The sequence below is a fragment of the Hemitrygon akajei genome, unplaced genomic scaffold, assembly GCF_048418815.1.
Source record: "Hemitrygon akajei unplaced genomic scaffold, sHemAka1.3 Scf000084, whole genome shotgun sequence".
In the NCBI taxonomy this organism is placed as follows: domain Eukaryota; kingdom Metazoa; phylum Chordata; class Chondrichthyes; order Myliobatiformes; family Dasyatidae; genus Hemitrygon; species Hemitrygon akajei.
Window position 1 is genome coordinate 2,099,147 of NW_027331970.1, and position 72,089 is coordinate 2,171,235.

A 72,089-nucleotide genomic window follows, 5' to 3' on the forward strand; every position below is an offset into this window, starting at 1 on the left:
TCCTTGCAGCGCAGGGCCCGGATCCTTTCTAGGACGCAGGGCCGGGATGACTGCCGAGGATACATGCCGAGGTAAACTTCCGAAGTAACTGTCGTGGATTCGGATGGAGACGAACCAGTACTGGACGAGAAACTCAAGCACAGAACGAGAACACGAAGCCTTGACTTGGACAGAACTGGAACACGGCGCTGGAACGAGGGATCAAGATCAGAGAACACAGAGCCGAGACCCCTCCTTGCGAACAGGATACGGGGCCGGGACTCTTCCAGACACGGAACACTGAACATGAGGACACAAAGAGACAGCTCCAATGTCAACGATAGATTATTCCTTATCTTGATGCTACAAGGCTCCAGTCTCTCTCCGGCGGGTTAACTTGACGGGGAATTCTGACGAAGAGGCACAGGACGGTAGCAAGCGAGGATTCAGAAGGAAGTGGAAGGCAACAGTCCAGCAGGGAATCCTTAGCTTGCAGAGTTACTTACGTGCCAGCCCAAAACGAGAATCAGGGGCCTCAATTAAGGCACCCAATGGAACAAGGGTAAACGGGAAAACCCGGAATAATGATCGACGAACCTGACCGTGAACCGTAAAGCAGACTTCACGGACCAGACCGTGACAGTTCCGCCCCCTTGTAACGGAAGAGCCCAGTCATACATGGACCCAGCGACGCAGACACTGTCATTTAACCCTCTGCACCTTGGGTCCCCTCCCGTTGAATACCCCCCCCCCCCATCCGCCCGGGAAAGCCTGTTAGGTCGCCATGAAGCTCCCATAAATTTGGTGGGGGCGGCGGGAGGGGATGGTACCGTCGTGATCCAATCCGTGAAAATCGCATTCCGGTTCACAGTCCGGTCCGTGGATTATTATTCCGTGTTTTCCTGTTTTCAATTTTTCTATTGGGTGCCTTATTTGAGGCACCTGATTCTCGTTTTCGGATGGCACATTTTTCCCTGCTGGACTGCTCCCTTCCCCGCCCTTCTGAATCATCTGCTGCAACCTTCCTGTGCCTCTTCGTCAGAATTCCCCGTCATGTTAACCCGCCGGAGACAGAATGGAGCCTTGTCGCGTCAAGACATGGAACAATCTATCGTTGACTTTGGAGCCGTCTTCTTGTGTCCTCGTGTTTAGTGTTCTGTGTCTGGAAGAGTCCTGGCCCTATGTCTCCTTCCCAAGGAGGGGTCTTGACTCTGTATAGAGCACCGGCCCGAAGTCCTGTACCCAAAGAGGGGTCCTGACTCGGTGTTCTGTGTTCCTGTGTTCTAAATCCCAAATACCGTGTTCCAGTCCTGTCCAACTCAAGGCTTTGTCTTCTCTTCCTGATCATGTGCCTCGTCCTTTGCAGCAGGTCCACGTCCATTCCTGTAGTCAAGTCCAGTTCTGAGCCACGCCTGGTCCCCGACTAGATTCGGGGTCCGGGACCGAGTCAAGACCCAGGTTCCGGGTCCCTGTCCAGTCTCTGGCTCGGAGTCCTAGCACAGTCTCCTCGTTCCAGGTTCATTGTCCTGGTACCGCTTTCTGAGTCTTATTTCTAACCAAGGGACTTAGAAACATGGAGACAGAGCACGAAACATGTACTTACTTCAGAAGTTACCTCGGATTACCCATAGCCATCTAGTTTTCTAAGCTCCATGTACCTATCCAGGAGTTTCTTAAAAGACCCTATCGCGTGCAGCTCATCCCACGTACTCACCACTCACTGTGTACCAGACTTACTAGGGTTATCTCCTCTGAACCTACTTCCAAGCACCTTAAAAAGTGCCCCCTCATGTTATCTATTTCAGCCCTGGGAAAAGCCCTCTGACTATACATGAGCAAGGTCCCTCATCATCTTATACACCTCTATCAGGTCCCCAGTCAACTTAAGACTCTCCAAGGAGATAAGGCCAAATTCAGCCGACCTACTCTCACATGGCATCACAGACATAAAATGCTGGCGGAACGCAGCAGGTCAAGCAGTATCTCTAGGAGGAGGTACAGTCGACATTTCGGGCCATAACCCTTCCTCAAGATTAACTGTAAGAAGAAATGGTGACAAATTTGAAAGTGGGAGGGGGAAGTAGATCCGAAATGATAGTGAGAAGACAGGAGGGGGAGGGATGAAGCTAAGAACTGGAATGTTGATTGGCAAAAGGGATATAAGGCTGGAGAAGGGAGGGGATCATGGGACGGAGAGCCTAGGAAGAAAGAAAGTGGGAGGGAAGCCCAAAGGATCGGCAAGGAATTATAGGGAGAAAAAAGAGAGGGAGGAAAACAGGGAAAAAAACATAATAACAATAAACAAATAAACAAACAAACAAACAAATAAATAAATAAATACATGAATGAATGAATAAATAAATAAACAAACAAACAGATAAATAAATAGATAGATAGATAGATGGATAGATGGATGGATGAATGAATGAATGAATAAATAAATAAATACATAAATAGGGACTAGGGTACAAATCGATGGAGAGGGATTCACGGAAGTTAGACAAGTCAATGATCAAGCCATCCGATTGGAGGCTAGCCAGACGGAGTATAAGATGTTGTTCCTCCAACCTGAGCGTGGCTTCATCTTGACAGCAGTGGAGGCCATGGACAGACATATCAGATTGGGAATGGAACATGGAATTAAAATGTGTGGACACTGGGAGATCCTGCTTTCTCTGGCGGACAGAACGTAGGTGTTCAGCGAAACAGTCTGCTAGCCTGCGTCGGGTCTCGCCAATATATATGGAAGGCCGCATCGGGAGCACCGGACGCAGATTATATCATCCCGGCAGACACACACGTTGACATGAAATGAGGGCTTAGGTTTGGAAATTTAAATCGGTCATTCTGTTCTTCACTCAAAAACACTTCTGCCACTTTGCCCTCTGGACCAGAATAGATAATAGAGAATAGACAATAGACAATAGGTGCAGGAGTAGGCCATTCGGCCCTTCTAGCCAGCACCACCATTCACTGTGATCATGGTTGATCATAGACAATCAGTACCCCGTTCTTTCCCTCACCCCATATCCCTTGACCCCACTATGTATAAGAGCTCTATCTAACGCTCTCTTGAATGCATCCAGAGACTTGGCCTCCACTGCCTTCTGAGGCAGAGCATTCTACATATCCACCACTCTCTGAGTGAAAAAGTTTTTCCGCATCTCAGTTGCGTCCGATTAAATAAATTCTGCTCTGTTACGCACAGAAAGGACCTCCGCTCGGCTGAGATGTTGCAGTGTATCGGACGGTGCAATAGAAATGTATCATGTCAGAATAATCTGTATTAGATAACAAACGTCGTTAGGCAGCTTCTGTCTGTACTGCTAGCGCAAAGTTGTCCTGCAAGTCTATTCCAGCGGATGATTCCCATGTGTGAAGGAAACGGGAAATAAAGTTTTATTTCCCCTGTTTTTGCCTGCACCTAGTAACCTCTCCGCAAGCACTATGCGAACGGGATGCCCAACAATGACAACCTTACACGATTTATTTTAACCACTTTCTGTGATAACGTTGTCTCTGCCATTATCGTTTCTCCTTGTATTCCTCTGGGAAATCCAAAACCACCTTGTACTGCAGATCAAGTGGGCTCATTGTGTGTGTGTTGTGGTGGGGGCGGGGGGGGGGGGGTGGGGAGGCTGTGTTCAGAGGTTGGTGTCTCTTTGCTTGCTCCGGCACTAATTCAAGTCAAGCCATGTTTATTGCCATTTAACTGCACGCGTGCACAACGAGAAACGAGACAACGTGTCTCCGACCCAGTGTGCAAAACACAGCAGCGCACACAACACACAAACACTTGTGAAAGCAAGGACACCATTCTCCAATGAGCCACGCACAAATAAACAAAAGTAAAGTAAATAAAGCAAAACACGTGTTTTTTAATGACAATCCAAAGTAACTTGTTTAAAACATTTAATTTTCTTTAAATCAACAGACCCCATAGGGTCACCATCCTCGTGTGCAAACAGACAAGCCACCAGTAAATGGAATCACAGATCTAGAATACCCACTTTCCAACCAGACCTTATCAAGAGCGAGACACCTGCGGATCTCCCAGAGATTTCTTTACTTGTTCAACCTTCTGGTGCTTCTTTCTCGTTTTCTTCGTTACCTTTACAGAGAAAACTCTCCCGCATTTCTCTCAACACCGTACCTATCATTACTTACCGTCTTCCTTCAATCTGCTTGCCTGGTTTTTATTTTTATCTTTACAGGGATCTCTCTCTCCGTATTCATAGAAACATAACATAAAAAAAAAACTACAGCACAAGACAGGCCTTTTGGCCCAAAAGGTTGCGCCGAACATGACCCTACCCTAGAAATTACTAGGCTTACATATAGCCCTCTATATCTCTAAGCTCCATGTACCTATCCAAAAGTCTTTTCAAAGACCCGATCGTATCCGCCTCCACCACAGTTGCCAGCAGCCCACTCCACACACACATCACTCTATGAGTGAAAAACTTACCTCTGACATCTCCTGTGTACCTACTGCACAGCACCTGAAGCCTGTGTCCTCTTGTGGCAACTATTTCAGCCCTGGAAAAAGCCTTTGACTATCTACACGATCAAAGCCGCTCAACATCTTATGCACCTCTATCAGGTCACCTCTCATTCTCCGTTGCTCCAAGGAGAAAATGCCAAGTTCACTCAACCTATCCTCATAAGGCATGCTCCCCAATCCAGGAAACAGATTTGTAAATCTCATTTGCACCTTTCTATGGTTTCCACATCTTTCCTGTGATGAGGCGACCAAAACTCAGCACAGTACTCCACGTGGGGTCTGACCAGGAACCTATATAGCTGCAACATTACTTCTCGGCTCCTAAATTCTATTCCACGATTGATGAAGGCCAATACACCATACACTTCTTAACCACAGAGTCAACCTGCGCAGCTGCCTTGAGCGTCTTATGGAACCGGACCACATGATCCCTCTGATCCTCCACACTGCCAAGAGTCTTACCATTAATAATATACTCTGCCATCATATTTGACCTACCAAAATGAATCAGTTCACACTTCTGGGTTGAACTCCATCTGCCACATCTCAGCCCAGTTTTGTATTCTATCAATGTCATGCTGTATCCTCTGACAGCTCTCCACACTATTGGCAAAACCTCCAACCTTAGTGTCATCAGCAGACTTACAAACCAATCCCTCCACTTCTTCAACCAGGTCAGGGAGAATCAGTGTCCCAGAGCAGATCCACTTGCGACCGACCTCAATGCAGTATATGACCGGTCTGCAACCACTCTTTACCTTCTGTGGGCAAGACAGTTCTGGCTCCGCAAAGCTAGGTGCCCTTGGATCCCATGCCTCATTACTATCTCAATAAGCCTTGCATGGGGTACTTTATCCAATGTTTTGCTGAACTCCATATACACTACATATACTGCTCTTCATTCATCAATATGTTTAGTAACATCCTCAAAAAATTCAATCAGGCTCGTAAGGCACGAACTGCCCTTGACAAAGCCGTGCTGTCTATTCCTAAGCATATTTTACCTCTCCAAATGATCATAAATCCTGCCTCTCAGGACCTTCTACACCAGCTTATCAACCACTGAGGTAAGACTCACTGTTCTATAATTTCCTGGGCTATCTCTACTCACTTTCTTGAATAAAGGGACAACATCCGCAACCCTCCAATCCTCCGAAACCTCTCTCGTTCCCATTGATGATGCAAAGATCATTGCCAGAGGCTCAGCAATCTCCTCCCTCGCCTCCCACAGCAGACGGTGGTACATCTCAACCGATTCCGGCGACTTATCCAACTTGATGCTTTCCAAAAGCTCCGGTACATCTTCTTTCTTAATATTTACATTCTCAAGATTTTCAGTCTGCTGAAAGTCTTCACTACAATCACCAATGTCCTTTTCCATAGGAAATATTGAAGTAAAGTATTCATTATGTATCTCTATTTCCTCCGGCTCCATACTCACTTTCCCACTGTCACACTTGATAGGTCATACACTTTCATGTTTTATCCTCCTTCTCTTCACATGCTTGTAGAATGTCTTGGGGTTTTCCTTAATCCTGCTCGTTAAGGCCTACTCCTGGCTCCTTCTGGCTCTCCTAATTTCCCTCTTAAGCTCCGTCCTTATAATCTCCTGGATCTGTAACAGTACCTAGATCTCTGAACCTTTTGTAAGCTTTTCTTTTCTTCTCGACCAGATTTATTACAGGCTTTGTACACCACGTTTCCTGGACCCTACCATAACTTCCCTGTCTCGTTGGGATGTACCTATGCAGAACTTGACACAGATATTCCATGAACATTTGCCACATTTCTTCCGTACTTTTTCTTGTGAGTATCTGTTTGCAATTCAGGCTTCCAATTTCCTATCTGACAGCCTCATAATTCTCATTACTCCAATTCAACGCTTTTCTAACTTGTCTGTTCCTCTCTCTCTCTCCAATGATATGGTAAAGGAGATAGAAATAGTATCACTATCTTCAAAATTCTCACTGAGTGATCTGACACATGACCAGTTTCAGTTTGCAATACCAAATCAAATACAGCCTCTCCTCTTGTGGGTTTATCTACATATTGTGTCAAGGAACCCTCCTGAACATACCTAACAAACTTCACACTATCTACACCCCTTGCTCTAGGGAGATGCCAATCGATATTTGTGAAATCAAAATCTCCCATTACGATAGCTCTGTTATTATTATTATATCTTTCCAGAGTCTGCTTCCCTATCTGCTGCTCGATATATTTGTTACTATTCTGCGGCTTATATAAACACCCTGCAAAGTTATTGACCCCATCTTGTTCCTAATCTCCACCCACAGAGACTCCATAGAAAATTCCTCCATGACGTCCACCGTTACTGCAGCTGTGACACTATCTCTGATCAACAATGCCACGCCCCCTCCTCTTTTGCTTTCCTCCCTGTCCTTTCTGAAACATTTAAAACCCGGTACCTGAAGTCACTATTCCTGTCCCTGAGCCAGCCAAGTCTCTGTAATAGCCAACACAACATAACTCCAAGTACTGATTCACGCTCTATGCTCCTCCGCATTGTTCACAACACTCCTTGTGTTAAAATAAATAGTTCACAAACCTTTGGCATGAACGCGTCTCCTCTCTATCACCTGTCTATTGCTTCTCACACGCTGTCTCCAATCTTTCTCTTTTTAAGAGCCAGACGCCTCTTCACCAGTCTCTTCAGTTCGGCACCTGAGAACATTTTTATCACATAGAAACCCTTGATTTCTGCCCACACAAACAGTACTCGCATGACCTTTATCCTCCTCCACCTCACCATCTGCTCGAACACTCTGCTTCCCCTCCCCCTGCAAATCTAGTTTAATCACCCCCCCCCCACCCCCGGAGCAGCACTAGCTAATTTACCCGCAAAGATGTTAGTTCCTTTCCAGTTCGGATGCAAACCCTCCCGTCGGAATTGGTCCCAATTTCCCTGTAATAAAGCCCAATTGTTCAGAAACATGAAGCCCTCCCTCCTGCACCATCTCCTTAGTCTTGTATTTAACAGCATTATCTCCCTATTTCTAGCCTCACTGGCACGTGGCACGGGGAGCAATCCTGAGATCGCAACTCTGAAGGTGGGGTCCTTCAACTTCGCACCTAACTCCCTAAACTCTCAATGTAGGGCATCCTCCTTCTTCCTATCCACGTCATGGGTCCCTACATGAATTACGACATCTGGCTACTCATTCTCCCTCCTGAAAATACCGACAACTCAATCCGTAATATCGCGGACCCTTGCACCAGAGAGGCAACAGACCATCCGAAATTCTCCATCTCTCCCACAGAACATCTTATCTGTCCCCATCACTACTGCTGTCCTCTTTTCACTCCTTCCTTTCTGAACTGAGGGTCCAGTCTCGGTGCCAGAGACGCAACCACTGCAACTTGTCCCTGGTAGGTCGTCTCCACCATCAGGATCCAAAACGGTATATTGATTGTTGATGGTAAAGGCCGCAGTTGTGCTCTGCTCATTCTGTCTAATCCCCTTCCCTCTCCTGACAGTCACCCACCTACCTTCCTGCTGACTTTTAGGGGTGACTATCTCCCTGAAACTTCAGTCTGTATCTGCCTCACGAATGATCCGAAGTTCATCCATCTCCAGCTCCGGTTCCCTAACTCTGTTTGTCAGGAGCTGCAGCTGGATGCACCATTTACTGGTGCAGTCATCAGGGACAACTGTGCTGTCCCTGACTTCCCACATACTGCACAAGGAGCACTCGACTGCCCTAACTGCTGCCTCCATTACCTACTCCTAAGTAAATTAAATTAATCAAAGTAATTTTCCCGGCCTTACCTCACTTGGGAAAGCTCGTCCTCAGCCTCTGCCTAAGCCTCTCGAGCTAAAGCCTCAAAGCTCACTCGTACCCTGAGCCACTCACATCACTGGCCGCTCCTCCCAGTTACCCGTCCTTTTATTTGTCTCTGCCAATTATTTTACGAGCCCTTCGCCCTTCCTCTTCCTGCTGCAACGTGTTTATCGATCGAACTGTCCCGAGTACCCGCTGCGCGCGCCCTTTTAAAGCACGCTCACATCAGCTGCTTCCCAGCACTCAGCGCTCTCACAGGCCCTTCGCTCCTCCCTGTTACAAAACAAAACATTTCTACAACATTTCTTCCACAACTTTTTTTTCTTCCAGTTCGTACGATGAAGTTTAAAAATAATACAATCAGAATGAGGTACACAGTGATAAAATATCCAAATAACCATCTGCAGTAATTACTGATAATTTATGAGGATCAGGTTCTAATTTTAGGAGTTTTGATCATTCTGTTGAGGGACGATTCATTAGCACCAGGCGCATACGTAAAGTGCAAATGCACTTACATCGTACCATTACTGTAACCCACAATATTTTAAACTATCCTTCCACACCAGATTGTTAGTCACAGGTTCGAGGACACTTTCTTTTACCTCTCAAGTATATGACTGGAAGAAATCCTTAGATAGCCATCTCAAAGTTCCTACTTCTTAAGCCATAACCCTCCTCAACCATCAAATTGACTTGTTTTTAAGCGTTGGGGGAACTATGGATTGCATATCACGATTCTCCGTTCCTCAGCTCTGTAATGTAATTTGCTATTTGTACTCTGTAATCCAGTTTAACTTTTCATTGTGTATCAGCTCACCCTTTTCCGGAAGGAACTCCACCTGCCACGTCTCAGCCGTGCTCTGCACCGTTTCAATGCCCCATTGTAACTGCTGAACACATTCTGCACTATCCACAGCAACATCATCCTTCCTTTCATTTATTTAATTTGAAGTGCAGCGAGGAACAATGACCTGCGCCCACAACAACCTCAGTTGGACCCGAGCCCAATAGCAAGACAATTTATTTAGGTGTATCACGGAAAGGACGTACAAACTCCTGACAAATGAAGACAGTATTGAATTCCGATTTCTAACAACCCGAGCTAGAATGGTGTCACTCTAATCGTTACACCACCTGGTGCTCCAACCTGCAAATTATCAACCCACTTATCCACTTCCTGCTTCAGGTCATTTGCAAAAAATCAGAAAGATCAGTGTTACAGAATGTTTCTTGCAAACGCTCCACCCACAGCCAGTCTCTTACACTCTGTGCAATATAATTCCAAGTTAATTTAGCCAAGTTTCCATCAATCCCATGCCTTCTGCTTTCTTAATGATCTATTATGTTGATCCTGGTCAAACGCATCACTCAATTCTATTAAGACATTATCTACAGTCGACCTTCATGGATTCGTTTAGTCGCCTCCTCAGAAAGTAATTCAGGTGCGTAACACTTGATCTGCCCTTCAGAATGCCATTTCATTTTCAATAATTACACGTCTCTAAGTACTTGTCAATTCTATCTCTGAGAATCCTCACTATTAGTTCAGCCTCCGTTAATGTAAGGGCCACGATTGCAATTGTCAGGAATAATTCATGGCATTTCCTCTTCGTGCTTATTGTTACGTAACCGTGACACGTGACAGTGGTACCCTTGTCACGTGACTGGTGTTAAAGCTATACTGGACTTGAGGTAATGGTCTGGTGATGGTGGAGTGACGTCATTTTCCAGCCAGTAGAGGTCACGTGACAGTTTTTTATTACAGTGTATAAAAGGAGGACACCCCCCCCCCCCACCCCCGGTGAGGAGGGGCAGTTCGTGGCTGGATATGCCATGTAGACTTCATGCCACTGCGTGATTTAATATTATGACGCAGTGTGGTTGAAAGATAGAGTTTTATTTAATGCCTAAAGTTTAAAAGGTCATTGCCAGCAGTTTCTTTATAATACTGCTAGTTGAGAATCAGTGGAGAGTGAAGATCGGAGTTCGGCAGATCGAGGAAAGTCGATTTCGACGGTGAAACAGTTTCGACCTTGTTTGATCCTCATTCGGAAGGAATTCGTTGACTGTCCCTGTGTTAATCCCTGTGAATAGCAGAAAGGATTGGGAACAGTTGTGTAAAGGAAAGGTCAGTGCCTTTAAGCCGTTTCATTCTTCATCTTACTAAATTCTTCGTGGGAAGTAGTTCGACTGGGAATCGAAGCAAGACGACGTGAAAGAGAATCAAAATCATCTTAAAAAGTCTCTCTCTTCTTTGGACTGTCAGCATGTTGAACTTTTGCAACATCGCTTTAAGAACTGTTTAAGCTGCCGCACAGCAGCTGATTTCCGGTTTCGTTAGTTGTTTGTTTACTTTTGGGGGTTTGTTTTTCAGTGTTTAATAAACGTTTTGTTTGTTATAAAAACCACTGCCTCACTCATATATTTATTGTTGCTGAATCCGTAACACACCATTTAAAGTTAATATTTAGCTGCACTGGATGAACTTCAATTGATTCCGCAAGCAACTCTCTCTGAAGTATTTAGAGAACGATTCCTCAATTTATCTTTATCTCGTGTAGGTCATTCTGAATGCAAAATGCAACTTATTACATTATGTTTCTAATTATATGAGTAATAATCTTCCCATCCATGTTCCTCCAACTTCCCGCTCACGTGATTTGTTGAATTAACGGAGCCTTTTCACCATTAAGTATCATGTTTCTGTTGTAACACACAAATTGCCGGAGGAACTCAGCAGACGTCTCGAGGGATTGCACTATTTTCCTAGATGCTGCCTGGGCTGTTAAGCTCCTCCAGCATCCTGTGTATGTTGCTCGAATTTATAGCATCTGCAGCTTGTTTGTGATCATGTTGCTCTTTCTGTTTTTTTTTCTTTGCTATCTATCAGACTGTCTTTTTCACATATTACTCACGAGTTCTTTGTGCAGGGTTCGCCCCGTGTTATTACCACCGTATATCACGTTGACATTGATCAGGGAAAGATCATCTGACATCCCTCCCTTCACTGTCTATTGATGAAGGCCTAAAAACAACAATCTCTCTTTTGCTCTCTCTCTCACGCTCTCCCTCCCTCGCTTTTCCTCCCACTCTCTCTCTCTCTCTCTCTCTCTCTCTCTCTCTCTCTCTCTCTCTCTCTCTCTCTCTCTCTCTCTCTCTCTCTCTCTCTCTCTCTCTCTCTCTCACCAGTATTCTCTCCCCTTGCAATCTTATTCGTTCTCTCTCCTCTCGCTCTCTCGCTATCCCTGGTGCTGCTCTTGCTCTCTCTCTCTCTCTCTCTCTCTCTCTCTGCCTCACGATGTAATATTCGTTCCTCCTTTTTCTCTTTCTCTCTTGATCTCCCTTCCTCGTGCTATCTCTATCTCCCTCCCAATCACACCCTCCCTCTCTGGAACACTTTCCCTGCTCTTTCTCCTTTGTGAGGTTTCTCTTTCTTGCTCTCTGTCTCACACACACACGCACACACACACACACACACACATTCTCTCTTTCTGTCTATCACTATTGCTCTTGTTGCTCGTACTGTCTCTCCCCCTCGCGATGACCACTTCTCTATCTGTTTCTCTGTCGCGCGCTCTCAGTCTGGACATCTGATTGGCTCCCCATTTCTCTGTCTCCCGCATCCCTCACTATTTCCTATTCTTTTACTATCTCTCATGCGCTCTCCCTTATGATGTTTCTCTTTCTCGCTGTTTCCGTGGCCCGACGTCTCCCTCCCTATGGCACAGTCAGTCTGTCTGCCTGTCTGTCTGTCTGTCTGTCTGTCTGTCTGTCTGTCTGTCTGTCTGTCTGTCTCTCTCTCTCCCTTTGTCACAGATACAAATAAAGACAATGGTACTTTTTCGTCACTTGTAAAGAAGAGGTGAAAAACTGTGTGAAGGAATGAAGCGACTATGCGGGAGCAGGAATGGGTGGTACAGACGGAAATATATTCTAAGTTCAGGCAGTTCCATTAGAACCGAAAAACAGCGGTCACCGCTTCACCGGCTTCAATTTAATCGGAGGGGAAAGTGAAGAACAAAGGGGATATCTTTGGGATGCTAAGGCCAGTGATGCCGTCAGAATCAGCTGTAAACAGTTGTTTCGTAACTCGAAGGCAGCATAGACCAAATGCTGGAGAAACTCAGCAGACCAAACAGCAACTATGGAAAAAAGAAGCCAGTCGGCGTTTCGGGTCGAGACGCTTCATGAGGACTCTGTTTGTATGTGTGTTGTTTGGTATTTCGAGCATCTGCAGATATTCGCGTGTTTGTGTTGTAACTCTGTTCGTCACATTGTTTACATTTACCTACCATTGGGGGTACAGAATAGGGAGCAGGATGGCAGCTGAATTTTAATTCTTCACAACATTTATGTCTGACGTTTCATGAGTTTCAAAATCGAACTCAGTGGGTATTTCACCGCATTCTTTAGTTCCCCTCGGAATTTACTCTGAGTCAGGGCGTAAATACACGTGTTGGTGCAGGAACTTAGTACCTGCAAAATTCCCGATGTCAATCGTGTAATGTAACGAGGATCCGTGACAGAATAAGCAAATCTCATTGAAATCCGTTGATAGATATAAAATACCACCTGTGTTATCCATAACAATATGAAACTACCGCTTATGCTGAAGAGCAAAACGATGGATTTGCGCCGGTTCTCCATCTCCCGGTCCTTGTCAGTCTCTCCACTCTTTTGTCCCCGGAGCCCCCTGCGAACTTGACTGGCCGCTAGAATCCGCTTGACAGTCTGAATATTGAACAGCAACATCATAAAGAATAGGACACAGGGGGTTAATATACGGTGAAATATCGCAAATGCCGCCCATGAGGGAGAGTTTTTGTAGTTCGCAGTACGAACACAGTACCAGGGAACACCATCAATTATTACCAAAGGCTGGTATATAAAGCCCCAGGGGACACACTCCAAACAGGCCAGCACACTCACTGTCCCGATAACCACAGCCGCCGTTCTCTCGGTGCAATATTTTGTTTTCAGCTTCTCGCAGCAAATAGCCACAAATCGATCGACCGTGAAAGCGACAGTCAGCCAGACAGAGGTCGCAGTGCTCGCAAAAACAAGCCACATTACGAGTCTGCACACAGGAGTGATGTCCAGGATTGATCGGGGAAAATAAATCCCAGATGTCCTCGTCAGCAGCGGATCCGAGATAACGACCAGGAGATCGGCCGCTGCCATTCCTACCAGGTAGCGAGTGACACATTTGGAGAGACCGCACCTTCCCCGGGACAGAATCACAATCGCCACCAAGTTCGCTGGAAGATAGACAGGGAACAGCATGTAGGGAATGTACTGAACAAAGAGCAATGCAGAAGTATGAGCGGATCCTTTCATGTTTTCAGTTTATTGTTGCCTTAACCGGTGGGAGGGTGGAGAGAAGTCGCAGAGCTGACGGAGACAGAGATGGAGTTTATGCAGTAAAATCAGATCAATATGATCTGAATACAGATTCATAACTGATGACCTAAATGTGAAGTGGCAGTGGAAATCTAAAATTGTAAACACTTCTGTAGGAAAAAAATGAGTATGTGGAAAAATAGTTGACGATTCTTTCCTCAGAATTGTTCTCAGTGAGGCCCCTGACACGAGTGTTAACTAGCTTCTCTTTCCACACAAGCTGCTTCGGGCATTCGTGCTTCCAGAATTCCCCGGGTGAGTTTACTATTCCCCTATTTGCATCTTCATTGACTTCCTAATAGAACATTGACATACCATCAGACACAGCGCAGTCTGACACAACCTCACAGACAGACATGGCGCCCCCCACAGAATCCATCACAGGGAAGCCGGGGAGAGGAACTCTACGTCCAGCCTGAGCTCGGTGCCGTAGTCCGATGTTTGTAGCAGTGTCAGATGTAGACAAAAAGGAAGACATCTCACAGTACTGATAGCTATGAAACAACACGTCGATGGCGTTAATTGCTCAGCAATAACTTCATTATGTTGTCCATCAATTCTTTCACATTTAGTCATATCGTGCACATTTATTAAAGATCCGCGATGTTTATGGTACAACATGCAACTGCTCACATTTACTGAAGTGTTACCACCACCACTCGATGGTTTCGTTCTTACACCTAACTCAGACAAGCGCTCTCATATAAACGTAGAGAATCAATTGTTATAACTTATGTGGAACAATATTTCCAAACTGGGAGATCACTGCCTGACCCGTTGCGTTCCGCAGGTTGCGGCGGAATCGCGACATTTCTACAGCGGTCGTCAGATCCAGATCCCAGAATCCTCAATCTTTGTGTTTGCATTCAATTCCAGAATATTGGAATATTAGGACTGGACATGTGACAGTGGAAACCAGAGACAGAAATAATCACAATACTGGAATTAAGCCTCATTTCCCAGCAACGGCAGCTGACAGTGCGGCTTACCGGGAATTCCAAAGGCTGAAATAAAAGGATAGTAGACGTCCTCTATCCGCCAGATGACTGGATACACCATTTCAGTGAGAATGTGTGACCGCTGTTGCTCCTGACTCTACAGCTCCGGCAGACACTCTGAGCTGATGCTTTCCAAACGGCCCCGATTTATACAGAGGATCGGTCTCCAGAGATACGATTATACCCCTGACTAGCTTCCTTCGGTACAGTCACTTGAATGAACACTTGAATTCCGCACCATTGACTCTGATGGAAATACCGGTCTGATTGAAGATAAGCGCATCAAAATTCGCAGACGTTACCTTGGGCATTTTCCACTCATCTGGTGGAGCTCTAAAGCCGCCAAAGGCTGAGTGTTGTCTCCGAGCAGCCACGTTCACAGAGTTCACGCTTGTTTGATATTCATCTGTAAGGTGTTCACCAATACTGTCCGATCCCTAACGTCTTTCTTTGCGATTTCCCAGTTTAAACTCTCCTTCAGTGCTTCACATCCCTCCTGGCCACACATGTTGTCCAACACACATACACGTGCACGAAGACAGACAGACAGACAGACAGACACACACACACACACACACACACACACACACACACACACACACACACACACACACACACACACACACACACACACACACACACACACACACACAGAAGCACAGATAAGAGCAGAGATAAAATAGACAGAAGAAGGTCGGCATAGCAACGGTCAGATGACCAGGTTGCTCATGTACAAACATAAGAAAGTGTGGAGATGCTGGAACCGAGGAGAGCACAAACACACAGAATGCTGCATAAACTCGGCTGAGTTCCTTTTGCAGCTTTGCTGTTGCTGCTGTAATAGACTTTCATGAGCATCTCAAATCTGCCAGAGGTCAAATGAACATTGAAAATATTTATTTCAACCGGCAGAGAAATGGCAGTCCGATTAAATAACAAAAATGGTACTCTATATTGGGAGATGAACAGATTCACGGACAAAGACAGCGTCAAACAGATAGACAGACAGGTTGACTCTGGCACTGTCTGCACCGGCCACTTCACAGAACCGTCTGACCCTCACTGGCCCGGTTTCCTTCTCCTAACCACCTCCGGCTTTCCTCCTGTCGAGACACAAGGTAAAGGACAGCCACCCCTCTCTCACTGGCAAGGTGTGTTACAGATCAGAGAAGTACTGACCGCTCATGTTTTGCACATTCACAGAGAGAAGTTATATTCAGTCCCACACTGAGCACAAACACGAGATACACGTTTCCAATAGAGCTGTTACACTCAAACAGAGGTGATCAATGTTTACACTGTATACCATACCAGTGTGCTACAGGTAGAGACACTGACCCAAACACCATTTACCCACGCGAGGTTTTGGGAGAACAGTAACAAGAGCGTTCGCATAGTCAGTGCGGTGCAGGAAAGGACAATCAGATGGAAAATTGGGAAACCATGTGGGTGTGGGTGGAATTTAGAAAAGATACTGCCAAGCACATGGTGTTCAGAATAATGAGTTTGTTGGACTGACAATCAGAAGCAGGTCAAAGACAGAAAGGGGAATAAATAGGGCACATTCAGTTTGGGAATTTGTGGCCAGAACAAAAACTGGTGGGTTGGATCTAGGCCACAACTGTTCGCTGTCGATATAATAATTTGGATGAGGGGCCAAGTGTATTATATTTGTGTCCGCTGCAGTTACAGAACTTGGTGTCAGAATCAGTATTGCGATAGGTAGAGAGAGTATTTGTGGATGCAGACAGAAGTGATTGAGTGAACATCTGCAATTGAACAATGTGGGGAAAAGTGATCAAGAAGCAGTTTTCTATCCAATGATGCCGGGGAATTGGAGAAGAGTAAAACGATGGATTTGCGACGGGTCTCAATCTCCCGGTCCCTGATAATCTCTCCACTCGTTTGTCCCCGGAGACCCCTGCGAGCTCGACTGGCCGCCAGAATCAAACTGAAGGTCTGAACATTGAACAGCAAAATCAGAAAGCATGGGACACAAGGGGTTAAAATGAGGTAAAACCGTGTAAATGCCACCCATGAGGGAGAGTTTCTGTAGCTCGTTGTAGCAGCACAATACCAGGGAGCACGATCAATTATTTCTATATACTCGTATATAAAGCCCCAGGGGACACTCTGCAAACAAACCAGCACAACTCATTGTTCCTGCAGCCACAGCCGCCGTTCTCTCGGTGCGATATTTTGTTTTCAGCTTCTCACAGCAAATAGCCACAAATCGATCGACGGTGAAAGCGACAATCAACCAGACAGAAGTCGCAGTGCTCGCAAAAATCATCCATTCACGGCCTCTGCACACAGGAGTGATGCGCAGGAATGAATAGAAAAAAATAAATCCCAGATGTCCTCGTCAGCAGCGGATCGGAAATGACTACCAGGAGATCGGCCTCTGCCATTCCCATTAGTCAGCGACTGACACATTTGGCTAAACCGCACTTACCCCGGGACAGGAGCAGAATCGCCACCAAGTTCGTTGGAAGACAGACGGGGAACAGCAAGTTTGGAAAATACTGAGCAGAAGCCAATGCAGCGATTGGAGTGGATCGTGTAATATTTCCTCTTTATTGTTGCATTTAGCGGTGGGTGGATCGAGAGAGAATGCCGAGCGGGCAGAGACACGGAAGTTTATCAGTAAAATAAAATTAGTACAATCTGATTACAGATTTCTTACTGATGACCGAAATGTGAACTGGTAAACTACCTCCTCAGAGTCAACACTAAATGAACATTTAATGTCGGCACGTTCTGCATCTCGTGTGTAGGATATCAATAAATTCGACGCTGAAGGCAATGTTTTTTTCTAATTGACAATTCTCAGTTTCCTTGATGCTCCCTGTCAGCGACAGAATAGTCGAAGGAAGGAATAACAATCAGAAAATGCTGGGAACACTCATTCAGTCAAAACAGAATATGTGGAAAAACAATTAAAGAGTCTTTTCTCAGAACAGTTCTCAGACAGAACCCTGGCACGAGTGTTAACTGCTGCTCTTTCCATACAAGCTATCTGGGGCGTTGTGCTTCTAGAATTATCTGTGTGTGTTGCCTATTCTCCCATTTCCCACCTCATACTCTTTGAAACCGAACATTGACTGATTCGAACAGAAATAGCGCATTCGGACCCAGCCGCACAGACGGACATGACGCATCTCACAGAATCCATCACTAGAGGAATTCTCCATCCAGCAGCGAGCTCGGTGCCGCAGTCCCGTGTATGTAACAGTGTCAGATGTAGACATAATAGAATACATTTCACCGTATTCATAACCATGAAGCGACAAACATAGAAACATAGAAAACCTACAGAACAATACAGGCACTTCGGCCTTAAAGCGGTGCCGAACATGTCCTTAACTTCGACATTACCTCGGCTTACCCATAGCCCTATATTTTTCTAAGCTCCATGACTTATCCAGGATTCTCTTAAAAGAGCCTATCGCTTCCGCCTCCACCACTTCTGCTGTCCGCCCATTCCACGCACCACCACTTACTGCGTTAAAAATTGTTATGATCCCAGCTCCCTCCTTCCTGAGAATCGCAAGATCGCTATTAATTCGTGTCTTGGACCCAGGAAATGAGAGAGAATCCTCAGAAAGACAAAGCAACGGATTTTGATCATTGTTTCTTGGAGAGACCTTTGTGGATTGCGACCCTATGCTACGTGCCAGCTATCAGGGCTACGTGTACACCCTCGGGCAATGTGGGGTGGGGATTGTATCATCCCACCTTGATTGACATCTACAACCCTGCAAGTCAAGATAAAAAGGGGCTGCAGGAGGCAGTCCCCTAGCGACGCACCAGAAGGAGACACCATCGTTCATCGCTCCCGTAGTAACGGGAAGCTATTCGGAAGCCACGTGTGGTTCGTTTCCCCTTGCCTGGGGTGAGTGGCTGATAACAGCGAAAAGGACTTCGAACTGACAACGGGGAACCCACGTTCCCGATTCAATGGTTTGCGTCCAAAAGTTTCTTTTCTCACCAAAAATCTCTCTCTCCAACAAGTGAAACCCAGCGGTTCCCAAACGGCTAAAAGCCTGCATGAACTTGAAAGACTTTTATATTTCCATCGGACAATATTTTTACACCTAGACAAAACGATAGAGCTACTTCTTATTGATGATTATCACTATACCCGCGCTTTAGATTGAGTATTGACGACGTATATTATCTGAATGTTTGTATTAACCTTACTTTTGTGCCCCTTTATAAATAAAAACATTTAAAAATAGCACCATCAGACTTCAACGGACCTCTCTATCTTTGCTGGTAAGTGACCCAGTAACGGGGTCCGTAACAAAAGAAACACAATTTACCCTGAAATTTCATCTGTACCTCCTGCCAAGCACCTTCAAACCAGGCCCTCTGGTTCCAACCATTCAGCCCTGGGAAAACTCCTCTGACTATCCACACGATCAATGCCTGTAATCACCTTAAACACCTCTAGCAGGTCACCTCTCATCCTTCGTCGCTCAATGGAGAAAAGGCTGAATTTACTCAAACTTTTCTCATAAGACTTGCTCCGCAATCCAGACAACATACTTGTAAATCTCCTCTGCACACTTTCTATTGTTTCCATGTCCTTCCTGTAGTGAGGTGCCCAGAACTGAGCACAGTACTCCGGGTGGGGTCTGACCAGGGTCCTATATAGCTGCATAATTAAACTGCGCTCTTTATCTCATTCCCACGATTGATGGACCAATACACTGTTTACCTTCTCAACCGCAGAGTCAACCTGCTCAGCAGCTCTGAATGTCCTTTGGACTCGGACCCCAAGATCCCTCTGATCCTCAACACTGCTAAAAGTCTTACAATTAATGCTGTATTCTGCCACCATATTTGACCTACCAAAATGAACTACCTTAACTTATCTGGGTTGGACTGCATTTGCTCCTTCTCAGGCCAGTTTTGCATTTTATCAATGTTCTATTGTAACCTCTGAGAGCCCTCCACACTATCCACAACACCTCCAAACTTGTGTTATCAGCATATTTACCAACCCGTCCGCCACTTCCTCATTCAGGTCATTTATAAAAAATCACAAAGATTAGGGGACCCAGAACAGATCCCTGAGGCACACCACTGGTCACCGACCTCCATGCAGAATATGATCCGATTATAACCACTCGTTATCTTCTGTGGACAAGCCAGTTCTGGAGCCACAAAGCAATGTTCCTTTGGATCCCATGCCTCCTTACTTTCTCAATAAGAGTTGCGTCGGGTATCTCATCAACAAAGGCTTCATTGCGTTGTACAGCAACTGCATAACATTCACTCACAGCACACAAGTTTATCAAAAAACCCACAAGTTTCATGATACAACATCAAACTCCCCGCCGTTGCCAAAATGTTACTACCAATCGATGGTTTGATTATTACAACTAACAGAGCCAACAGCTCTTTTCCAAGTGCAGACAAACAATTGGTATAGTCTCCGTCGGCTGTATAAATTCAATAAAGGTTGAACAAGTTAGGTTATTCTTTAGAGCGTAGAAGCTATGGGGGGGACTTGATAGAGGTATTTAAAATTATGAGGGGGACTGATAGAATTGACGTGAATAGGCTTTTTCCATTGAGGGTAGGGGAGATTGATCAAGAGGATATGTTTTGAGAGTTAAGGAGCAAAAGTTGAGGGGTAACACGAGGGGGAACGTCTTTACTCAGAGAATGGTAGCTGTGTAGAACGAAATTCCAGTAGAAGTGGTAGAGGCAGGCTCGATGTTGTCATTAAAAAAATGGATAGGTATATGTTCAGGAACGGAATGGAGGTTTATGGGCTGAGTGCAGGTAGGTGGGATTAGGTGAGAGTAAGCATTCGGTACGGACTAGAAGGGCCGAAATGGCCTGTTTCCGTGCTGTAATTGTTATATGGTTATATTTGCAAAACCAGTGTAGCTGCGACAAGACCAACAGCACAGCGATCCGGACAACAGATTATTAAACATAAATGGCAGGAAGGACGCTGCCTGGTCTGCTGAACACCAGAGGTATTGCCGGAATCGCTAAATTCTCGCAGCTGCTTGATTTTATATCCGGAATCCGGAATCCACAGTCCCTGTGTTTCCATTCCATTGTGGAAATGCGAGATACCTAGGACTCGACATCTGACAGTGGAAACTAGCGACAGAAACAATCTCAACATTGGAATTAAACTTCAATTACCACCAACGGCCGCTGACACTGTGTCTTACCGGGAATTCCAAAGGCTGAAATCAAAGGGTAGTAAACTTCTCGGATCCGCTTGATGACTGGATACACCATTTCAGTGAGAGGCTGTGACACCTGTTGCTCCTGGATTCACAGATCCGGCAGACACTCTGAGCTGATGCTTACACAGCGCCCATATTTATACACAGGATCAGTCTCCAGAGACACCTTTGTACCCTTGACTAACGTTCTTGTTTTCAGTCACATGAACAAGCACTTAATTCAGTCCGATTGAATTAAATACTGGACCAGATGTAAGCACTGTCCGATTGAAGGCAAATACATTAAATTATTGGGCACACCTCAGCAGTGACTCAGCAGGTGTAAATATTGCAGGAACTCCAAAGACAAGCTGAGCTTCGTCTCGGAGCCGACACATTTACAGATTTCACGTTTTTTGTTGATTATTCATCTGTAACCGGAGTTCACCGACACCGACAGACCCTTAACTTCTGTCCCTACGGTTTCTATTTTGTACTGTCCTTCAACTCCCGTCAGGCCTCCTCTCTCTCTCTCTCTCTCTCTCTCTCTCTCACACACACACACACACACACATATACACACACACACACACACTCACACACACACACACACACACACACACACACACACACACACACACACACACACACACACACACACACACACACACACACACACACACAGTGAGAGAGAGAAAGATCAACAGAATAGGAACAGAAATATAATAGACAGAGCAGTGTCGGGATGGAAATCGTCAAATAACCCTAATGGTGATGTACAAAAACGAGGAAAATCTGCGGAATCTGGAAGTTCAATGCAGGACAAACCAAGTACTGAAAAATCTTTGCTGAGCTCCTACAATATTTTGTATGGTGCTGAATTTGTAGACTTTTATGAACATCTCAAATCATCTAGAGTTCTAACAGATCATAAGAAGAAATATTTCAATCTGCAAAGGAATTGGGAGACACGTTAAATAATAATAATAAATAGTACTCTGTCTAGAGTAGATGCAGGATATCTGGAAGCGAACGAGAGAAAGAGAAGCATCACGTGCAATGTGAGATATGAGAGCGAACGAGAGAGAGAGTCAGGCAGACAGATAGATAGACATGTAGGCAGACAGACAAACAGAGGCAGATGAGTAGATGTCTGATGTTGCTCCTATATGTCCTAGTCTCTGATACAATAGATGAATGTCGGGTTCATTCAGTCCCTGTCGGTCTCCTGTACCATGTGAGAGTGCTGCATTGTGTGAGAGTGTGGGGTTCATTCCCTATCTGTCAGTATCTTTTACAGTTTGAGAGTGTGGTGTTCATTCTGTACGTGTCAGTCTCTGGGACAGTGTAGGGTTCGTTCTGTTCCTGCTGGTCCCTGCTGGAGTGTGAGAGTGTAGATTTCATTCGGCATCTCTCTGTCTCCTCTACATTGTGAGAGTGTCAGTTTTATTCTGTGCGTATTCGTCTCGAGTATAGTGTGAGAGTATGCGGTTCATTCTATACCTGTCAATCTCTTGTATAGCGTAACAGTGTGGATTTCATATTGTAGTTCAGTCTCTCTACAGTGTGAATGGTTGGGATTCATTGTGTATCTTCCGTCTCTGATATAGCGTGATAAAAGACGGGATCATACTTTTTCTTTTTGATTTTGTCCCATAAATCTGACATTAAATTATCGTGTCCAACTAGCTGCATTTTTTATTCAAACTACATTTTGCACAACTATATCAAGCTACCTCCAGATAACACCAAATTCATTATACACACTGACAGCCGAACGATAGTAGTTATGTTGGAATAGTACTGCAAAAGTCATTCAGGCGGAAATAGGACTACCGGCTGACAATGTCAATGTTCACACCTAATTATTAACATACACTATTGCATTAACTTCAGTAGTTGTAGATTCGCAACGGCTCTGCACTATTCAATTATGTAACTATGTTCGTAGTAGTCGAAACAATAACGGAATGTGGAGTGAAGTATAACCGCTGTAGAGAAAGGTAGATGATCAGGTGTAACATCAAAAGTAGGCAGATTGTGAAGCCAACAGTACATCATATAATACTAATTCTATAGTAATTGTTGTAATTAAGCCCCGCAATACGTGCTTTCAGGGTGATATCGGATTCCCTCTGTATCTTCCCTACTTTTTCCCCCAAAATGATGGTAACAGCGTAGTTTTGAGTATTTTCAGGTATAATGGGATATGGAGTTTGAATTCTTATGAATTCATGCCTGACATTGAAGGCAGAAGTGCGCTTGCACATCACATCCTCCTGATGTTAATGTTACTGTGTCTGTATGTCCCTTTCGCATAATACCAGGACTGCGCACAACGCCTCATGTTTATATAGGGTATTGTTTCTATAGATCCAGCAGAGCTACCTGCTCTGGGATTCAGTACCATCAGCCAACAGAATCAGATCTCCATTCGTCTGCTAAATTTCATACCGAACTAGGCCCCTACCTTCAGATATCTGTCCATGTTATTTCCAGGATCCCTCTGGCCCACCGTTCTACTTCACATTCCACCATTTGATATGGATCTCCTGGCCTTACGTAGACATTTTGTCAGCATTTTGTCTGCAATTGTGCATTGTCATGTTCCCTCCAGATTTAAAGGGGAAAGTTTATCGTTTGACATCTATCTGTGATCTTATAGAACATAGAACATAGAATAATGCAGCACATTACAGGCCCTTCGGCCCACAATGTTGTACCGACCTTCAAACCCTGCCTCCCATATAACACCCCACCTTTATTTCCTCCATATACCTGTCTAGTATTCTCTTAAACTTCACTAGTGTATCTGCCTCAACCACTAAATCAGGCAGTGCATTCCACGCATCAACCACTCTCTGAGTGAAAAACCTTCCTCTAATACCCCCTTTTACTTTCCACCCCTTACCTTAAAGCCATGTCCTCTTGTACTGAGCAGTGGTGCTCTGGGGAAGAGGCGCTGGCTGTCCAGTCTGTCTATTCCATATATGTCAAACTCAAGGCCCGCGGGCCAAATCCGGCCCGCGGTGGAATTATCTTTGGCCCGCGAGATAATATCTAATTACTATTAAAGCTGGCCCCAGTAATCGAAGCGCCTATGGCGTATGATATGGCTAATGCTGAGTTTATTCAGGTACCAGGTTTTCAGGGTTTTTAGTGTTTATTCGGCAGTCTTCTTCATAAGAAACGGAATTTGTAAAGTGAAACACTTTGTTGTTATAGCAGAGACTGAGACACATGAGCGCAGGCTGAAAAAACGGAGGCAACGAAAGCTGCGTTCGCACGCGTCCGACTGATCCGGCTCGCATGAAGCTGCATTTTGCTCAATCCGGCCCGTGACCTAAAATGAGTTTGACACCCCTGCTCTATTCCTTTTAATATCTTGTACACCTCTATCATGTCTCCTCTCATCCTCCATCTCTGCAAAGAGTAAAACCCTAGCTCCCTTAATCTCTGATCATAATCCATGCTCTCTAAACCAGGCAGCATCCTGGTAAATCTCCTCTGTACCCTCATGACTATTGAAATTTCAAACATCAACCATACCCTCTTCCCATCCAAGGAAAACAAATTCTCACAGGGCGAATAATACTCGAATATTAATTAATATCCTATCAGAATATTAATTAGGAATGATCACCGTTTGAGGAGAATGTAATTCAGCCTCGGCCCATTGCCCTATACAGACGGTGTTTGCAAGATGGCTGAACTCTGTCATAGTGCATTGCGAGTAGGCAGAAGCTGCGAGCTCCCGTGACAGTACGTAAAAGGACCCTGCGATCAGAAAAGCTGCGAGTTATTGTGAGTTGTACATACGATATCGGAGATTTAAACATCTCTTTCCAATGTAACATAATCCCACAGAACTCTCGATAACAAAGTTACTATTCCTACAGTATTGACCAGAAATGAGGTATGATTTTCGTTACAGGGAGAGCTCCTTTCGTCACACGGGGTGGAATGGCAGAACAGCCCACTGTGAGTGTAATCGCATTCCCAGTACACCAATCCCACCCAGCCACAGTGGAGCAATTCACCTGGTCCCGGAACTGGTGGGAGTTGTTCCTGGAATCGGGCACCGGCTCTTGCTGCTCCACATCCAAGAGCAAACGATCCATTCTGAACGAGAATAGGGACCCAGTCTCAGATGGACATAAATGCCACGGATATGTCTCTGACACTGAATACGGTAACTTCCCTATCACCCATCGCATCTTTCTTCTTTCTGTCACCTATCAGGGACCCATCAGGGCACACGTGTATTGGAGAAGCTCAAGGATATTTTCAAGATGAAGTCTCAACAGTTGGCACGAGTGGCATAGGCAAACTGAGGAAGAGCATCACGCAGTGAGTATATAGGTTTAGGAAAGTGACTGAAGGGAAGGACCTCCAAGATACTTAACTCCGGATTATTTCCGCTGCACGAGCTAGCGCAAGTAGGGATGGTATGAATGAATGGCTGAGGTGATGATGGTGCCGGCTGCAGTGTTTCAAGTCCTTGGGTCATTAGAGCAATATTTTTGGGGAATGAGTGATTCGTGCAAAAGGGACGGGTTGCATCTGAACTTGAGGGGAACTAATATCCTGGCCAGAAGGTTAGATAGTGCTTGTCGAGGGTTTAAACAAATTTTCCCGTGGGCTAGGAATGAGAGCACCAGATCAAAAAAATAAATAAAATGAAGGAAGGTAGATATAAGGCAAAGTATCGGAGGGCAAAATTCAATTAAGATGTATGACGATTTGAAATGTGCATTTTAATGTGATGAGCGCATTTACAGAGCCCAGACTGAGAGCGGAACAAGAATGGATGATGACTGCAACAGGTTTTCGTAAGTTTAGAGAGCACAGAGGTCGAGGTAAAAGAACGTGGAGTTGCACTTCTAATCAGGGACAATATTACAGCTGCTTTCAGGGGATACATATTAGGGGGTCCAGGCACTGATCCTATTTGGACAGAATTGAAGAAAAATAAAGGTGAAATAACACTGTTGGCATAATGCTGTTAAACCCCAGGTAATACCCAACGAGACTTTGGAGAACAGATATGCAAGCATTAACGAAATTAAAAATATTAGGGTTGCTTTCATAGGGAGATTAACTTTCCTCATATAATCAGGAATATTCTTGGTGCAATGGCTTAGTTTGGGCAGAAATTGTTAAGTGCATCTAGGAGGGTTTATTACGCCAGTATGCAGACTGCCCAATGAGAGAGTCTGTACCGGGGCTGTTATTGAGTAAAGAACCGGTACGGTTGTTGGAACTTTCAGAGGGTGATCAGTTAGATAGCACTGACTAAAACTCATTAACTTACAGATTGCTATAGATTAAGATAGGTATGATACGTGTGGGAAGGTCTTCACTTGTACAAGGAAAAATATGAGGACATTCTGCAGAAACTATGAAGAGTGAATTGGGAATGATTTTATTATCAGGCAATTCCACATTAGACCTGTGGAGATATTCCAAGATCAATTGCACAGAGTAAAGGAAGGGGTTGGTCCTGTTAGAAGGAAGTGTCTAATGGAAATAAATGACGACTTTGGAAGCCCAGAGAGGTGATGCCTTTAGAAAAGAAGAAAATGAAAAAAAAAACTGCAAAGCTTCGGAACAGAGCACATGAGGATAAGAAGGCAACCCGAAATGAACGATAGAAGGGAATCAGGAACGCTACGCGGGGTGCCGGGAAATGTCCTTGTCAAGTACGATTAAGTTGAATGCCAAGGCTTTCAATAAATCAGGAGTAAGCGGACAACCAGGGATAAAGAAGAGAACATTTGCTTGGCTGTGGACACTGTGGGTGAAGTACTAAACGAATACTTTGCTTCAGCTTTGATAGAGGACCTGGAGATCAGTGCTGTGTGTGAAAATATGTCAGAGACTTTAAAGGTCAAGGGGGAGGAAGTTTGGGTCTCCATACGTATAAATTGGGTATGTTTGTATTCCGTTATTTACCATACTGTGTTATTTTGTTATGGTGCATTTCATCGGGACTAATAGCCATTTCACTCCTGCTTACACTTGTGTGTAATGGAAATGACATTAAAGAATGCATTGCCATGTCCGAAACTGGATCAGAGATGGATTTTTAAAGGTCCTGTAATCATTTACTGTTTTAGCATGTGCGCGCACAGCCATTGCTCAAGCTGGAGCATTTTAAGCGCCAAGAAAACTGCGAGACGATTTAAACGAAACACAAATTGTTGGAGGAACTCAGCAGCCAGGCAGCATCTATGGAAAAGGGTACAGTGGAAGGGTCTGCCCGAGATACTTCAGGAGGACTGGAGAAAAAGAATAAGCTACTGAGAAGAGTTAAAAGTTGGGGCAAGGGTCGGAAGAAACACATTGTGATATGAAAAACCAAGAGGCGGGGAGGTGAAGTAATGAATTTGAATGGTGAACACAACGAAGAGCTGCAGAAGGGTAAATGTGATAGGAGAGGACAGAAGGCCATGGAAGAGAGAAACGTGGGGTTAATTAAAAGGAAATGGCGATGGTCTGTTAGGGAGATAAGGTAAAAGAGGCAAACGACACAATGTCTCAATGAAAAATGAGTTTAAAGGAGCTAGAAATGAACGTGAGAAGTTGTTGGTGAGTTCAATTAAGGCAAACCTTAAGGCGTTTACCAGCGAGCGGGACCTTGGCGATTGTGAGGAGAGCATTAAAGAGGCTGGAACTTGTCCACGTTCAGAAAGAAGATGCGCAGGAATCTCCAAAAAAAATGTTGGGATTGTTAATTCTCCAGCGCTATCCGGGATACACCTCTGATTGCTACAGGAAGCGAGATTGATGCGCCTTTGGCGATGATGTTTGTGTCCTCAATGCCCAAATGAGTAGTAGCAGATGATTGGAAGATGGCAGTGTTATTCCTTGGTTCAGGAAAGTAAGTAGGGCAAACTTTGGGAATTATACAGCAATGAGTCCTGTTTCCACTGGTAGGCAAATCATTGGAGTAGATTCGTTGTGTTAAAGAGTTCAATGTAGAAAGATGTACCGTTGTTTTGATTATGCAGGCCATTTGAAGCTGAACACAAATGCAACTTCAGCTGGCGGTTTCATGAGCGAAGTTGAAGTTACGGCAAATTAGCTTATTTTGGATATCATGCGTTTACTTGCATAACGAAGCTGGCGCTTTTCATTTGATCAACTGATCTAAAAATCTTGATGATTTCAGTTTGTACTCAGTATCCGATGCTTCTAACTAAAGTGCCCAACAATAATCAGCCAGCATTGATTGATTTCAGTCACCCTGATACCTTTTCTCCGTTGCCGCAGTGCCCTGGTGAAAGTTGTCACCATGCTCGCCACTGACTGTGCCAAGATTTGCAATTAGGAAATCTAAATGGAATGCAAAAAAGGAATATTTACTGACATTTTGCACTTTATTATTTTGTATGTTTGAAACATGTTGTCAACCAGCTGCACGTAGTTTGGTGTTCTCCAGTTGCCAACAAGATTTTCAACATTCCAGAATGCCATCCGTGCAATGTTCTCCTGTTCCACTAGAGATACTTTCAATTCCCCGTCCTTCATTCCCCATGACCCTCCCCATCGTCCTATTCCCCTTCGTCCCCTAATCCCTTCCGACCCTAATTTTCTCCTTCCTCTAATTACCTCCCTGTCAAACCCGCCCTTTGGACCGCCCCTATCCTCTTCGTTAACCACTCCCTCCTCCACTCCCTTCCCCATCTCCTCTCCGTCAGTCTCTCACCCCACTACATCCCTACCAGTCTCCCTCAACTTCCACTCTCCTTGCAACCGTACCGGTCTCCATGAAGCCCCACCTCCAGTATACCCCTCTCCATCTCCGTCTTTCGTCGCTCCACGTATGACTTTCCTAGTCACTAGCAACTCTTCACTTTCCTACGACCATCCTCTTCTCCCTAACCCCCACGCTCCCCAGCACCCTGTCTATCTGCGTAACCTCTCCCTCCCGCACACTAATCTTCGTCACTGTCTTCCTCTACCTCCCTAATATCTTTACCCGTCTCAGTCACCGCTCCCTCCTGCACCCCCTACCAGTCTCCGTCCAGGCCAAGCCACCTCATTTATCTTCGCTGTCTCTGTCAACTCCGAAATGCCCATCTCCTTTATTTCTGCCCTTCCCTGCAGCACCACGACTCCATCACCCAATCTTTCTCCATCTCCCACCCCGTCTAAGTCACCCCTCCCTCCAATAAACCTTTCACTGTTCAGGTTACCCATCACATCACATCGTTGACTCTCCCGTCTCCGTCACGCCTTCCCTTCCATTCATCCTGCACGAATCTCTCACACTGTCACCCCCTTACGCCCTTTCCATCTCTGTGGAACCCGTCCTTCTCCAACGCTACTCATCGTCTCGTTACCATCTCCCTTACCGTCAATGTGGCCCCTCACTCCGCTGTGTTTCACCCTGTCTCTGACATCCTTTCCCTTCCCTAACCCCGACCAGGTAACCATTAACCCCTCGGCCAACTACGCTAGAGCTTACCTCCATCAGTCTCTTAACCCATATGCCGCTCCACTTCCCCTTTAACCCTTCCCTTCCCTACGTCTGACAATATCACTATCACCTCTCACCCCATTATGCTACTAGATGTCTCCATCTTGCCCTCTAGAAGAAATTGCAGTCTCACTCTGTTCTGTTCTTTTAGAACAGTGTCAGGGTGGCATATGTTTCTGTCCTTTAATACTCCGCCAGTTCTAGCCGTTAAGGGAGTTGTTCAGTGCTAGGTGTGTCCGGTCCGAGTACTCATTTCAAAGTGCTGAGAGGTTTATAGGTCCGTGACCTGACAGTAAGGGTCTCTAGATATTGTGAAGTCCACTGTGTCTAGTCAACTGCTGACTGATTTGTACGATCTCATTTGCAGTGCGTGTTGATAGGAGAGATGTATTCTTCCCTTCGTCACTATGCTGAGTTGTATCAATTTTGTCCCTGCACTGTTGTGTTTGGTTTCTATTTGTCCCACTTCCTGCTGTGTAATACTGGAGTTATTGGGCTGTGTATACACAGTCCATACGGTTGTTTTTTGCAGGTCTGTGTTCCTCCAGTTTGCAGCTGCGGTGTGTACACAGCAAACTGAGCGTGGACTGTGCAGGGTGGTGTTTTCACAGTGCAATATGCGGTTCTACATTTCTTTGTCTGCACAGTAAATGGCTGGAACTGGAAATCAATGTCTCCAGAGTGCAAAGCTGCGTTCTTTGGGAACGGTGCTCCTCCATATTTGGTGCTCTATTAAGTCAGTTCTGTGGGCTTGTCATCGAGGGCAGAACAGACTGAGGTTCATATTATTGTTAAATGTCTGTTCATTGTAGCAGTTGCATAGGTTTCTGATCACCCAGAACAAAACCAGTTAAGTATCGATGCATAATAAGAATTTCTACCCTTGAGTTTCTATTATATAAGAGCATAAGGCATAGAATTCCATTTTAATATATCTATTTTTTTCCCTTTCTGGGCCCTTTCGAAGACCCTGAACTGAGTTTATATGCTGCCTGCGGTTCCTTGATGGAATGGGAACCAATATCAAAGTTTCACGACTGGCATTATTCGGCACACCAAGGGCGTTGCCGCAGAGCTCCGCTCGCCTTCGGAGGTTCGAGATTTAGTTGCACTGGAGACGGGGAAACGGAGGTCGGTGACGAGGCTGGAGATTGGTTTGTCGTGGGAGATAGCAGTTCTAGGTCTGTGTGCCCAGAGAGACCCGAGTTCTTTGGGCGCAGCTCTCGGGGGGAAAAAAACTAACGACGCAACCGACTTTTATCTCATAAACCTGCGATTTTATGAACCTGCGGAACGGAGACACCCTTCTCCCTTCTTGGAGAGAGAGAAAAACTGAAATGTTGAATACCGGGTGAACGAGCATCTTTGGTGTACTGCAAGTCTGTGTGTTTGCTGTTGCTTTGCTCACGCTTGAGTGTTCGGTGGCCGGTGCCGATGTTTTTTTTTGCCGGCGTGGGGGAGGGGATCGTTGTTTGCTGCCCCTTACGCGTGGAGACTTTGGGATTCTAACATTTGAATGTCTTTTATTCTTTGGGGGCCTCTATTTTTCGTGAATGGTTGCGAAGAAAAAGGATTTCAGTATGTATATTCTATGAATTTCTTTATCATTACATTTACCTTTGAAATCTTGAAACTTTTGAAACATAGGAGCAGAACTTATCGATTTAGCCCATCGAGGCAACTCATCCATTCCATCATGTTTGATTCCGAATCTCGCTCCTTCCAAACTCCTGCCTTCTCTCCATGAAATTTGATGCTCTGACGAATCAGCAAACTGCCAGCTTTTGCTTTAAATTTATCTGCGGACTTGGGCTCTGCACCTGTCTGTGGCAGAGTATTCCACGCATTCACTACTGTCTGGATAAAAAAAGTCTTCCTTCCGTCCTTTGTAAAAGTTAGCTCCTCAATTCTGAGATTGTCCCCTTTAGTTCTGGACACCCCCTTCCACTAGAAACATCCTCTGCGCATCCACCCTTTCCGCGGCTGTGCAGTACATTTTCTGTCTAGATGTTGTAAAGAGCTGTCTCCTCAGAACATGATGCCAACAGTTGCCAAGATCTCTCACCTTACAGTCCAGTGCTAGCTCTAGCCGAGTTCTCTGCCCTTGGGGCATGGTGCTGCTTGTACTAAAGGTCTCTACTCGTATATTACGATGCCGCTGTCGTAAAGATCTCTATCCTTACGTTGTCATTTGTTGTAAACATGTGCACCTTGCGGTGCGGGGCCAGCTGTTGTTAAGATCAATGGCCTTACAGAATGATGCCGACTATTACTGAGATGGCTGTCTTTAGTCGGGTGCCAGCTTTTTTAGATGTCTGTGTTCTTACCACATCGTGCATGATGTTGCAAAGGCTTATGCCATTGGAACGCAATGCTAATGGTGTATTTTTTTTTATCACAGCTACAGTGCAAAACTGGGATTGTCCAGATATAGGTATTCTGTGTTATGTTTTGAAAACAAATCTACTCTTGAATTGGAGTCTTGTACTGGACTGTGCCCTTACTGACCGGTGCATCCTCTGGCAGCTGGGTATGCTTGGAATACATTGTAAGAAAATTTGCAGAGGTGTGACATTATAACATAAACTGACCTTGTAGGCACAAATAGTTTACAATTCTACTGGAGATCGGACTAAGTGTTGATATTATTGGTAGCCACGAGATCACTGTGGGTGGGGTAGATCATCCAGCCCATCAAACCCATACTAGCTCCTGCTACAACATTCCTACCGTCCAGTTCCCCACTTTCTTCCGACAGCATGACAGGTTAATTTTCCTGAAGAACGTGCACATTTCCTCTTTGAGCACTCTGATTGTTTGTTCACCCAACCCTACAGCCACTGTGTCCCAGTCGAGAACCACTGTCACAGGCCCCATTGTTCCTTTGCCCACTGGGCCTCAATTCATTGAGCAACAAACTGTGAACAGTACAGCTCAGGAACAACCCCCTCTGCACACTGTCTGTGTGCTGACCATGATGAAAATTTACACTACATGTTTGCCTGGATGTGGTCTGTGTCCCTAGAGAACTGAATCCCCCACAGGATTTGCACATCTTAATGCACAAAACCATCTCCTCCTCAGTATCTGTACGTCTGTAAATATCACCACATCACATCCCTCATCTCGCTTTCCTCCATGTCATTCTCCTTAGTGGACATCAAGAGTGCAAATGAATACATTTGTACATCACGTGTTAAACCTGTCAGCAGGCATAGACTCCATTTTTGTTCTTGCTTTGTCCTGTGCTCTCCCAGTAAACTGTTGTTTTCACTGTATACATACATTGCTTTGGGAGTCAAGTTAATCCTCTTCACGGTGATCATAGAACATTGATACTTTCCGCCTACAATGTAGTACCAGCCATGTAACCTAATCTACAGCCTGCGTAGGATTTCCCTAGCGCACAACCATCTATTTTCCCAAACTCGATGTACTATCGAATAAGTTCTTAAAAAGCCGTATTGTATCCGCTTTCACCACCGCTGCCGGCAGTGCATTCCACGTACCCACGACTCTCTGTGACAACTCCTGCTGACTGCTCAGTCTCCTGATATACTGTTTGACTTGTTTCTGTGTTCCTAAATGTTCCTACACAAAACCTACACAGTTTCAGCTTCCAAAGCTTGCATATGACTCGGCTAAATTGTTGACGTAAATACCATATCATCCCAAGTTCCTGAATGACCCATCATTCTCTAATTTCTTCAAAGCAATGGGCACGTACTGAAGTCTGACCAGCTTGACGGTAAGTGTCTCTCACATGTCAGACATAACACCGGCACCCAGAGTACTGTCTGCGATTCCAAACTAATTCTTCTGTATTTAGTCTTCTCCAGATTTGCATTTATTTGACTACAGATCTAGTCTATTCCTTATCAATAACCTTTTGAAAATCTCCAGAATTCCCAACGTAACTCCAATCATCGCTAAGCTTTTTTCCCAATACCAGGTCAAGTGTCTCTCCCTCCGTTGTGGTCCATCTACGTGCTATTTCCGGAAACCTTCCTGAAAAAATCGAACTCATAAAGCCCCACCCAGGCCTCAGTAGACTGGGATTTCCAGTCATTCACCGCAGATTATTCACCCACTATATTATTCTTACGTCAGCCCATAAACTGCTGACATATCGGTTCCTCTCTCTTGCGGGATATTGGGAGGGCTACTAGTATAATCCCGTAACAGCGACTTCATCTTTCTTATTATTGAGCTCTCCCCACCTAGGCATACTGGTTGAGCCTGTGGGATGACCTTGCCCCTGTGACGTACTGCCTGATCAGCAAGGGAGCTGCCCAAACTGCTATACCTCACTGTGAGCAATCTGAATTATCTCAATCCCGCAATGTTTAGCTACCGGTCCTGCCCTTCTTAGCACCGGATATATGTAATGGCTCTAAATGTGTCTGCCTTAACTGTTAGCCACACTGCTATGAAATAAACACACTTCTGGCCCGCGGGACCACCGTGATCATAAACGCATGTCCCAACTTCGACTTCACTTTGGCATTCCTCGTCCGCGTCTCTATTTTCCGCTCAATGCTACTTGCTGAATTGTAGCATTGGTCTCCCTACACACCACATACACCCCTCCCCTCACATGCCACAGATTAAGCTTCTCACAACGCAACTCCAACAAAGTTCCCTGTGAGAGAATTATCCCCCTTCAGTACAGTTTTCACCCATCCTCCATCAATCCTGGCAGGAACCATGATCTGTGTTCCTGATACCCTCCTTATTGCACCAGATTGTTAGCCACGCATTTAACCGTAGTACCTCATCATCTCTTACCTCGGCAATCTTGTGATATCAGAGGTAATCGAAAGTCAAAACCCCGGTGTTCCTAATTCTCAGCCTATAAACCCTCTTAACCATTCAGTTGATATCTTGAAGGATCTAGGGTTCGCCCAGTACGGGACCCCTGTTCCTCCACATTGCGACGAAATTTCCCAGTTATACATACTCTGTAATGTAGGTAGATTTTTCATTGTGGATCACCTCACTCTTTTCCGGATGGAAAATCCATCTGCCACTATTCATCCCACCTCTGCACCGTGTCGATATCCGATTGTAATCTATGAACAGACTCCATACTATCCACACAAAAAAACACCCCCTCGTTATTTAGAGATGCAGCAGGAACAATGAGCGGCTGCGCCCTGCATCTCAATTTAACCCTAGCCCATTGGCAGGACAATTTATAATAAACGATTAATCCCCCGTTTTTTTTTGTCTTGGCAGAAACCTGCAGGTGTCAGGAGGAGGATGAACAAACTCTTTACAAAGGGAACCGGAACTGAACTCCGATTTCCAGCGTCACGAGCTGGTATAGTGTCACTCTACTGCCACGTGGCGCCCAAACCTGCAACTCACCAACCCGCATATCCAGTTCCTCTTTCAAGTCGTTTAGAATAATCAGAAAGAGAACGGTTACAGGACAGATCACCTGGAAACCCCCATTTAGAGTTACTCCCTGATTCTCTGGGCAAGATAATTCCAAATTCAGTAAACCGAGTTTCCATCAATCCTTGGCCTCCTATCATGCTGCCTGAGTATATTTCTAGGACACTTGAAGAACGCCTCACTCAATTCCATTTAAACAGCGTCCACTGCTCCACCCTACACATTAGAACACAAACGTCCGCTTATCTCTTCAGCATCAACACATACAATCAATAATCTGTCCGTAAATGTTGGTTTTGAGTAACCCTTCAGCAACCGGCTTGCGTAAACTCCAGATGATCTCAGCCATTGTTCAATAAATTATCATGTCAAGGTTTCTGATTTACAATACCTCACTGTTCTTTTCATGGCTTATTCGCTGCTTTCATGTCCAGGGTCGACTCCGTGTTGGCACGGCCGAATATCACTTTGCTATGGACTAGATTTATATCATATATGCTCTAATGTTGTTTTCTTGGGTTTGTCCTTAGGTTGTTCAGATCTCTATCTCTCTCTCTCTCTCTCTCTCTCTCTCTCTCTCTCTCTCTCTCTCTCTCTCTCTCTCTCTCTCTCTCTCTCTCTCTCTCTCTCTCTCTCTCTCTCTCTCTCTCTCTCTCTCTCTCTCTCTCTCTCCCTCTCTTTATCCACCTCCTCCCCCCCAAAAAAAAACCACCCTCTCTCTATGGTTATTTGTCATCATCTGTAAAGCAGTGAAAATTTGCCATTGCAAGTTCAGAAGGGGACAACAGGTAGAGAACAAGGAGATAAAGAGAATGAAAGGAAAAACGTGTGATGCAGGAGCTGGTGTGATTGATTCAGACCAAATTATACTCAAGATCAAGCAGTTTTATCACACCCAAAAGGCAAGGGAAATACTTGGACCTCCATCTTCGATTTAATCGCGAGGGAATGGAAGGTGCAAAGGGGATTTCCCTGTGCTACTGAAACCGGTGATGCCGTCGGGATCAGCAGGAAACAGCGATTTTATAATTTTCAGGCAATACTCAAAAAATGCTGGAGGAGTTCAGCAGGACAGGTACCAACCATGGAAAGTTGTTTCGGGCCGAGACATTTCAATTGGATTTGTGCGTGTTGATTTGTATTTCGCCCTTCTGCACATTTTCCCGTGTTTGTTTCCTAACTCTGTTCATCAGATTGTTTACATTTACCCACAATTATATATACAGACTGGGAGCACAGAGGAAGTTGAAGTTTAATCATTTAAAACAGTTATTTCTCACGTTTCATGGGTTTCAAAATTAGGTTCAGTGGGTACATCACTGCATATTTGAGTTCCCCTCGGAATTTGCTCTGGGTTAGGGTGTAAATACACGTGTTGGTGCAAGAACTGAGAACTTGCAGTATTGCCGCTATCTTTTCTGTGATGTAACGTGGATCGGAAAGAGAATAACCAAAAGTCATTGAAATCCGTCTATAGATATAAAATACCACCTGAGTTATCCACAACAATATGAAACTACCGCTTATGCTGAAGAGCAAAACAATGGATTTGCGTCGGTTCTCCATCTCCCGGTCCTTGTCATTCTCTGCACTCTTTTGTCCCCGGAGCCTCATGCGGGCTCGACTGGCCGCTAGAATCCGCCTGACAGTCAGAATATTGAACAACAAAATCAGAAAGAATGCGATACAAGGGGTTGAAACGCGGTGAAATATCACAAACGTCGCCCATGAGGGAGAGTTTTTGTAGCTCGCGGTATGAACACAGTACCAGGGAACACCATCAATTATTACCAAAGGCTCGTATATAAAGCTCCAGGGGACACACTCCAAACAGGCCAGCACACTCACTGTCCCGATAACCACCGCCGCCGTTCTCTCGGTGCAATATTTTGTTTTCAGCTGCTCACAGCAAATGGCCACAAATCGATCGACGGTGAAAGCGACAGTCAGCCAGACAGAGGTCGCAGTGCTGGCAAAAATCAGCCATCTGCCGAATCTGCAGACAGGAGTGATAGACAGGAATGATCCGTGAAAATAAATATCAGCAGTCCACCTTAGCAGCGGATCCGAGATAACGACCAGGAGATCGGCCGCGGCCATTCCAATCAGGTAGCGAGTGACGCATTTGGAGAGACCGCACTTTCCGCGGAGCAGGATCACAATTGCCACCAAGTTCACTGGAAGAGAGAGAGATAACAGAAAGATAAAAAAATACTGAGCAGAAGCCAATACAGAAGTGTGAGGGGATCCCGTAATATTTCAACTTTATTGTTGCAGTTAGCGGCCGAGAGAGTGCACAGAGCTGGCGAGGCAAACAAGGAGTTTAAAGAGTAAAACAAATTCAATAAGATCTGAATATGGATTCGTTACTGATTTCAGAAATGTGAAGTAGCAGCTGAAAGTTAAAATAGGGTAACTATCTCTTCAGTGTCAATACTGTTTGGAACATTTTCTACCGGTTCCTTACGAGTCTCGTATGGATGGACAGATCTACATTACTGAATCATTAGCTTCCAGGGCACTACCTGTCATAACACCGGCGGATGGATGGGAAATATGAAATGCTGGAAACACTCATCCAGACAATCCAGATTATGTGGAAAAACAGTTAAATTATTTCACGTCGGAACTGCTTTCAGAGACCCCTCTTTCCACACAAGCTGCTTGGGGATTGGAGTTTTCAGCATTCCCTGAGATTGTTTCCCAGTCCACCATTTGGCACCTCACTGACTTTACAACAGAACATTGACTGATTCCAACAGATATAGCGCTCTCTGTCACAACCTCACAGGCAGACATGATGCCTCCCGTTGAATCCATCACACGAAGGCGGGCCAGAGGAATTCAACGACCAGTATAAAAGAATAAATTTCCCAGTGTTGGCAACTGTGAAGTAACACGTCGGTTGTGACATTTGGTTCAGCAAGCTCTTCATTGTGTTGTCCATGAACGGCTTCACACGCAGTCGTACAGCACACGTTTATCAAACATCGTCAGGTTTCATGCTACAACATGGAACTCCTTACACCTGGTAAAGTGTTATTTCGTGTTTGATTGTTGCACCGAACTCTGACAACTGCTCGCATTCAAGTGCAGACACACACACACACACACACACACACACACACACACACACACACACACACACACACACACACACACACACACACACACACACACACACACACACACACACACACACACACACACACACACACACACACACACACACACATTGGTATAATCTCCGCAGTCTGTATAAACACAATATTTACAATTACAGTGCAGCCGCTTCAAGACCCAAAGCACAGAGACATGAACATCCCGTCACTGAACAGAAACCGCTGTAACAACGTTGTCTAACCCGCGGAATTCCACAACGCTGGCCGATTCGTTGTATTTCTGAGGCGGTTTGTTTTTCGATCCAGATGCCGGAATCCACATATCGGTGTTGCTATTCCACGCCTGAAATGGGGAACAGTGGGATGACAGGTTCTAGCGGGAATAAGCGACAGAAGAAACAATCCCAGCATTGGAATTAAACTTCATTTCCCAACAACGACAACTGACACTGCAGCTTACCGGGAATTCCAAAGGCTGAAATAAAAGGATAGTAAACTTCCCGTATCCGTGTGATGACTGGATACACCATTTCAGGGAGAATCTGTGACTTCTGTTGCTCCTGGATTCACAGCTCCGAAGACACTCTGAGCTGATACTTTCGAAAAGTCCATGATTTATATGGCGGATCGGTCTCCGGAGATAGTTTCTTAGTTACAATTACTTGAACAAACAATTTAATTAACACCATTGTGTCTGATGTACGTTCAATCCATTGAATATACTTACATCAAATGTATTGGGACATTACCTCAGTAGAGTATCGGTTAGCAATAAGCACTTTGTGTTCACGTACAAAGCGAGTGCTTTCTCACAGAGCAATGACACTTACAGTAGCTTTGTGTGTCCCATCCAGACAGACATCAAGATCTCTCAGATCCTCCAGACTGCCGTCAGTCTTCCCAAAGTCAGAGTAAAATTTTCTGAGTAATTTTCACTTCCTGCAATGTAAAACAGGTGTTTAATAGCTTTAAACAGCATTCTTTCAAATTTATTGTGATGAACAATGCGAATAAAAGTGACGCCTTCGCTTTTCCTATATGTCTAAGCTTTAAGGGAAGCTCATTACAAACGACAAAAGAGATTATCAGCAGTCAAGAAGAGATGAAACTCATTCGTTTCAGTTCAACCTTTCGCAGGCTGACAGATATGCCATGTTATTATTCTGCGGAAAATAAAAAAATAGCAGGTTCCATGGATTTTCTAATATTATATGAATGTGGATACTACTCAAGTAACAGAATAATAAAGTAAACCGAATTACCGACTTCGAGCACTGGTGTTTTTTGTGTGATCTTCAATGGAGGGTAAAGTGTACAAAGCCGCAGCTTTCCCCTTTGCTTTCCAATGAATACAAAGTAATTTCTTACAAAGATTTTGATGCACTAAATTAAAGCATTTTCTGTCATGCATCAGAATCTGAGGGGCAGCTTGGACTACAACTGAGGAACAGCCTCTGCCGTAATTCATAGAAAACATAGAAACATAGAAAACATACAGCACAATACAGCCCCTTCGGCCCACAAACTTCTTCCGAACATGTCCCTACCTTAGAAACTACTAGGAACACCCATAGCCCTCTATTTTACTGAGCTTAATATACCTAACCAAAAGTCTCTTCAGAGACCCTAACATATCCGGCACCACCAGCGTGGCCGGCCCGGTCAACAGACGCACCAATCTCTGAGTAAAACAACCTACTCCTGACATCTCCTCTGTACCGACTCCCCAGCACCTTAAACGTGTGTCCTTTTGTGGCAACTATTTCAGCCCTGGGAAAAACTTTTGACTACGTACACGATCAATGTCTGTCATCACCTTCTACACCGCTATCAGGTCACCTCTCATCCTCTGTCGCTCTAAGGAGAAAAGGCCGAATTCACTCAACCTATTCTCATAAGATATGTTCCCCAATTCACACAAAATTCTTGTAAATCTCATCTGCACCCTTTATTTGGCTTCCTCATCTTTCCTGTAGTGAGGCGACCTGAACTGAGGACGGTATTCCAAGTGGGTCCGACCAGGGTCCTATGTAACTGCAACATTATCTCTTGGCTCCTAAATTCAATTCCACGATTGATGTAGGCTAATACACCGTATGCCTTATTAACCACAGTGTCAACCTGCGCAGCTGCTTTGAGTGTCCTATGGACTCGGACTCCAAGATCCCTCTGATTCTCCACAGTGCCAACAGTCTTACCATTAATACTATAATCTGCCATCATATTTGACCTACCAAAATCAATCACTTCACACTTAGGCAACACACACACAATGCTGGTGGAACGCATCAGGCCACGCAGCATCTATAAGGAGAAGACCTGTCGATGTTTCAGCCGATATCCTTCGTCAGGGCTCAGAAGACTTAACGCTTCTCCCTATAAATGCTGCCTGGCCTGCTGCGTTCCACCAGCATTTTGTGTGTGTTGCTTGAATTTCCAGCATCTGCAGATTTGTGTGTGTTGCTTGAATTTCCAGCATCTGCAGATGTTCACTTCACACTTATCTGGGTTGAACTCCATCTGCCACTTCTCAGCCCAGTAAGCATCCTATCAACGTCCCGCTGTAACCTTTGACAGCCCTCCACAGTATCCACAAACACTCCAACCTTTCCGTCATCAGCAAGATTAATAACCCATCCCTCCACTTCCTCATCCAGGTCACTTACAGTGATGCAATGTAATGATAATGTCTGTATAACTGAGGCGTGGCCTCTGGAATGGGCTGCAAGGAAAGCATTTTTTCTTTTTTCTTGCTCTTTTATGATTCAGCAAAATTGGAAATTCGCGGTGAAATGAGACACAGAACACATCTTGAAGATCATTAAACTACAACAATATCAGCATGACATGAGAAATACTAGCCAGCCACTTGTAAAGACTATGTGCAAAGAATGACTATCGGCCACTCAGTGATCCGATCCACATTCTGCTGGAGGGAACCCAGTTCCTGACAGCTAATTCCATCATTCTCTGTCTTTGTATCCCTCTCTGAATCTCACTCCCTGTCTTCCCTCTCTCCCCAAGTCTGCTTTTCTTGTTTATTTGCTAACTCTGTTTCACATGAGTGCACGTTTCTACAGAAGGCGGAGAGACTTTTTTCTCTGTCATAACATAGCTGTTGAATTAGAAAGAGTGCACCAGATATGGCAGCTGATGCTGCTCCGTTGGGTATAAAGAGGGTGAGAGAACACAATTTAGCCAAATGCACAGTCCTGTTCTTCGTACTGACCTTGTATGTATTGGCAAAAAAAATAAAACATAAACCCTGAGCAGTAAACGCTGTGACTTTGCACCATTTGCCCTCCACGAAAGATCACAGAACTCCATCTGCCGTAACTGCACAAAGTCGAAAATGAGGCATAACTCCCGCACAGAATCGCAGAAGGTATTAAAGTTCCAGTTCTTAAAATAAACAATCTTAGTGAACGGAAGCAGGAATGGTGGCCCAACCGGTCCGTACCGCCGAAGCTGTCCTCATTTGTTTGCTTGTGGCCCATATTCTGTTCAACCGTTCCTGTCGATGGACTGCTCAATTACAGTTTGAATGTTCTGGAAGTGAATACATCAAACAGATCCACGGACAGCTCTTTCCATGTATTCACTCACTACATTGGTCAAAAGTGGTCCCTCACCTTCCTATTAATTCTCTCTCGTCACCCTAAGTCACTGTACATCAGTTCATGATTTTCTAAACTGTCACTGGAAGTCTGCAGAACAACAGTATTTTTAGTCTGGTCAGTGATGGTCCTAGATTACCAATGCCGTTATCATCGTGGTCAGCAGTGACATTGTCAGTGTGTGCATCAATTATTCTGGAAAAACAGCGGTTACATTAGTATTGTCACTGACGTTCTTATAAAATAAAACAAACTATTCTCGGTGTTAAACTGAGGTGACTCTTTCAACGACGCAGCTTCTCCTGTGTTCGTTTTCGTACTGCAACCTGTTTGTGATCTTAATGCTTGCTTGGCTTCTTTTTTTCCAGCTGTGGCAGAGAGAGGGGTCAGTGTGCTCAGTCGAGAATTGGTGAAAGTGCAAAACCCTCATTTACATACTATTTCAAAATCTTTCGAAACCTTGCCAGCGCGCTGACTAAATGTCTTCTCGACTATTGATAATCTTTGATGCACAGCGAGCTATCCTTGCCTGTATACACAACCATGTCGGAGCAACGAAGCAGACACATACTTCACAATATATTCAGAAAAGCTGTTTAAATCTGTTAAATATCTATTTAGTAAGATAAAGAATATATTAAAGCATATTTTAAATATTTTTATAACTCGAAAGCGCAGTAAAGTTAAGTTCTACAGTATATCGCTCTGCACACTGTTGCACAGTAAGTGATTTAGTGAAAATACTTTTCGATTCCCAGATCGGGACTATTAAATACAAATGACACATGTTCTGCAAATTCATGTCATATTTCCACTGATCCGTACACGGTTCCAGATTTAAATTTGAACGAATGGGTCACAGAAATAAATGTGAGAAGACTTCAATGTAAATGTCCTAAATTCTGTTTCGTCTGAAAAATGAAAAATTGCGTCCCGAAGCTGGGAACAGAGAGAGAGGGCTCGACGAGAAGGACAACTCTTTGTAAACACAAAGTGCACTGCAGATGCTGTGATCAAATCAAGACGTACGAAAAAGCTGGATGAACTCAGCAGGTCGGGCAGCATCCGTTGAAAGAAGCAGTCAACGTTTCGGGTCGAGATCCTTCGTCAGGACTAAAAAGGAGGGGTCAGGTGCCCTATAAAGAAAGTGGGGAGAGGGTGGAAAACCAATCAGATTAAGGGGTAGGTGAGGGGAAGCAGGGAAGGTGAAGAAGGAATCTAAGGGGAAAGCACTATGGGTAGTAGAGGAAGGCAGTTTCATGAGAGGTGATAGGCAGCTAGAAGAGGAGACAGAGTAGCGGTGGATGGGGAATGAAGAGGGAGGGAATTACCGGAAGTTGCAGACTTTGATGTTCATACCTAGGATCTGAAGACGACCCAGACTGTAGATGAGGTGTTGTTCCTCCAACCGAAGTTTGGCTTCATCATGGCCGTAGAGAAGGCCATGTACATATCCGAATGGGAATGAGAGGGAGAGTTGAAGTGAGTGCCAACCGGGAGATCCTGTCTGTTGTGGCAGACAGAGCGGAGGTGCTCGACGAAGCGATCCCCCAACCTGCGTCGGTTCTCGCTGATATAAAGGAGGCCGCAACCGGAACACCGGATGCAATAAATTACCCCAACAGACTCACAATTGAAGTGTTGCCTCACCTGGAAGGACTGTTTGCGGCCCTAGGTGGTGGTAAAAGATTAGGTGTAGGGACAGGTGAGGCACTTACGCTTGCAGGGATAAGTGTCAGGTGGGAAATCTGTGGGGAGGGACGTGTGGACCAGACAGTCGCGGAGGGAACAATCCCTGCGAAAATCTGAGAGGGATAGCGAGGGAAAGATTGGTGGGGTCCTGTTGAAGATGGCAGAAGTTGCGGAGGATAATATGCTGGATCCGAATGCTGGTGGGGTGATAGGTGAGGGCAAGGGGAACACGGTCCCTGTCGTGGTGACGGGAGGATGGGGTGAGGGCCGAAGGTCGGGAAATGGAGGAAATGCGGGTGAGGACATCATTGATGACGGCGGAAGGGAAACCACGATTCATAAAGAAAGAGGAGACTTGAGATGTCCTGGAACGGAAAGCCTCATCCTTGGAGCAGATGCGGCAGAGACGGAGAAACTGGGAATAGGGAAAAGAATTTTTGCATTTGGCAGGGTGGGAAGAGGTACAATCAAGGTGGTTATGGGAGTCAATAGGTTTATAGAAGATGTCAGTGGACAGTCTATCTCCAGAGATAGAGACCGAGAGATCGAGAAAGGGGAGAGAATTTTCCGAGATGGACCAAGCGAATTTAGGGCTGGGTGAAGGTTCTAGACAAAATCAATGAAATTGACGAGCTCAGCATAACTCAGGATAACTCCTCCTCCTGGTTTCAACCATCATTTTCTGGAGTTTGTCCATATTCATCTGGTTGTGTTTCACATTACTGCCCGTCTGCGGAGACCTCTTTATTTTGCTGTCTGTCATGTATTGTCTCATTCGTGCAATATTCACAAATTATTTAAAAATCTTTTTTAAAAACTGTCTCGTTTTTACTGTACACAGTCATATCACTGAACATACTCCGTAATTCTGTCAGTACCGAACTATAACTGGTTAACTACAATTGATTTTGACGGTAATTAATCTGACTAGTGATGTGTAAACTTTTTTCTCGTTAATCTACAACGCCTGCTTGCAAGAACAAAGACATGCACATTTATTTGAAGCATTCAGCACATTTTTTTCAATAGTTAAGGGTATCTAATTAATATTTACATGCATACGGGGTATAATGACAATTATATTTACTATTTTTTTCCTAGTATGAGGCATCAGAGGAAAACAACTCGGCTGTGTAAAGCTGTTAGTGATAATGGTTTGCCAATCTTATGTTCCCTGGTGGTTTCCTTTATCTGAATCTGTTGAATACAAGCTGTACCTATTTTCGTCATTCAGGTTCTTTTTCCACGAACTCATTGCACTTGGTTAGATTTTTCTACGTGCTGGCTGACTAAATAAAGAATGTAATAAGACTTACAAATAATGAATGACACCGAATTCTATTTAGACATTCGGAAATAGAAATGTGCCAGTGCCTTAAAATATAAACACGGCCCAATGTAATGATGGAAAAAAAATGACTGAATAATCTCCTTAATCACCAGGTCACTCATTACCCAGGAAAATAATACCGATATCCGAGGTTCAACGTCTTGTTTCACTGCTGCTTCATAACTCGTTTAGTGGAAGGATCTTGATGGTGACAACTTCCCTACGCGGCCAAACTTTAGCAATCACTTTTGGGTGGATGCTGTGCATGTCCCCTGTTTCAAATCAGTACTCCGTGATGACAAGCCGTACACAGGATGCGGTTAAATTATTATGATTTAACAACTCTTACTTGAACTATGGGCTTAGTAGAGAACCAAAATATAAAAAAGTGCTATTGTATCTTTATTCAGTCTGTGCACAAATAATTCGTTGGAGCTCACGCAATATCCCCTTTCCAGCATTCGATCTCCTCTGAACTCCGCTGGTCCCGAGGCCCCGCTCACGGTCCGCTCTGCTAGCCAGCTCACAGCATCATTTCGTGTGCGTCTTCTCTCTTCATCCCCATGGCACGTTCCCGTGCAAACAACAGCTTTCAGATACACATGAAAGAATAACATCTATCTCAATTGGTTAGGAAATGAATACACGTCCCGTTATCACTAATTATAACCCTAACATGCTGCCACAGAAAACCCACTACCTCAGTAGTTAACATTACGGAGAAGCCATTTTATTAGCCTTAGCCAGTAAGATGAAAGAAGAAACCCTTACAGTACATTGACAGAGTATCCCTCTCCTCTGAAGTGTACAACCGGTAAAACCAAGTCCACAGGGATAAGTTTCATGAAAGTTCTTTCCATGTCACATAGCCATCTCATGCTGTGTAGGGTACTGTAAATCACATTATTGATTGCACACTTGAGGTACTGATTCTCCAGTTTATAATTTGCGACGTTATCGACATTTTATTTGTTGCATGGAAGCGGGCATTGACAAACAAAGACATAACCCATGTATTCTAATGTCCAGCCACAGTGTGGTTGGTGGTGATTGGGTATCATCACTCACAGTGTGATTCTGCTGTGAAGCTTTTTAATAAAGAGCAATGTTATTAAGTTTTTATGGTCTTATGGCCATACATCTTGTTTTTGCTGTGTCCATCATGAGACTGCAAGCAAGGAAATTATCAGTATTCTTAGAGATGGTTCTGAACTAGCAATGATATTCTCTTTGTGAGAGATCGTTGGATTGAATGAGATGTGAGAATAACATTGCAGAACTGAGGTGTCTGGACAAGTAGTGACATTATCCACGTGCGTGGTGGCATGTCAGAATAATCACTGATAACACCGCGTGGGCAGTGATATGCCTATAGACCTGTGAAAGCGCTGTTTATTGCAGTAATGGATCAATTGGAAGGAGGGAAATAATCTCAGTTTTTCCTCACAGCCCAGAAAGGGAATCAAATTATCTGTCAATAAATGTAATTCTTCCAAATCTATCTATCTATCTTTTATGCACCTGTCTATGTATTTATATGCCTATTGGCGATAAACTGAAAATGTTTTTCTATGAAATAGCTGTGGTGACAATTTTTATAGAATATGAAGAATCATAACTGAAATACAGATGTATATTTGAAATGATTGTGAAAATCATGCAAGGTTTAATCCTGCATCCTGGAATCCTGGAATAATAGATCTGTATCGTCAGGTCTCTTTTTAAAATACTGTACACTAAAGTCCACCTATTCAATGTGTGCGTCGAAAACTGTTCTATCTTTCCTCACAACGCTGACCATCTCTCACTTGTCCGTATTAAATGTCATCTGCCATTTTTCAGCCCATTTCCTAGCCAGTCAACATCAAGCTACAAACCTGAATAGAGTTCCTGGCTGGAACAACGCCTCCAACATAGGAGCCATCCGCAATTTTTCTGATTGAGTGTTCTACATCAATATCTGAGTCATTAAAAGACAGGATAAAAAAACACAACAATGGGCCTAACACTAATCCCTACACCACACTTGTCAGAGTCAAAGAATCAGCAATCCGCTCTCTGCAAATCGAGAAAACAACGTTCATCAATCCGTCCACAAAGCCGTATCTAAATTCATATGGGTGCGTAACTCTTTATTGTCACAGTTCCCTGGAATATTACTCTCGATCTCTTTTATATGTTCAGAAGCACATACGTACAACGTATTTCATTGTGATACATCCCATCAGCTGCTACTGCGGCTTTCGTCATTCAAATGACTCGAAATGACTAAAACACGCGACAGAAAAAATGATTCTGTCTTCGTCCTCAATAAATTGTGCCCTATTTCAACTGCCGATCTAATGTCCCGCCCTCAATGTCAGAAGCGAAGGTGCTCTGCTGAATGTGACAACATAAATCTGCTTGAAGTTGATTGTCTATATTAATTGTTTAGGAGGATAATCTGTGTTAGAAGCAACACTGATCAGAAAATGTCCCATTTCAGCAGCTGACGTCAGATGTCTTGGAAAGTACATTGGTAACGTTCGTATTATCTTTTGTTTAAAAGTTAACAAGTTGTAACATCCCTTGGGGATACGAATTTATGGCACGGTTATACAGTGAGAAAAAGACTTTAATATAACTGTATCTGGTTGTCCCTCATGCGACTGATGTCATAACCATACTAATTGCCTCAGTGGAATTTCTGTGAATTGCATATAACACTGTGAAACCCATCACCGGTCCATATGATCAATTGGAACGTACCATACAACTGAATGCTGACTGTGACGAATTATGGGATATGCAACGATTTACTACATCGCGAGCATTTTCTATCCTACAATTGTAGCGATCGGTATCCCCGGTAAGATACTGCAGCTGGTCACTCTATGTATGGTGCCGTCGTCGTTTTGCTTTTGTTCCGCTGCACTGTTTGGACTTTTACTGAGCACAGATGCTACCTTTGTCTGAAATGCGTTTCCAGAATTGATGATTTAAGCATCTGATAGTTTCTTTATTCAGTTTCTATATCGTTTCCATGTGATGCTTTATTGATTTATTTATTTTGTCATTTACGTTGGTGCCGATATTGCCGTAGTTCCATAGCTTCACCTTGCAAGGCTTTCTGAACCGACAGAAGTTGCTTTTCCAGATCCGGTCTTTCAACTGACCGGCCAGTCGAATATCGACACTCAGGTCTTTTCTTCCGTAAAACGTTAAAGTATAACTTACGCATTAAATCTCATGATTTCACTACAAATAAACCATCAGCGATTTCACCTCAAACAATGGAAATAGTGTTGTTTATGGAGCGATCGACCTTCACCAGTACGAGAGTCATGAAAATCAGATGCCTGGCTCTAATCTGTCGGAAAGTCGCAAACCCACTGATAATTCCGTCCATTGTTGCAGGGACAGAGTCCGCACAAATTGAATTTCTACTTTTCACTTTAAAAAAAACACCATTGGAAAAATGGTGGGACTTCAGACATATGCAGCTAACGATACTTCTGTGTTTTTTTTTCATTCTCCAACTTTCTTGTAGTTAATTTAACGGCGATTGTGATCCTATCTCGGGGAAAATGCGGACTCTCCAAATGTATCACACGTTACCTGGTTGGAATGGCAACGGCAGACCTGATGGTTGTTATCGTTCAGGCTTTAGTGGATCAGACCAACAATATCTACATTTATTCTAAAACCATGCTCTTCACTCCTGTATGCGCAGTGACCGGTGTATTATTTGTGGTAATGAGGGACTGTTCTGTTTGGTTTACTGTCAGTTTTACCTTCGATCGTTTCATCGCAATATGTTGTCGAAAGCTCGGGGAACGATACTGCACTGAGAGAACAGCAACGGTGGTTATGGTGACCGTGGTTATAGTGAGCTGCTGCAGAAGTGTCCCGTTTTACTTTGCCCTTGAACCTTACGTCATTATTGACAACATGCCGTGGCGCTGCGCTTTCTCACATGAATACGCTACTTTACCTGTGTGGAAAGGTTACGAACTGCTGGATAGCATTTTAACACCGTTGCTACCGATCTGCTTAATTCTTGCCTTCAATGGGTTAACAGTAAGACATATAATGGCGGCAAATAGAGTCCGCAGAGGGATTCGGAAGATTAGCGATAATCAGAAAGATACCGAGGTGGAAAACCGCAGAAAATCGATGATATTATTGTTTGCAATTTCTGCTAATTTCATATTATTTTGGATACCCTATGTAGCTCATTCTCTGAAATGGCAAGTGGAAAATTACTTTTATCAGGACAGATATTTGAGTTCCCCGGTATATATACTACAGCAATGTGGGTTCATGTTGCAATCTCTCAGTGAGTGCACCAATACTTGTATCTATACACTGACACAGAGGAAATTCAGACAAGAGCTGAAAAATGGAATGAAGTATGTGTTTACTTTAAATGGCCATCTGTGTACTTAAAGCCAACTCCAATCACAATTCAGTGGAGTTTAAGACTACATCACTGAGTTTGGCAAAATGTCATAAATTCAAATAATCATGTGCCCAGTTATCCTGAAACGACTAAATTCCAAACTATTGCAGAGAATTTACAATCATCCGGTAAATGGTAACGTAGCATAAAAGCCAGGACCAACAGCCTCCGGGACAGCATCATCCACCAGGCCATCAAACTGTTAAACCCACCCTGATTTCAGTGTTTTTGCTATGTTTTGTAGCCTGTTCTGTTTATTATAAATTACTAAAATTGCACATTGCACATTTAGACGGAGACGTAACGTAAAGATTTTTATTCCTCACGTACGTGAAGGATGTAAGAAATAAAGTCAATTCTATCACAAGGGGAGGAATGACTTCAGGACATTTCGAAGTGCAGATGTTTCAAAATTGTCACCTTCTGGTAAAAGAGAGTAAAGGGAAAGCCTTTTAAACACAGTGAGAGTGTGATGGTATCACAGCTGCGGAAAGGGAGGACACTGTGGTGTGATTGTATGTTAGTAGACTATGAGTGGAACTCAGAAGTAGGAAGGGAACAAACACTCGTTTGAGAGTATTCTGTACAGAGCTCCCATCACCAAAACGAAAACAAAGCACAGAGACAGTGGCAGATCGGCACGTAGATTTTGAACAGATGTTAATATTAACACTGCTGTTCTCACAGCCAACTTAAACTTCACTGATATTTATCGGCAATTCCTCAGTTTAAAAGGTTTAGATGCGACAACTTTTCTCAGTTGTGTACATAAAGGAGACATGGCAGGCGGACTAGTGAACAATCCTTCTTGTGCTAATACTAGAAAATGAAGTGGGTCAGGAAACTGATCTCTCAGCGTGTCAGCATTTCAGAACGATAGAGCACAGCTGCTCCACATACCTTACACTGGGATAGCAGCAGACAATATGGAATGTACTTAATTGATACTATTGTGTAGGAACGTGGGAGCCGAATTAGGGAAGAGCTTTGTTCCTTCAAGTGCACAAGAGAAATATGGAGATTGATAATGGAGCATTTGATTGGCGTTCAGCATTGGCTTGTTTCATTGAAGCGGGGAACGGATGGCCCCGTAAAGTGACTCTGGTTGATTAGAGATATGAAACACCTCTTCAAGAAGAAGAAAGAAATATACTTAAGGTTTTGGAAGGAAGCATCAGGCAGGGCTATGGTAAGTCACAATGTAGCCAGAAGGGATTTAACAATGGACTTAGAAGAATTAAAAAGGGGACATGGGAAGGCATGGGAGAGCCGCATTAAGGTAGGTGAAAAACAGGAGGATGACGAGAGTGGGAGAGATAAGAGACAAAAGAGGAAATGTGCCTGGAGTGCAAGGAGGCAGTGAGAGTCCTTTATAACACTTTGCTTTGGTATTCACCAGTGAGTGAGATCTTGATGAATGTGATAGCGAAAAAGGGCAGTTGAGCTGAGGCATGCAGACACTTAGTATTACGACCTGGACACTGGGAATACATGAATATAAAACATTTTCCGGCGCTGGAAAGTATGCAATCCAGATAAATAGAAAAAGCGAGCGAAGATATTGCTGAAGAAATGTAATAGGGATAGTGTTGAGAATTACAGGCCAGTGAGTCTTCGGTCAGTAGCAGGCAAAGTATTGGAGAGGCTTCTTGAAGACGGAATTTACGGAGTAACGTATTCTAGTTGGGGATAGTCAGCATGGTTTTGTGTCCCTTATGCGCCAGAATAAATTCTATGAAAAAGTGAAAAACAGGTAGATGAAGTAGAAGAGTCGATGTGGGATATATTAATTTTGTAATGTATTAGACTGGGTTCCCTCTGGTGCACACTTTCAGAATGTCACGTGGCCTGGGATCCAGTGAAACCTGGCTGCAGAGAGTCAGAACTGGCTAACCAAGGGAAGGCCGATGAGGTAGTGGATGGAGTGTATTCTGCCTGGAGGGCAGAAGCTAGTGATGTTCCGCAAGGAAGGTATAATCTTCAGTACCTTTACAAATAAATCTACACGCTGCCATTATAGTGTTCTGAGAGACAGACATCAATTTGAACATCCTGCAGGACGTGGATGATTTACCTGAGTTAGGGCTGATTTTGAAAGCAGACAACTGAATTCGGACTGAAACTGCACGCTATCTAAACTGAAATGACGTTTACTTATTACAGGACAAATGCTATGATTACATCAAAACTTTTTTTTCCAATGGAAACTTGCAACTCAAGATCAGTATTTCAAAATATTCAGCAGCATCCTTTGTTGCTTTCAAATGAACCAGCCTCCCAGAAAGCGTACTTCAAATTTCCATTTGAAGTAAACACGAAATTGTTTTATGTCAATTTCCCTTTGAACAGCGACTTTATCGTACCCGGAATAGATACACTCAAATCTCGATCTATTTAACGTTGATTTCACATGGTCAGTGTGGAATCCGTGTCTACCTCTGAAATCAATACGACAGCAAACAAACACAAGAACACAATCGAAATACGCAGGTATGGCAAAACAATAATCTAAGCTCCAACGTTTCTTCCTTCAAACCTGTCACTGGTAAATGTCGTATGTAGAATGAACAGTTAAACCCTAGAGCGAAAATATTTATCAAATAATCTAAAGAACAAAGGGAAACAAGATGTGGGTTATTGCGGACCGCATACACTGAGACTTTATGCAATTTTGGAAAAGGAAGCAGTCTCTGATATTCAAATATTCCTGCAAATGTATTTCATCCAATGAAGCAGACATTTGCAGACAGTGAGATCCTCTTGTTAAAGAAAAGAAAATTCAAACATCTTTTCAATCCATTCATTCACGCACGCATTACCTCTGTTTTTCTTCCAAATGAAATCACAAATATCCAGATCTTGTGCAATATATTACAGTCTCAATGCGTTCACACGTTAAACTATCGCAAAACCCTTAAGTGTTCAACAGTTAACATATAATTTATAATTAGAATCATACAATAATTAGGTAATACTTTGAGTCTAAAGCAAATGGACGCTGGAAGTTATGCATCGTCCGCAATGTATTATTTAACATATCTAAAATATGATGTCACAACGTCACAAACCCTCCCACGACTTAAATGGTTTCTCACCTCCAATCACTGATCAAAGATAGGATTCAGATTAAATGAACAATTCGTTGTATGTTATCAGGTTTAATAATCCACATCACCACCGTTAAAGTAACAGATTCGTACACTGTACTGGCACCTTTGCCACACGACACCCCCCAATCCGGAACTATGGTCTTTACTGCCTTAATGATGGAGTGAAGGTATATTCCTTTCGTCTGTTACCTCCCTTATAATCGGAGGGAGGATCAAAGGATGATGACGCTTAATGGAGACTCGTTTGCTTGCATCTTCTGACTCAGCTCTATTTCTATCTTTAATATCTCTTTTTCTTCCATTTCTGAGTTTGTTTGAAGGCTGTGGCTTGGAGTTACAGGGCATAGAAACATATGAAACTATGAAAGGAATGGATAAGATAGAGGCAGGAAAGTGGTATCTACTGGTAGATGAAACCAGAACTAGGAGACATAACCTCAAGATACACAATGTACAATTTGGACACAGATAAGGAGGAAATATTTTCCTAGAGAGTGCTGAATCAGCATAATTTTCTGACCAATGAATCAGTGCAGGCTACCTTAGGAAATATATTTAAGACCATGTCTTAAACTATGTATACCTGTCTGGACACGCCCCTCTGCTGACTGCTCCTGTGGCTCCTCCCACAGTCCTCTGTATAAAGGCGATTGGGGCACTGCTCCTCCTTCAGTCTCCGAGATGTAGTGCTCCCCTTTTGCTGCTAATAAAAGCCTATCGTTCACTTCCTGTCTCCGAGAGTTATTGATAGTGCATCAGACCAGTTCCGATAGAGTTTTGCAAAGTAGGGGAATTAAGGGCTCAGGAGAAAATACAGCCGTTTGGAGATGAGTCCATGGAGAGACTGGCCATGGATTTATTAAATTGCGGAGAACGCAGTAAAGCCTAAAGAACGCAGTATTTAACTAAAGAACAATGGGTGCAGTTTCCCGCTATCCAAATGTCACCAGAGGAGAGGGGAACACCCCAGTGCATTTGTCTTAGAAGGGATGTACTAATGCTGGACAGAGTTCAGAGAAGATTTACGAGGATGATTCCTGGAATGCAGAGGCTAACATATGAGTAGCGTTTGTCGGCTCTTGGACTGTATTCATTAGAGTACAGTAGAATAAGAGGGGATCTGATATAAACATTTCGAATGTTGAAAGCGTTGTACAGAATAGACGTGGAAAGGCTGTTTCCCACCATTCAGGGAATTGTACCCTGAGCTCCAATGGCGGTGTCAGGCCTCACCACCATGGTCAAGTGGCCCGAGGCATGATGACATCGGAAGAGCTCCAGCGAATGGTGGGTTTGGAGGCTATCCTGCTACCCTTTTATGGACACTGGGGGATCATGAAAACATCTTCAACGACACTAATATAAAAAAGGCAAATTGGAAGATATAAGACAAGATTTTTCTTTGTGGACTTACACGACATTCACAAGTGGGACCAAGGTGAGTTCACCACTGGAAGTAATAATAGGAGACATAATATTTATCATTCAATCGTGTTGGTGTAATTACCCACCAAGTAAGGAGTGATTAAATGGGCAACTGGGGATCTTTTCTGTGACCCAGTAAACTGTCTGATTTGGCAGATGCCGATTGGTATGAATATCATACAAAACATTCAGATCCCTTCAGGAGAATATCAGTATGGAATACACACAATGGCTGAAACGTGAATAAAACCAGAGGAGATGAGCAATGTTCAGAAGATGCAGCAAATTATTGCACAGAACTCAGGAACATTTGCAAGGTACAAGCATCCCCCCTCCAAAAAAAACAGAGGAAGTTGTAGGTAAGAAAATACAGAGATCAGTACAAAAGGGGTACTGGCAACTCCTGCGACATCACTGGGGCCAAGCTGTATCGGTCCTTGCCCTTCCCTTAGACAGAATCGGTGGCATGGAGAGGGTAAACTTGCTGCATGGGCAACAGCCGGTCTTCCATACAACCTTGCTCAGGCCTACACCTGTAACGATTTTCCCAATCCACTTCCATATTAAAATCCCCCATAATTATCTTGACATTTTCCTTCTGACACGCTTTTTCTATTTCCAGCTGCAACGTAGTCCACATCCCGGCTGCTGTTTGGAGGCCTGGACATAACTGCTATAAGTGTCTTTTTACCCTTGCCATTTCTTAACACGGCCCATAGGGATTCTACTTCTTCTGATCCTATGTCCCTTCTTTCTAGTGATTTGATATCATTGCTTACAATCAGAGCCACGCCACCCTCTTTACCTACCTTCGTATCTTTCCTGTACACAGTGTACCCTTGGACATTCAGCTCCCAATCACATCCATCATTTAGCCATGGCTCGTGATGGCCACAATTTCATATATTTTACCTGTAGCTCTACAACAAGGTCATCCACTTTATTTCTAATGCTGCGGGCATTTAAGTACAGTACATTTAGATCAGTATCTGTTACGGATTTTGCTCTATTTCTATCGCACAGCAAATTATCCTGTCTATTCACCTGCCTGTCCTTCTTGCCATCTTTGCTGCACAGTATCTTTTACTTATTTATATTTCCTCTGCCTCGACCCTAACACCCTGGATACCTTCTCGCTACCAACTTAGTTTAACCCCCCCCCCCCCCCCCCCCCAACAGCTATTCAATGAATCCCACCAGGATATTAGTACCCTTTGAGTTCAGGTGATCAGTTCGTCTTTGTATAAGTCCTACTTCCCCCAAAATAGATCCCACAGATCCAGGAATTTGAAGCCCTGCCCCCTGCACCAGTTGCTTAGCCACACAGTAATCTGCTCAGTCAGTAATCCTGAGATAATTACTCTGGAGGTCTGGCTTTTCAATTTTCTTTCTAGCTGCCAGTAATCTTCCTTTTTCTCGCTATGTCAGTGGTATCAACATGTACCAAGACTTCTGGCTGCTCGCCCTCTCTCCTCAGAATACTCTGGACCCGATCCGAGATATTCCGTACCCTGGCCCCAGGGAGGCAACACACCATCCGGGTATCCTCGCTCGGCTCGCAGAATCTTTTGTTTGTTCCCCTCACTATAGAATCCCCTATAACTACTGCATTTCTCCCTGCTCTCTTGACTTTGAAGATGTCTGAAAGTGATCTGGTGTGTTCACTGAATATTTGGTCTTGGAGTTTGACTTATTCCGTATCCTTAAGGGAACCGGGTCTCGGCAGAGTCCTTACCCTGTCTGCCGCTGCTCCAGGCAGTGACTGCTAGCCTGAAAGGCGCTATGTTGAAGGGCATACATATAAACTGCTAGAGTCAGCTGTGTCTATAGAAGCGATAAATGGATAAAAACACAAATAATCTTTCGATGGAGATACATGATTTGTTTCAGTTTGATGCCCTCTCCGCACACCCCATTGAATTCAGATTACTGCCGATCCCGTTGCTCTTACAGCCGCTTACATCCAACGCCGTCGCATAAGCTTCCAAAGCTTCCGAAAACATGCATCTCGTCAACTGTTTTAAATTATGTCATTGTACCTGACCCCATAGCTCACCACGGTTGTTCATTGCCCACAAATGCAAATTTTATTAAATATTATACAAATCTGGGTAAACGACTGAGTGTATTCACCCTATCGATTCTCCTCACGGCATTTGCTGGACGTCCCTGTAGGTATGGGTTTGTCAGTGCGCCCTCATGACTTGTGCACCTGAGCAGCTTAGAGTACATAAATCCACTATGGTCCTCCTGATCTACTCATCCAACACCTTCTCACTTTGTGTTACCCCTGGCTCTCCACCCACGACCCCCACCACTGGTTATTAGCCTCACTGCTGAATTGTTGAACAACTTGCCGGACCACCGGCCAGCAATCTCAGTTGTCTTCATTCGGTAAAACCTGGACTCGGATGAAACTCTCATATCAGCCAACTCCTACAGGAACACAACGATTTGGCTATCACCTTCTTTAAATGGAAATACAGAAACCCAGTCACCTCTCGGACAGCAGGCAGCACGGTCGACCACCTTATGGGCATTACCTCTCTCCGAGATCGTCTGATTGACAATAGACACAAGCCATGACAGACTACTGAGGCAACGCGCTACAGTACAACTTCATTCGCCATTCCAGTGTCTATCCAGCGCCGGGGCTGATGTAAAATATTCAAAATCGCCCATCCTTCACTCGACCGGATCTACAGCGTGCGTAGAATGGATCTGCATCTGCCACGTGATGAGTGGAAGATGGCCATCATAACGCCCAGTGGTCACTGCGAGTGCCTGGTTGTGGCTTTCCGACTTACCAACAGTCCAGCTGTTTTTCAAGCCTTCAGGAACGACATCCACCTCGCAAATCAGCACGTGCACATGTTTCCGCGATGCTTTGCCGACTCTGACCCTTCAACATGGATGTACTTTTTTTTCTGGGCCGGCCTTGCTCACTATCAATACACTTTTCTGTAACAATTATGCTACCTTTTGCCATAGTCATTATAACCAATCCCTGGCATTCCCTGCGGTGGTGTCTACAGTGGAAAACCCGTCGGTCAAGGCCCTGCTGCTCTAATGCCGGAGGAGGGTCACGGTGGGTCATCGGAGCTGCCAACCGCACCTACTGCTACCATGTCAACCGCATTCGCCGTCCTGCCAGGTTGTCAAACACTGGTAAAATAGTGGGGATATCCACCAGCTGCATTTTGTACCAGGAGGAGAAATTAGCAATATGAATGTCTTAGGAATGTATTTCAGTGAATGGCCAGTTTACGCCAGGACATCATCACATTGATCGGTTGAAATGCAGTAGCAACTGCATTATCAGTTGTCATTAACGATAGTCAGTAGGAGTACTAATGGTGGCTGTCAGCTTAGCCAGCAGTGATATTATCTCTTCAGTTCAGTGATGGTTCAGGAGAAGCAGTGATAACACCAGCGTGGCCTGGCGTGTTAGTAGAACTGCCGACCATTCTGCTTGTAGAACAGAATTGGCTCTTTGAACTATAAACCGGGCCCGTAATCATTCTGTCGTTTCAGCATTACAGTCAATGTGTCTGCTTCATATTTTCTGTCGCCCAATAGAAGTCCAGGTATTGGCTCTCCAGCAGCTCAGACAGATGACCGTGGGTGCGCCTAGTGAAGAGTTTCAGATGCTTCATCCGTCTGTGTCTCACATTACTATCCATCTGCAGAGACCGCTTTATTCTGTTCCTTGCAATCGTTTATCTCATTTGAGCATTATTTACAAATTGCTTCAAAATATATATGTTTTTAATATCTTTTTCAGTACACAAACATACAACTGTGTGTCTTCCGTAATTCTGCAAGTACCGAACTGTACCAGGTTAACTGCATCTCAGCCTGACACTAATTAATCGGATTAGTGATGTGCAGCCTATCTCTCTTGTTGTTATTACACAGCCCGATTGAAACAACAAAAGCATGCACGTTTATTCGCACCATTCAGCACATTGTTCTTCAATAGTTAAGTACGTCAAACATATGTTTATGTGTGTATAGCATATTTTAACAATTATATTTACTATTCTATTCCTTGTATGAATCATCATGTGTGCAACGGTGTGAGTGATGAAGGCTCGGCATTCTCATGTTCGTCGATGGTTTCCATTATCTGAACCTGCTGAACTCAAGCTGTACCTATTTGCGCCACTGATGTACTTTACCTGCGAGCCCACTGACCAGAGGCTGGATTTAGATTCGAGTGAGTGGCGACATAAGGGTGTAACAATACTTGTAAATTCAGATCTCTGATATTTATTTAGACGTACGATGATAAAAAGAATGCCTGTGCCTCCAAATATAAACACGGTCCAATGTCATTTGGAAAAAGCAACATGAATGAATAGTTCTCCTTCACCTCCAGGTTACTCCTGATATCAGTAGGAAAATAACAATAAAAGCCGAAGTTCAAAGCGTTTCTGTTCTACTGCTGTTTCGACCGTTCCTTGGCACACTGGCTGTACTTCTCTCTGTTCTGAACTGTATAACCGGAAGAATCAAATGCATAACGATAGGTGGCACGGAAATTCTGCCCACGTTACGTCAGTCATCTCTTGTTGGACGTAGTGCAACAGGTATCAGTAATGTTTGCACTTTTGAGGAATTAATACTACGGTTTGTAATTTGCGGCATTATCAGCATTCTTGTTTTCCGCAGGGGAGCGCACATTGTCAAATAAGACATGAGCAGTATGTTCTGGTATCCAATGAGAGTGTTGTCAGTGTTCACTGGGCATCAGCAGTATCAGAATGATTTTGGTGAGAAGCATTTTCATTAATAGCGATATTTCATGATTTTATGATCTTACGGCCCTGTATCTTGTTTTCTCTGTTTCCATCATGAGGCTGGACAAGCAATGAAATTACCAAAGTACTTAGAGATGGTTCTGAATCAGCAGTGATACTCTCTGTGTGAGAGTTTCTTGGGACGGAATAAGCTGTGGTAATAATATTGCAGTATTGCTGGGACTTTGCAGACTGAGACGTTATCAGCGTTGTAAGTGGCATGACAGAATAAGCACTGATAACACCAATGTTGTTATCAGTGTACAGCTGTGACAGTCCTGTTCATTGCAGTAATAGAAACAGGGAAACATAGAAACATATAAAACCTACTGCACAATATAGGCCCTTCGACCGGCAAATCTGTGCCGAACATGTTCTCACCTTAGTACTATCTAGGTTTACCCATAGCCCTCGGTTTTACGAAGCTCCATGTTTCCATCCAGGAGTCTCTTAAAAAACCCTATCATTTCGGCCTCCACCACTGCCGCCAAAAGCCCATTCCATGCACTCACAACTCCCTGCGTAAAAAAACTTACCCCTGATATCTCCTCTCTACCTGCTTCCAAGCACCTTAAAACTCTGCCCTCTCGTCCCAGTCATTTCAGCCCTGGGGAAGCCTCTGATTATCCAAACCATCCATGCCTCTCATTAACTGTACACTTCTATGAGGTCAGCTCTCATCCTTCGCCGCACCATGGTGAAAAGTCCGAGTTCACTCAACCTATTCTCATAAAGCGTGGTCCCCAATCCAGACTGCTTACTTGAAAACTGTTCTGCACCCTTTCTAGAGTTTCTACGTCCGTCCTGTAGTGAGGCGGTCAGAACTGAGCACAGTCCTGCAAGAGAGATCTGACCAGGGTTCTATATGGCTGCAACATAGCCTCTCGGCTCTTAAATTCAATATCAAGATTGATGAAGGCCAATGTACCGTATGACTTCTTAACCACAGACAACCTTTAATAACTCTATATACTCGGACCCGAAGATTCATCTGATCCTCCACACTGCCAAGAGTCTTACCATTAATACTATATTCTTACATCATATTTGACCTACCGAAATGAACCACTTCACACTTATCTGGGTTGAACTCCATCAGCCTCTTGTCAGCCCAGTTTTGCATCCTATCAATGTCCCGCCCTCCAGACGATCCACAACACCCCCAACCTTCGTGTCATCAGCAAATTCACTAACACCTACCACCACTTCCTAATTCAGGTCATTAATAAAAATCACAAATAACATGTGTCCAAGTACAGATCCTTGAGGCACACCACAGGTCACCGGCCTCCATGCAGAATATGACCCGTCTACAACCACTCCATGCCTTCCGTGGGCAGCCCATTTCTGGATCCACAAAGCAATGTTCTGGATCCCATGACTCCTTACTTTCTAAATAAGCTTTTCAAAGTGTACCTTATCAAATGCCTTGCTAGAATCCATATACACGACAACCACGGCTTGATCTTCTTCAACCTGTTTAGTTAGATCCTGAAAAAAAACAATCAGGCTCATAATACACGACCAGCCTTTGACAAAGCCATGATGACTATTCCTAAACATATTATGCCTCTCCAAATGTTCATAAATCCTGCCTCTTAGGATTTTCTTCAACAACTTACCAACCACTGAAGTAAGACTCACTGGTCTATAATTTCCTGGGCTACGCCTACTCCCTTTCTTGAATAAAGGAACAACATCCGCTAACCGCCAATCCTCCGTACGCTCACCCTCCACTTTTATGATGCAAAACTCTTCGCCAGAGGCTCAGTAATCTCTTCCCTCACTTCCCACATTAGCCTTATATACATCCCGTCCGATCCCGGTGACTTATCCTACTTGATGCTTTCTGTAAGCTCCAGTACATCTTCTTTATTACTATCTACATGCTCAAGCTTTTCAGTCTTCTGCAAGTCGTCTCCACAATCGCCAAGAACCTTTCCGCAGTGAATACTGAATCAAAGTGTTCAGTAAGTAACTCTGCCATCTGCTCGGGTTCCATACACTCGTTTTCCACTGTCACACTTGATTGGTCCTATTCTCTCCCGCCTTATGTTCTTGCTCTTCACATTATGGTAATGGATCAGTTGGAAAGTTGGAAATAAATCCAGTGATCTCCTCACCGCCTAGAAAGGGAATTATCTGTCTCTTAAATGCAATCTGTCTATCTATATATCTCTCTATTTATTCACCGATATATCTATCTATTTATAAACACAGATAGGCGATAAACAGAAAAAACTATGGCTTTGTAATAGGCGCGGTGGAAATATCTATGGAAAGTACAGAATTATAAATAGTAGTCAAGTGTATACTTCTAATAATTGTGATAATCAGGCAATGTAAACTCTTGGAGAATATCAGTGTTACACTGTGTATGTTCTGTTTTGGTTTCTTTCTGATTTGGTTTGGTATTTTATTTTAATTCTTTTTTTAATCATTAAAAGATGGTGTAGGTTGTACATCATTTCCGACGATGATGTAAAGCTCTTCTCGGGAGGAATTTCACACTGGGGCAGTTCCACTCTAGGCGTCAAATAACTTGGTCCAGTTACACGAACAATCGTCAAAATTAAAGTCTTTCTCAGCTACAGTGGTTAGTAATGACGCGTTCTGTTCCTTCGTTTGCCTTTCACATTCTTCGGCGTTGGATCTTGTAGTTCATTCTGTCTGCCCAGTCGGGAACTGGCTTCGAAGGCTGGGGCAGGAAAATCCCTTTCTCACGGAGGGTGAAATTTTCTGGCTTTCCTCACCTGCCTTAGCCCGCCTGTTGTAGCGGATCATCAGGGTGTTAGTTATTTGGAGCCACAGCTGAGAGTTGGGTGGCAGATGAGGACTAATGATGGACGAGCAGCCTCTGGGTGGAGCTCGACATGCCCGCCCCTAGAGGCGCCTATCAATATTCCGTAGGAAACCCATTGGCTTCCTTGGCCCCGTAAATCTAGAAAAGACACTCTCCGGTCCCGCCAAACTCATGCGATTGAGAAGGCTCTCCCACATCAAACCCCATCTGTGTGGATGCTGAGTAATTTGTTACACTGTTAAATTCTCCCGATTAACGGCATCCTAACTGAATACCACACATTCCTCATCATTCCTCATGCAAGGATAATCCGAAAAGGCTGAAGAAAAAATCAAGAACTCTTACAGAACTGCTAAATGAAATACCTCCCGCGTAATAGTAAAGATGTGAACAACAGAATTATACTATTCTTATAAGGATTGTGGACGTTTTATTTTGGCACAAAACTTGAGCTGCTTAATGTATGTTTTATATACGATCCCCTCTGATTCTTCCGAACTGCAGAGAGTATAGTCCCAGGCGGCTCAGTCTCTCCTCAGAGGTTAGCTCCTTCATCCTGGATTTCACCTGGTGAATCTCCTCTGCACTGCCTCCAAAGGCAGTATGTCTTTCCTCAAGTATGGAGACCAGAATTGCACACAATAGTCTGGGTGCAGCCTCAACAGTTCCTTGTATAGTTGCAGCATAATGTCGTTAAGGTTAGTTAGATTGCACGGATTGTCAAAGATCTGGGGTTATCAAGTCATTCACTGGGGAAAGTCAGGTTCTTCGTGCTGAACGGCCCATGTAAGTGTGGAAAAACATTGTTCTTCAAACTGTCCAAAACCTTCACTAATTTCCTGAAGAAACGGACCCCTTTTAACGTCAAGTCCTTGCAATTTCGAGATTGATCTTTTTTTAAACGTTTGAGGAATACAAGTACAATGAATTTTATTGTGATATATGCCACCAGCTGCTACTGCGACTTCCATCACTGAACCCCCGGAAATGACAGGAACGAACGAAATAAAACAATGAACGGATGCTCTCGTTTAACAAAGATTTCATTTCATCTGTGGAGCTCAGCTCCTTCCCTCAATGTCAGAAGCGAACGTGCTTCGCAAAACATTACAAAGTAAATCGTCTTCAAGATGATTGCCTATGTAAAAAACAACACTTAAATAGCTGAAGTAGCTGAAGCCAGTTGTAATAGAACTTAACCTCACATGATTAACATTATATTTCGTTTTATAGTACAAAAATTGAAATATCCCTGAGGAGTCAAATTCACGGCACGGTGACAGAGTAAAAAAAAAACAGTTCAAGGTAAGTGCTGTCACTAATGTCACTGATGAGAAAATCACACTTAGTGAACCAGAGGAATTGCTGTCACTGGCATATAACTCTGCAAAACCGCTGAGAAGTTCATTTGAGCAGTTGGAACGTTTTGTATAACGGAAAACTGCCTTTGACGGAACATGTGATATCCAGCGATTTACCACATTGTGCGCATTTTCTATCCTGCACTTGCAGCGATTGGCGTCCCTGGTAAGATAGTGGAGCTGGTCACTTTATGTATGGTGCCGTCATCTTGCTTCTGTTCCGCTGCACTGTTCGTACTTTTACAAGCACAAATGCTACCGTCGCCTGAAATGTTCTTTTTTTTTCCTGATGGAGGGTTCAAGCATGTGAGAGTTTAGGTTTTATTTCCATATTTTTTTCGATGTAATGCTTTTTTTTTCATGTCAACTACGTTGCTGCCGACATCGCCACAGTTTCATAGTTTCACACTGCTCGGATTTCTGAAGCGATACTGGTCTATGCTTTTCTCGGTTGCAGTTTCTGTCAGTACCTTCGACCTTACAAACACAACACAGCAGCTTTTGCAAATGACCGGCCAGTCTACTGACACGCAGGTATTTTCTTCCATGTGTCAGGTAAAGAGAACTTGTGCTTTATATCTCATTGATTGCACTTTGTTCCCACAACATGTGCAAATCCCTTCAGATGTTTAAGGTCTCATAATGGAAATGTTGTTGTTTACTGGAGTAAACGACAGCTCACCAGTACGTGAGTTGCGAAAATCGGAAGCCCAAATCTAAACTGTCAGAAGGTCGCCAACCCACTGCTGCTCCAGTCTATTATTCTCCACCAGCAAGGGGGCATCGACCGAGTCTTCACACAGTGGATTTCTGCTTATCAATTTATTAAAAAAAAACATGCTCTGCATAGGATCGGGAGATTGACTTTTGCAGCTAACGATGTTTCTGTTTATATTTTCCCCGCACATTTCTTGTAGTTTGTTTAACGGCGATTGTGATCCTATCTCGGGGAAAATGCGGACTCTCCAAATGCATCACCCGTTACCTGGTTGGAATGGCAACAGCGGATCTGATGATGGTTATCGTTGTTGCTATAGTGGAACAGACCAACAATATCTATATTTATTCCAGATCCCTGCTCATCATTCCTGTCTGCGCTCTGACACTTGTACTTGTGTTGGTAACGATCGACTGCTCTGTTTGGTTTACGGTCAGTTTTACCTTTGATCGTTTCATGGCAATATGTTGCCGAAAGCTGCGGGAACGCTGCTGAGACACACCCAAGAACCATCCCTATCATGCCCATGTGGTCGGGGAGCTCCGGATAAGGAGGTAGGGGTTATATGAGGGTACAGTCCGGTACCTGAGGCAGTCGGAGCAGAGGGTCTCCATGGATTACCACTGACTTCTGAGAGGTCAGGTTTTCTGCTTTCTTGGTGTTAACTTTAAGTCCCAGTTTGGATTCCCAACCCCAACTTCTGTTTCGTGATTCCAGTACTGAGATTTCTTCAAAACGAAAGATCCACCATACAACCAATCCCCAAACTCCATCCATGCAAATCAATGGATAATGGCACAGAGTACCTGGTTTTCCCTGCTTCCAAATAAACCTTGACCACAGCCTCAATCTTACACGTTTGGCGGTGCCGCAGATTGACTTATGCAGTCGAGGAAACCAGAGTGTTTCATACATATTGCGTCAGGAAAACTTTTTTGATCACAGCCAACAAACTACTAACCTTCTAAGCCCCTTGTTCTAATGAGTTGCCAGTCAACGTTAGTGAAGTTAAACTCACCCATCACAAAAACCCTATTATTATTGCACCGTTCCAGAATATGACTCCCTATCTGCTCCTTGAAGTTTCTGTTACCACTGGGGGGAAACACACAAGGAGCAAGAATTCATCGCGTTTGGTGGTGCTCCGCCTGCCTTCCGCTGCCGCCGATGCAACTACAGAGCACCAAGCGACGTGCAGCTGGCGGACAACACGTTTTTAAAGCAACCGAAATCATGAAGTGCAGCGTGCCATTGATGATTATTCTTCTGCACTCTCACTTTATCTTTTTCCCTACAAATCTTGTTGCTGTCAGTGTCAGTGCTTGGACTGGTAGCAGACCGGTGAAGCCGAGATGGAACATAAAACTTAGTCGGCCTCTGTGGAGCTTGAAATACTGGCTGCTCCTTTGGGTTTTATCGAACCGGAGCGAAAAAGGAACATGGGCATTACCACAGAAACGAGACAACGGTTCAGCCTGATTAAGAACGGAAAACACAGTTCCTTACCGATCTTTGCAAGATGATATGCCGTTCCTCTCATTTGTGCTCCGCCTCACGATGGCAGCGCAGAGGGCCACAGATGGAGGAATAAGTCCTAACAGTGGAAAAAGAAATATAGCTTTATGAATCAAAATTAGATTTACTTCTAATTTAGCGGAGACAACACTGTGAGCACTAAAACTGCAGCATCCGAGGTTGTCAGGAATGCAATTAAATCGCTGAGTCAATTCCTTACATCGGAATGAAACGAAGAGAATCGATACCTTACGCTAACTTGGGCCAAAACTCTGCCTATGAACTTTGTATTGCAGACATCGGTTATGGAAAAACCGTTGTAACATGCAACACATATGTGACTCTAATAATGTTTAAATACCTGTGTGAAACGCTTCTTCCTGAGCTTCAAGGAGAGAATGACACATTCTCCGGTGATATCTGAAGTGTTCCAATTTCGGCAGCGTCCTGGTGAAATCTCTCTGCAGAAGCTCCACTGCCATCACTTCCTTTAGTTACAAAGAGCAGAGAGGTTACGATACACTTTTCAGACCATTGTTATATATTATTTCATCGTGACCTTCCCTGTCAGTGAATGGGGGTATTCGGAATATATTGAGCACTCATTATCGATCCATATACCTAAAATTATTGATGTTTGAACTTCCATTACTTGTTGGTCTCTACATTAGCACTCTTGGGAACCCAGTCACTCTTTGTGAATATTCTAGCCCTACCACCCATGGAGGTAATCACCACGTACCTCAGTATTGACCTCTGTCTGGACTTCATTGTCCATCTGGCAAAATGGATGACGTTTGGCTTATTACTGCACCGGGTAACGAGACAGGTGAAAGGCTCTTCTTGTGAGTTCAGAGCATTCAATACGTAAGTACATCGAGGTAACACATCAGAATTAAAAAAAAACAATCAACACTACAGAAATGCAGGAGGAACTCGGCAGGCTCGACAGCATCTAGGAAAAGAGGACAATTGGTGTTTCGGGCCAAAATCCGTCGGCAGGACTGAGATTAAATACTGAAGTGTAGATTGATGGAACTTGAAGGGAGAGGGGATGAAGTAAAGAGCTGGGAAACAAATAGCTAGAAGAAACAGAAAGGCATGGAAGAAACATAAGAGGGTAGGGGAATGAGCACCAGAGGGTGGCGATGGGCTGTGAGAAAAGGAAAAGGGATGGAAAATGATGAAGGGGTTGGGGTGGTGTTAGTCATTACAGAAAGATCGAGAAATCAGTGTTTATGCCATCGATTTGGAAGCTACTCAAACGGAAAATAACGTGTTGTTACTCCAACGCAAGTCTGGTCTTACCACTCCAGTGGAGGAGGCCATGGATAGATATATCGGAACGGGAATGGGAAGCAGAATTAAAATGGGTGGCCACTGTGGCAACTAGGAGATCCCAATTTTAATACAGACATAGCATAGGTGCTCGGCGATGCAGGCTCCCAATCTACGCTGGAACTCACCGATATACAGGAGCCCACATCGGAACCACCGAACACAGTGCATGATCCCAACACACTTACCTGGAAGGACTGATTACGGCACCGAATTGTAGATAGGGAAGAGGTGTAGGGACAGCGGCAGCAGTTATTATTGTAAGTGCCAGGAAGGAGATCGGTGGGGAGGGACGAATGGACAAAGGAGTCGCGTAGGGAGAGATCCTTGCGGAAAGCAGAAACTAAAGAAGGAAACTGTGTGCTTGGTGGTGGCAACCCGTGGCAGAAGGCGGAGGTTTCGGAGAATTCCGTGATGGACGCGGAGGCTGGTGAGGTGGTCGGTGAGGACAAGAGGAACTCTATCCCTTGTAGGTTGGCGAGAGCATGGTGTTAGAGCAAATGTGCGTGAAATGGAAGAGATGCGGTTGAGGGCAGTGTTGATGGTGGCAGAAGGGAAGCCCCTTACTTTGAGAAAAGAGGACGTCTCCTTCGTTCCTAAGCAAAGTTGTGTTATATTTACAGAGAAATTGCAGTTCAGATTGGTAAACAAATAAATACGACTATTGACCCCATTGTCAACAACGCTACCAATTTAGTTCATCTGCAGAACAATTGTCACTGTTGGTACATACGTAACGAATGCAGATGCTCTGTCGGTTTAAGCATTTGCATTATTTCGAGGGTCATGTGTAGACTATTGAATTCCTCTGCTTCATACTGGCTCCAAATTTCATGGCAGATGTTTCAAAAATAACGATAATAAAACCGAGAGTTGCGCCTGAGAGTGTTTTAAAACAACATTCATTGTCTTCTCGAATCCCATTTCTCCGTCATTGATATTTTGCGTCAAGCTCCATAGCTCATCAGAATTGGGATTTTACCGAATTACAACATTTTTATTTTTATCCCGGCTGTTGAACGACAGGTCACCCTTGTGTAGTATTGAATATTCAGTGTGCTGGAGCGAGTATAAATGAATGACCGTGGAGATTCATCAGCTCAGAGTTTCTTCAGCGAGATCGCGGGCAGCTGGAAGACAGGCTGAATCTCACACAGCATGGTTGAAACATTTTACCGTGTGAGAAGGATATGGTACATGATCATTGCCGTTATCGGTGTTCCTGGTAAGAACAGAGACGAACTAAATTTTGCAGTTCTGTGTGTAGCGGTCTTTCGTCTCGTTTAGTTACCAATAGTGTTTTGATGCCTGTGTATCTGTGAGTGCGGGACAGACACTGTGACACAACAATCTATGCGTTCAGAAGACCTTACAGTTCAATCAACGGCTTCGACTGAAAATAAACCGGCAGCTGAAACTGATCTAGAATGGAGGATTGGGGAGATGTATTCATGGCGGGCAGTTCTGATTTATCAATGCAAAGCCGCTGTCAAAGTGAACTCCAGCGCCCACGACACCTTTACAGGCTACTTGGTGATATTCCGTATCAACAGTGTAATATGCTTTAAACCTAAATTTTAACTGGAATACAAATGTATTCGCTGTGCTTAAAGAAATTGCTGCAAGTTTGAAGGGACCGCGGGAAGAGGATCGTCGTGAGATTTCGTGGAGAGCGGTAGACATCACTTGTGACGAAGGGTCTCGGCCCGAAACGTCGACAGCGCTTCTCCCTATAGATGCTGCCTGGCCTGCTGCGTTCCACCAGCATTTTGTGTGTGTTACTTGTGACTTAGACTCGGAACCATTGGGAGTTTAGAAAGTTCAAATCAGACTATGTGTGTGCTGCAGTGCACCAGAGTTCCTTTCCACAACCTGTTGTCCGGGGTGAACCGGGAATTATGAGCCAACACTGCGGTTTCCGTCAGCAGCAGACGGCGTAAGGTCCATGAGATACAGAACTCCGCTCTGGAACAATAAGCATTGAATAATTTAGAATAATGCTGCAGTAGTTTGAAGCAGCTCCTAAAAGAGGCGGATGTTTTGAAGCACTTATATTGACTTTCTTTTAGTAATTGAATGTTTTAAGCACGAACGTGCAGAATATCTGCAACGTTCATCGGGTCAGAGGGAATATATAAAAGCGAGAATATGAACTTTCGTTCCGATCCCTTGATATAGTGAGAAGGAACCCGAGTAGTTGTAGTATTCAAATGAGCGAGTCAGGCGAGACCCCTGTGGGCGGGTAACAAACGGGAGCCCGGAAAGAGACGAAGACAATCCAATGGGAGAAATAAATTTGTTTTGAAATTTGTAAATGGACAGAGCTGGAAGTCTCGGGTTTCATGGTGGCGGAGAATGCCAGAAAATAAGTGACTGGAACGCAGTCATCAGCGTTGGTGAGAAAAAATAAGCCAATCCTTCAGGCTTTATCATGAGTCGAAACCCAAGGGTGGGAGATTTATATTCATTTCTCCACAGTGCCCTCGGCGATCAGATGACAACGCCTCTTTCCAAAACAATACTCCTCTACCGGTAACAAGCACTGTCCCGTTTTCCACTTTATTCAAAATACAGAAAGGAGTTGTCCGCAACATTTTATTGTTCTCAATGTCCAGCATATCTCAGCACTGAAACACCTGGAGCCGCGAGACAGTAATTCCCTTTTACCTTTTGCTGTTTTCCCAGTGAATTTCGTAGCCATTGTGATCCTGTCCCGGGGAAAGTGCGGCCTGTCTACCTGCACGACTCGCTACCTGGTGGCCATGGCAACGGCGGATTTACTGACCATCATCTTTCAAATCATTTTATGGCGGGTCAGTTATTATTATTTTCCAGGGACATTCCTGGACATCACCCCCTTATGCAGTATGATCTATGCCCTGGGACTTGTTGCCACTGACTGTTCTGTCTGGTTCACCGTCACTTTTACGTTGGATCGGTTTGTCGCCATCTGTTACCAGTAGCTGAAAGCAAAGTTTTGCACCGGGAAAACTGCGGCTGTGGTTTTGACAGCAACCGGCGTTCAGCTCTGCATTACAAACGCGCCCTACTTCTTCATATATCGGCCTGCGAAAGTGATTGACAGTATTCCCTGGGACTGTATTCCAAAGCCGAGGTATTCTACGGATCCCCGGTGGGTGGGATTTAGATGGCTTTCTACAGTTGTAACGCCATTACTCCCGTTCGTAATAATACTACTGCTCAACGCACTCACAGTCAGACACATTTTAGTAACTAGTCGCGTCCGTAAGCGGCTCAGGGGTCAGAGAAATGCGGAGAACCAGATTGACCCGGAGATGGAGAGCAGGAGGAGGTCTGTGATATTACTTCTCACTATATCCGGAAGCTTCATCATCCTGTGGTCAGTGAGTGTTGCTAAATTCCTTTATTTCACGATAGCAAGACTGAATTCAAAAAATTACAACGATTCGGAATACATACTCGGACACTCCGCAGACATGCTGGTGATATTAAGTTGCTGCACAAACACGTTTATTTATGGGGTAACTCAGTCCAAGTTCAGAGAGCAGTTTCTGAGCGCGGCGAAATATCCGCTCACGTCAATTATTCAACTGATTAATAAACAAAATATCTGAGTTCTTCTCAGAGGCGGTCGCAGTTATTTCTATCTTGACGCTACAGAACGGACGTCATGGGAGAACGTAGCAGTGGCGAGAAAATAACAGGTTTAGAGCCCGCGGGAGATGCAGAACAGGAGACAATTCTTCGACATCGGCAGCTCGCGACCTCCACATCCCACCAAATATTACACCCACCCTATTTTTTGCGTAAAATGAAACTAAGAAGGCAGACGACAATCTACACAAACTTACAGTAAACCTTGCACTTATACTTATTTTTCTTTGTAAATATTTTCAGATCGGTTTCGAAACGTGATGACGGAAGTAGTTCACACAGTTGATACATAGAGTATAACCCGAAATGAACTATTTAAACGCAGAAAAGTGCTTAATCAAGCAATATACAATTGATTACTCAGATATCATTACAATGTTAAATACACAATTATATCTTTCTTAACTGAGTGAATGGCGATTAGTTGCGAAATGTATAATGTTACAATTCTATGTATAGTTTTGAAACAAGTAAATTATTATTACTATTATTTTTATCGTTGCATTTTCATTTTTTTTTTTCTCAGCTCAGTTTGGTTCTCAATTGCTAGGAACTTTCGCACCATTCTAGTCGTGTTTAGTATTGTGGCTTTCTGGATATTTACATAAATACTGTTGTTTCAACCTAATAGTTTAATGCTATTATGTACTGTCTTTCGGGTGGCGTCATATGTCGATATTACTGTTGAGGCAATGCGTTACCGGTATTATCCGTTAGTAATAATGATCATTTTGGCACAGAGGTAACTTGTATTTACTGACAAGTACCTTTAGTCTTTCAACTGTAAATCACGTGCAGTTCCACAACCGAATACCTGTCTGCGCGCCTGCTATTTCCCTGTTGTTCCATGAGCAGTCAAATAATGGTAAAGGTAATACCCGTGAAGAGAACCTACGCTGGCCAGATGTTCCCCATCTAACATCCATGTATCCGACAGCCCAGCTTTGCATCCTATCAATGTCCTGCTGTAATCTATGACAGCCCTCCACACTATCCACAGCACCTCCAACCTTTGTGTTTACAGCTAACCAATTCCGCCACTTCTTCATCGAGATAATTTATAAATATCACAAACAGAAGGGGTTCCAGAAGAGATCCCTGAGGCACACAGGTGGTCACAGACCTCCATGCAGAATATGACCCGTTTGAAACTACTCTTTGCCTTCTATATGCAAGCAAGTTCTGCATCCACAAAGCAAGGTCCCTTGGATCCCATGCCTCCTTACTTTCTCAGTAAGCCTTGCATGGGGTACCTTATCAAAAGCCTTTCTGAAATCCATATAAACTACATCTACTGCTCTTCCTTCATCAATGAGTTTAGTCACATCCTCAAAAATTCAATCAGGCTCGTAAGGCACTACCTGCCCTTTACAAAACCATGCTGACTACTCTTAATGATATTATACCTCTCCAAAATGTTCATAAATTCTGCCTCTCAGGATCTTCTCCATCAACTTACCAATCACTGCGGTAAGAATCCCTGGTATATAGCTTCCTGCGCTATCTCTACTTCCTTTCTTAAATAAAGTAAGAAAAGCCGAACCCTCCAATCCTCCAGAACCTCTCCCGTCCCCATTGATGATGCAAAGATCATCGGCAGAGACTCAGCAATCTCCTCTCTCGTCTCCCACAGTAGCCTGCGTTAAATTTCGTCCGGTCCCGGCGACTTATCCAACTTGATGCTTTCCAAAAGCTCCAGCACATCCTCTTTCTCAACATCTACATGCTCAGGCTTTTTGGTGTTCTGCAAGTCATCACTACAATCACTAAGATTCTTTTTCAGAGTAAATACTGAAGTAAAGTATTTATTAAGTACGTCTGCTCTTTCCTTCAGTTCTATACACTTTCCCGCTGTCACTATCTTACCCTCTTGCTCTTTCCATACTTGTAGAATGCCTTCCTTAATTCTGCCCGCCAAGTCCTTCTCATGTCCCCTTCTGGCTCTCCTAATTTCCTTCTTAAGCTCAGTCATAGTAGCCTTACAATCTTACAGATCTCCAATATTACTTAGCTCTCTGAACATTTTGTAAGCATTTCTTTTCTGCTTGACTAGATTTATTACAGCCTTTGTACACCACTGTTCCTGTACACTACCATAACTCCTCCGTCTCATTGGAACGTACCGATACAGAACTCCACACAAATATCCCCTGAATATTTGGCACAATTCTTCCGTACATTTCCCTGAGAACATCTGCTTCAAATTTAAGTATCCGATTTCCTGCCAAATAGCCTCATAATTCACATTACTCCAATTAAACGTTTTTCTAACTTGTCTGTTCCTATCACTCTCCAATGCCATTCTAAAGGAGATAGAAGTATGATCACCATCTCTACAATTCTTTCCCACTGAGAGATCTGACACTTGACCAGGTTCATCGCCAAATACCAAATCAAGTACAGCCTCTCC